The sequence below is a fragment of the Thermobia domestica genome, chromosome 5, assembly GCF_964235325.1.
Source record: "Thermobia domestica chromosome 5, izTheDome1.hap1.1, whole genome shotgun sequence".
In the NCBI taxonomy this organism is placed as follows: Eukaryota; Metazoa; Arthropoda; class Insecta; order Zygentoma; family Lepismatidae; genus Thermobia; species Thermobia domestica.
In genome coordinates this window covers 222,812,039-222,884,127 of record NC_137458.1, presented here as the reverse complement: position 1 = coordinate 222,884,127, position 72,089 = coordinate 222,812,039, and the positions used below count along the sequence as shown (strand labels likewise).

The window sequence follows — 72,089 nt, the reverse complement described above, 5'->3', positions numbered from 1 at the left end:
CACACAACACAATCTATTCGAACTCCAATGCACAAACACTTCAACTTAAACGCGGCCACATCTAAAACACGACCAGCTTGGACCGTCACTCAACGCTACTAATAGTCATGAAGCTACGTGAATCATCAATTCTGTATGCATTGTTGCCTGATAAAGATATTAAAAAGTGACTTATTTTCCACAGAAGGCATGCGTGTATTTGTGCTTGTATTTGAGTATCCATCTATGTGCCGACGTTGACAATAATACGTCAAGGTTAGGTTTTTGTATTTGGTTAAGTCTTGCATTATATGTTCTTTATTACCTATAAATAGACACAATAGTTTATATCCCTAGACAGAATAATGTGATTCACATGAAATTAACATTATTTATTAAGTAGACATAAAACTATGTTTTAGTGCAGTTCCTGTTTCTGTATCACTATATACAAATAGAAAGTTAAGGCAAAAAATTCTTATACAATTCTTTTTGGAGGGAATTTCCAACAAAATCCTTCTAGAAATTCCCTCATACAAAATGGCGACATGGTGTACACATCATTCAAAAATATGTTTTATTGGAAGTCCAATGAGCTATAAATCGTACTTATATTGTAATTTTCGTGGAAGTTATATGTGATTTTACTGCACTAATGAATATGGTAAAATGAACAGTACACATAGAATAATTTTATATAAATATGTTTATTTCCCTAGAAAGAATAATGCGATTCTTATGAAACTTAGAGGGCTTACTAAGTGTAAACCAAGGTAACACACAATATAATTTGAATGTTTATGTACCTAAGAGTACCCGAGCTACAGGTATGAAAATAGTAAGAAAAATAAAAGGAAATTTGAGGTGAAATTTTCCGAAAATCATTCTGTTACGGGGAAACTTAGGGCGACGGAGAAACACTGATTGCAGATTCCAATTCTACGTGACAAGTTCTATAAGACTCAGGTATTTTCATTTCTATGCCAAAATTTTGTTGACTAGTGTTATATATGAGCCCAGTACTGTATCTGATTTTACTAGCTTTATAAGTATATCAAGTATCATTATATTTTATGAGTTTCCGATGTACCTTATAAAAGTAATTTCAGCACTATAACACATTTGTGTATAACAATCTAAACTATACAAGTAAATAGTAAAATTCATTTTTCATTATTGGTATAAAAATGTCAATTACGATATTCAAATTCGTATTTCCTTTCGCAATTCGTATTCCCTCTGTTGGCATTTTTTACCTAATGTACTTACGAATTTTTATGCTAAGTTATGTACAAAATAAGGACATTTAATAAATACTACACGCGAAATTTTAACACATTCGATCCTAAGCCCGACCTAGACTCGGGTTGTATGTTTATTCCAAAACGCCGAAGCACGAGTCTACCTCGTTTCTTAAATAACAGCCCCTATGTAACTTATTATGGGTTGCGGTCGGTTGTCGTTCGTGTTAAATACTTAATGAGACTCAGTTCTTGGATTATCCATCTAGCATGTACCGAAGAGTAAACAAACATTCTGCAGGGTTATTGTTGTGATCAACTTTCTACGTTTGACTGCAACAAGCTCCATAAAATAGTGGAATATTTTGTTTCAATGTATCTGATGTTACTAGCTTTATAAGTATATCAAGTATCATCATACTTTATCAGTTTCCAATGTACCTTATAAAAGTACTTTACAGCATTATCACACGTTTGGGTATAACAACTTAAACTATACAAGTAAATATCAAAATCCATGTTTTAATTATTTGTATAAAATTTTAATTATAATATTTAAATTCCTATTTCGTCTCCCAATTCGTTTTCACTCTGTTCGTAATTGTTATCTAATATTCTTACAAATTTTTGTTTTAAGTTATGTACAAAACAAAGGCATTTAAATAAGTGCTAGACGCGAAATTTTAAAATCAAACCTTCGATATTCAGTGAAAACATGAGTCATGATTTAATATGTAATTGGTGAAACAATTTTCATAATCTAATTTCAAGAATTATTATTTTACCTTCACACAAATGATAGCTATATTTTGTTGATTATTATATTGCCTGTTGGAACTTATGATCTCACCTTTCACGTATGATAAAGTCTGCAAATTATTAGTAATTCTTAACACAAACTAGTGAGACTATAGACATTTTTAAGTATTTAATTTTTAATATATTAAACTTTAAGCTGAGGTAGAACGCTATTTTAGTCACATATTCATGACATTTTATTCAGTTTCGTATTTTTTTCAGAATCACACAAAAAATCTACGAGAAGGAAACGTAAGTTATTTTTTTAAACATATGTTCATATGTGTGATATTTAAAGGTTTAAATTATACACAAATGAATGACCACTTGTTTTGTAACACGTTTCAATTTTAGCATTCTGCAATAAAATGAAGAATTAATACTTCTTACTCCTATTGTAGATACATTTAAAAGCAATATAATGATTTATAATATACCTAAGCCATGTAAGGATGCGATATAAATGTATTAGTAGTAATGAAGATTATGAAAATCAGAAAGTTCTCAATACCACAACCATCTCATTGCACTTAGGAAAGTACCTTAATGAATGGAATTTCTTACTGATTGTAAAATGAAATGTTATTCTATTATATTTTATTATTTCCTTTCTCCAATAGCATAATGCGACGGAAGGACCACCTGATGAAGAATGTAGTAAGTGTTTGTTTTTGGAAAATTCCCAAAGTGAACTAATTTATTGTATTTTTCTAGTAGCCCTGTAGCATTGCACTCTTAAGTCATGTAATTAATGATTTGCGAGTAATGTACAGTTTGTTAAGTAAGAGTGTGGGCGGCATTAAGTACAGCCGGTAAGAGATATGCCAGCAGTTCTTTCACAACCCAATAGAGGAAACCTATGTCATGAGTGCAGTGTCCAAAAAGCACTAGTTGATTCTGAATGTGTGACTGAGAAAGACAACAGCATTAATGAGTCCAGCTTACGCGTTGGGCTTAGAGGCTGTATTTCTCTGTAGCCACCCCAGAGAGCATAAAATAATCACCACAAAGTGGTGAAATATATAAAGAAGTCCAAATCTTTTGTGTAAAAGTGGGTGAATCGCTATAAAGTGTTGCAGAATGCGGATGAGTTTCAAGAACATGGGTCAAAATGGAAAGTGACTCCACAAGTGGCAAAAATAATTATTAAGCTGTTTTCGCGAACACCAGCCTTAACATTGAGTCAAGCGAAAGCAAAATTAAAGCAAAAGGTCTACAATGTGCCGTGTGTAACTATTAGAATACATCTCCGGGCTCACAACATTAAATATCGTGCTACGGTGAAGAAACATTTATTAATTGAAAAGCACGTCACGAAACGACTGGGCAAACGACTACTTGGACAGGACAACATAATTTCACTCACAAATCTTCTGTGTGGGTTTATGTATGCAGACATCAGGCCTGGTAACTGCCGGCAACAGGTTGGTCCAATAGACACTGAAACATCCCATAAAGGTGAATATTTGGGGGTGTTTCTCAAAATTGAGTTTCGGCACGTTTTACGTGTTTACCCTTTCTTTGAATGCACGGAAGGTGTTACAAACCTATCATAGGTGTTTACTACCGACTGCCAAAAGTTGAGTCATTGACAAGAATGACGTTTGGATACTGCAGGAGGACAATGGTCTTAAGCACTGCAGCAAACTCTGCAGCGACTGGAAAGGAGAGACAGGTATGCAGTTACTGGATTGGCACTCACAGTTGCCTGACGCTAATCCGATTGAAAGTTTCTGGTCATACATAAACCTGAAGCTTCAAGGCAAACGGATTTTCATTTAAAAATGTATCAACGCAAATCCGACGTATTTGGAGGTATCTTACACGAGAAAATGAGGAGAACTTGATTGCGAGCATGTCTCGAAGATGCCAAGCCATTATCCACTCTCCAGATCTCTGGACGCGTTATTAATTTGATGTGCATTTTTCCTCTTGTGCAACTCTGATATATGTATGTGGTTTCATTTGCTGACAAATACATGTTTTTCTTAATTAACTAGACCACGCTTTCACTTAACAGACTGTATGTCAACAAAAAGTAGGATACAATTTAATGAGCATTAACTGGTTTATCTATAGTTCTTAACACTTATAATATTTAAAATCTAAACGCGTTTAATTTCACATATCACTTAATCTTACTAACCAACCTTTCAATTGAATGTTGATATCTCATCTATGTACATAGAACAACGGTCTTTAAATTTTGTAAGCTATCAATCTCTTGGCGTGACTTTTCTTGCTGTTTATTATTAGTATGTTCTACAGCGAGTTATTTCCTATGTTTATTTTCTTGATGAGAGACGTGAGTATTGGAAAATAAATAATATAAATTAATATTTATGTTATCCGTTTATTGGTTATAGATATTAAAATAAAGTAAACAATTGATACCCTATGAAACCATTTAGCTAAAATGGAACTACTATTGAATCAATACATCTATCATCTCACGTTTCTGATCAATTAGTGAGTATTGATACCAGTTTATTGCATTGACTAAACTTTCAATGACTCCTTGGCTTAAATGGCTGTTTGCATGTAAGGATAGAAATGTATTTCAAATATGCTTTTTAACTAACATTCCGAAAGATTGATGAATAAGATTTAAAAAATGACCTAAATAGCCTATATTACATAATTCAGAAGTACTTCATGCACTATTCTGCAAAATTCACAACAGCGTATTGATTTTGGAACCATATGAAGAAGAGGAAATCACTGGCAGGTAGGTAGGTCAAACATTTTATATGTTAGCAAATTATATACTTTAGAATACACCAAACTGAATTTTAAATTTCAATATATATATCATTTTATCGGGACAAATATGAAATAAAATGGTTAAAATGTCGTGTAACTAGATATACAAGCAACACATCATATCTCAGAATGATAATTGATTGATTTTATTTTAATGAAAACAACCACAACAAATGAAAATTCTGGAAGATGAAATCAACTTTACCATTCATATCAAAATTAGCTATCAGTGAAACAACGAATATTTCAGAAACGCTGTGTTTGAGAACTCAAGTTTCTGTGCACAATGATTTTTTTGTTACTGATAGAATATTATATTTGAGAATTTCTTGTGGGACTGACAAAAGCGAAAATACTACAAGAAAAGTATACAGAATTACAGTAGAACAAATTATCGATTGATTGAGGATTAATGAGGACTTCAACAGCGAGTTTATTTATCTCCGACACGATCAACATGACTTTGATTTAGAAACAAACATTTAATATTAAAATGTAACCAATGACAAGTGTTGTAAAAGAGAAATAAAAAACTAAAAGAAGAGATAAATATTAAATGCATAACCTAGGTAGAATAACGAATATATAACAGCAAAATAAACAGTGATAATAGTAGCAATATATAAAATATATAGCAACGATAGTAAATGCTATTAATAGTAACAATAGAAATGTATAACAACGACAATAAATAATAAAAAATCGAAAGTCAGAAATTTAAGCTTGTGGCGAACCTTTCCGTGGGGTCCAAATACACACACATATATATATTCAGACACATACGCATATTTTCTTTTCCTGCCCCAGTCTAATCACAGCCTCATTCTCATCGGCTGATCAGATCACGTGACAATAATCTTCTATTTCCTATTTAAGTTTATTCATCTTGTGATTGAATAACAGAGTTCTGATGCATATTTTGTGTTGTAAATATCAAAGTTGGTACGATTTCTAAATGTAACCATGCTATACAGCTGGTTCGCACCGGTTCCGTAGAACCGGTTGTTAGAATATTTCCAGTTCTCAGAACCGTTTGTTATACCCAGATATACAGTACATTTTGCCCAGTTATAAGAAGGAGCAGTAAATTTTAATTTAACTATCTTTGCTTTTAGATATTCTTGCAACTACAGGATTAAACATATGATCTTTCAGAAGAAGGAATAAGCACTAATTCCTTAATCTGAAATGCTCAGATATCAAGAATGAGAACTAGTATCAAATGAATGTAGTGGTAAGGGTTATTTATATTTAAAACACATCTATCTATCTATCTATCTATCTATCTATCTATCTATCTATCTATCTATCTATCTATCTATCTATCTATCTATCTATCTATCTATCTATCTATCTATCTATCTACCTATCTATCTATCTATCTATCTATTTATCTATCTATCTATCTATCTATCTATCTATCTATCTATCTGTCTATCTATCTCATTATCGTTATCATTAATTGTTGATCCATTCCTGAATGAAGATCTTTTTAAATTCTCTAACAAGTATCTATCTTGTATAAGTTCTTTCTAAGATAATCGCAGTGCTACCTAATTTCGTCACACCACCTTGTATTCGGACGTTGTGTACGTCTCTACTTGTCACTTGTAGTATTCAGTAAAATATTTGCTTTCCTATACTCTATCTTCTATGGTTTTTCGTAAGTGAATTATATCTATCACTCTTTCTTTCTTTATTTATTTATTTCTCTCTCTCTCTCTCTCTCTCTCTCTATATATATATATATATATATATATATATATATATATATATATATATATATATATATATAGAGAGAGAGAGAGAGAGAGAGAAAACCGTTGTTGATAAAAAGTAGAATACCACTACTGGACGCAACGTTTTATAAAGTTAACATTTAAGTATTTTTATTGAAAGAAAAATAAAGGAAGCTTGATATTAGCATTTATCAACTTAACCCTTAATTAGTCGCATGCGGAATTTTGTTCCGCACTTTTACATTTTTCTTTTTGTTTTCCTTAATTTCGATCGTATGCTTTTGAACTTTTGTCTAGCTGTCTTTTAAAGTTTCATTATTAAACAACCATACATATTTGAATTGTTGCCCAAACCACTAGTGAATATTTTGTTATTTATTTTGGAGTGATGCATTTTGCGGAGCAAAGTTCCGCGCGCGACTAAATAAGTTACCCTTTTTTTCTCCTACAAATTTTACGCTTTCTTTCAGTTTATTGTTTTTAGCCGACAACAATTAAGCGATTCGGTGATTACAAACATATCACAAGCAAGCGCGACCGCCACTATTTTTTAAAATTTATTTTACAAAAATATATTTTCAGGTGCAGTTCATTTGTAAGCAACTGAACTTATAAGCAGTTCATATGTGCATTGTGCGCTCTGAAAATAAATACACAGAGAAGAGAGTCAGTCTTTTCTTTCAAAATGGATCATCATGAACGTAATGTGGACAGAATTAGAGACATGTTGCTGGAAGTTCTGGCTGAAGACGACAATTTAGATGTTCCGGATATGGAAGATGGCGATGAAGAAGATATCATTGAAGAAAGCGATCACATGAAGAATCAGCAGATGAAGGTGAAGTGTTGCCACAAGCAGATAATGTGGAACCACTCTCAAATACTACTGCACGGGGACCATATCTTCGAGGAAAGGACAATGTCACTAAATGGTACGCACATGCTCCACGGCAAAATATACGAAGAAGAAGTCAGAATATTTTGACCCACTTATCAGGAGTCAAAGGACATGCTAAAGAAGCGAAAACGCCGAGTGAATGTTGGAGTCTGTTCTTTAGTACGTCTATGCTGGAAAGAATCGTTCAATTTACAAACCAGTGAATTGAAACACATAGGGACGCTTACAGCAGAGAAAGAAATGCTCAAAACACTAAAATAACAGAAGTAAAGGCCTTGCTGGGCCTTCTATATCTTGCAGGAGGACTGAGTCATATTTTAACCTGAAATTAAATAAAAATAAAAAAAAACAAATATTACATGAGCTTTACTATGTAGTTATTATGCGGAACAAAATTCCGCACGCGACTAATTAAGTAACTTTTTTCACGCGACTAGTTAAGGGTTAATGTGATTTATATATGTAGACGTAACTCTTTATAAAGTTACGTAAAACTTAAGCAGTGTTATTGAAACAATGAAAAATACCACAATATTCACTTTAAAAGATGGAAATCTCTCTCTATTTACAAAGAGAGAATAGTGTAGAAGAAACTTATTTATAAAGTCGGCCAAATACGTAAATGATAATATTAACGAGATCCAATTGTGTCATAAACATGATATACGTAGACTCATTGGTTAAGACCATTTTTCTCACAGTATTGTACAAATCATGATACGAACCGCATTGCGTGATACAAGTCGTAGCTATTGTTGCATTAGGCAATGAATTATCGAAGGCGCTAGGCATATAGGAAATAATAGCACTACTTCAAAATTGACCAAATGTGTGCGCCGTTTACGATTGAAACATTCGTAACACCTTTAGCGCATAAAGAATAAACGCACTGTGGTTTATTCCGACAAGATCATAATTCCTTCCGTCCTCGTACGAAATATGATTGATGAAGGTACTCAACGAAAATGTATTTTTATGACAAATGGAACGTGTATGAAGTGATAAGTACTGGCGCCACATTCTCGACCTATATGTCAAACTTTTTCTTTTGTCGGCGAATGCAAATAGTTCATTTGGAACTGTAAAATGCAATGATGAACTAAAAAATGTTCAGAAATTAAATTTTATTTTACTATTTCCTAGTGACTTCCAGATTCCGCCTGTCCAAAGTTTACTTGTAAGGTTTAATACAAACTTACAAAGTTCCGATACCAGTTTGACCTTGAAGCTGCCTAAACAATTCCCTCGATAACTATTGTATAAGTTGTTAAATTGCATGAAATTAATTAATTCATTTCCTCTGAAGTCCAGTTTTCTAAGATTCCGCAAATGGCAGAGAGCATAAGATGGAAAATTGAATTTTCCACTTCAGATTCTACATACCAGGTAATGGATCATTTTCTAATATTTTCATGTTTCAATCTCTTCCCTACTCTCAATTTTTATTTTTAACTCGTCAGAACACGCCCCCCAATTGTAACATGTGGACACGCCATGACCGCAATTTGCTCATGCAAGTTTTGATAGTTAATTTCAATATTTATACATTTTTATTGAGAGTGAAAATTTTATTTTATGAAATGTTGGTTTCTCAAGTTTATTATAGACACTTTCAGTGCCTAAAAAAGATTAAGCTAAAGATTTTAACAAAATATTTATGTTTTCACAGTTTTTGGGTTTTTTATTACTGAATGAGAACACGCCGCCTTAGCATATTGCTGCACTCTTTGATTTACAAACTAACGCCAGAACACGCACTGTGAGCAAGTTATCGCATTAACTATTTGGGCTATAAGAAATCTTCTCAGTTATATTGATACACATTTTATTATTACAAATACAAAAAATGTACAAAACACCATTGATGTACTAGAACAGTGATGTTATGAAACAAATCCAGTGAAAATTAGAACGTATATTTACATGTCAGCTTCGTCCTCATCATTGGCAGCTGGTCCTTGGCTACGCTCGGTGCAGTTTGTGCTTGATGGTCTTGTGTGTTCCTTGCATATCAGAGGGTTGCAGTTGATGCATAAACGGTAGTTTTCCTCTTATTTCTACGAGGGCAGATACCGCAAACTCTATAGTGACCCCGCTGATCAGGTACTGCTTGAAGTTCTTGTCTAATTAGCTGACGTTGTAATATTTCAACTAGCCGGTCCTTTATTGACCTTGCGATTGGATAGTTTGCAGCTATTCTTCTTTGCGCATGATCCAAAATAAGCTGTCGGCCAAGTGGTTCCAAGAAGTATTCGCTTGTAGGCTTCTTTAATTCATTATATTCCATGTTGTTGGCTTTCCAAATAATAAAGGAATTTATTCCATCAGGATTCAATTGAAAGAAAAACATGGTTAGTGGCCAGCAATTTGACACTCTTGATACGCTATGCTCTTTTTGTATGGCGTCACAGACATCTACATTTGTTTTTGTTTATTTTATTTATTTATTTATTTATTGTAGAAGGTAATGATTGATGGTTTGCTTGCATCACACATACTTTCATCAATCTTATCGTCCTCGTGCAACGTCGAAAGTAATACAACATACTTGTTCTTTGCAGCTCTGTATGACACTAGTGTTTCGTTCAAAGTGAATACAAACATTGAACTATTTATTGGCAGCTTGTTTTCTTTATCTTCCGTTATGAGTTTTACTGGTATTTCACTTTTGTTTTTTTCTAATCATACCAACCAACGTCAGCTGTTTCTTTAGAAGATCTTGAGCAAGTTCAATCGATATGAAGTAATTGCCACACGTTACGTTTCGCCCAGTATTTTCTATGTGTGAGACCATTCTATTGACTACATCTTTGGTAGAATTACTCACAAAAAGGGGCCTATGTGTTGGTTCGAAATAAAAACCTCCAATTAGATGTGTAGTAGGTTTTTGAGTCTGTGGGTACCTAAACTTCGATACCAAACTTTCCAGATTTCTTCGGCATGTATATGCGGAAGCTACACTTTCCACGAAAGTTAGGCAACTTTTCATCTAACGTCACAAATGCGCTATGGCTATAGTTTTCCCTACATCGAAGAGAGAAATCTTCAAAACATTCTCTGAAACAGTAAAGTCTATCTGCTTGTTTCCGCTGTTGTCTGTCCTCACTAGCTACGCCATCAAATCGTAAATTTTGCAACAAAAATCTAAAGCGATTTAGTCCCATGGTAAGTCTGAAAATTTCCACAATTAGACCGTTTTGTTTCCACAAGTCCAATACGTTTAGTGTTGCAGAAATACACACTCCTGCCAAATAAAACAACCCAGTTAGAGCTTTCATTTCACATACATCAGTTTCTCTTGCATCTCGTACTCGAACATAGTTTTCTTGGACTTGTCTTATTTTTATATTTGTGTACTGGACTAGTTTTCCAATTATTATTTCAGGGAAAAATTCCAGCATTCAGTTCCACTCTTAGCCAAGAGCGTCATTTCAGATTTTGCTTGGGGGCAAGACCCCTTGATATAAGTAAAATTTCCCGCTTATCAATGTTTTACTACTATTCTATTTATAAAATCTACATAAATCTCAAACTCAAATCTACATAAATCCCCCCCCCTAAATGACGCCCCTGTTCTCAGCATGTTTTGCTTGCCTTTTAGGCCCGGGAAGCTGTGTAACAAGATTTTGTTTTCTTGTCCGTCAGGTTTTGGTTGAGGAGTGTTTGACTAAGTGTTAGGTTTAGGTTTATTCCTTCCTTTATACACTGGGTTTATAAGCACTCGTTGGTTTTGTTTATTATTAGTTGTATCAAAATTATTTTTTAGAAATAAATCAATAGGTGTCGGTACATTACTAAGACCAGGATCAGCGAGTGCTAAATCATTGGAACCTTCTACATCGATATCCGTTTTTTCCGTTGGATTCTCTTCGATACTTTCCTCAGAATCACTGTTTAGATCTATGTAACTAAATATCAAATGTTCATCCTCAACATCACTATACTCCGTTCCCGGATCTCCAAGTTCTCTAGACGGATTGTCAAGCATCGCTCTAATTTTCTCTTGCTCCATTTCTTAACTATCTATTTTCATAACAGAAAACATACAATCATAACAATTATAAATAATTTTTTCAAGCACTTATGGTTGCAGGCGTTAAAGTAAAGGCTTATGGAATTTTAGCTAATTGTTTTCAATTTTATAATTATAAACTTTATACAGAAGAGGAGATATTTTTTATATTTTATCTTGTTAAATTTTGTGTAAAGTTTCTTGTTTCCAAAGCATAATTTCCTCTTGAAATTTGCAGAATGTTTTAGTGCAAACTGTTGTTCTACTCTTCAAATTAAAGACTGTTTGAGCAAACGGCTCTTAAAATACAACACTTAACACTAGAACACGCTCGTTAGCAGCCTGCTCACAACATTCTCTACGTGGTTACACGTGCCGTTAGCAATTTGCTCACTGTGATCAAGACACAACCTTCCACTCCCGAACCATGGGCATGACTGGCAAAACCGGTCAGGGTCAGGTGAAGGTAGAGTGGGTAGGGGATAATTCGGCCCCCCACCCCCTATTGTCTCAGAATAAGCAAAGCACAGATGTTTTTGTAAAACTGCGGCAATTTGCCGTGGGTGCGCGTAACGACGAGTTAAATATAGTCTGTCCAGCAGGAAACTGATCTTTCAAAATATAATGGTATTCCTGGTTAATGGAAAGTATTCAGATTTATGTCTTTCAGTTCCCAGAATAGAATGCATTGTTCCTTGCGTGCATTCCATTGCTGGAACGCACAGTTTAGAATAGCCTACAGCTCTTGTAGCGATTGTTTTAAATTCAAATTTCTATGGATTGGTGACCTTCCGTGGTGGATATAAACTTGGGGAATATAAAGAACGCTGCAGGTGCCAAGTAAGGTGATTAGAGTGGTTGAGGTACAACAGTTGTGTTGTTCTTCTAGAAAATGTTCCTTATGGCAAAACCGAATAGCTAGGAGAATTGTCATGGTGCAACAAATATGTTTCGTTGATGCAAGCTTCCCATTGCTAAAGAATTGCATGTACAAAACTGAGTTAACAGTTAAATTAGATTGCAATATTTCATCGAATTGAGTTTGCTTAAAAATCAATATATTCATATTGTCATTTTCTTGTATTTCACAATGAATATATTTACATGTTGTTCGCGCTGTGAAGCACATCTAAGCACACTTATTTAGTAATAACGGTTGATATGCAGAAGAAAGTCACTTGAAGACAGATTGCATGTTAAACAAGACTAATGTAAGTAAAGTTAAATTTGGTTTTAAATTTCACTAACTTAACAGAAAACAAGAAAACAAATTATATTTTCAGCGATAACGAATTTCTTCATCTGTGTTATTCTGAACACACTGCTACTGAGAAGCGATTTTTCTACGACGATTAGTGTCCTAAAAAGTTTTTAACGTTCTACACTACCCACATTAGTAGTAGTATCCTATCTTATAAACACAGGATATAAACATGATATAGTTTTGTAAGTACTTTCAGCAACAGATAGGCAACCGGGAAAATGGAATATTTGTGCCTGAAGGGCTGCTTTCAATTTGTTTGTCGCAAGACACGTCCTCTTCCTCCGAAGAGGACAAATTAATTATTCATCGTTACTAGGGTAACCCATATAGTTATTGGCCACTTAAGCAAATTTTGTATTTTGAAATTATGTTAAAATTTGACTATTTGGCATAAGAGAAAATAATTAACCTTTCTGGAAACTGTGTTTCATTCATAATGCAATAGGCTAGAAATGCACTAGGAAGCTGCATAAATGGTGTACAAAAACTAAAATTAAATGAACATATACGAAAAGTTACAGTTATTGGCCACTCTTTAAAGTAATTGACCACTATCAAGATTATTATTGGCCACGTGCCAATTGCGACGTCAAATTAATTACTACTTTTATATTCATAAAATACAACGTTTACTATAAGACTACTATGAAGTACAACTATAAATACAATTGCTAGTAGGATGTTCTGAAAGAAAAATAATATTCGTAACTAGGACTTTTTTTATTTGACTTTATGTGTAACTAGAATGTGTAGAAATATAATAAAATCATATAGTTCACTTATATTTAGAAAAGACAGCCGACTTGTAGGCCCTTTAACAGAACCCGATGGAGGAGGAGACTGCTTTGATTCACCGTTTACTTTTATCATAATATCTTCATCCAAGTCGTGTGGACTATTACGATTGCAAGTTTTTTCCTGCCTAGGGTTTGTTTCATTCGTATCACTTTGTGATTCTTTCTGTACACACGTGGAAGGATGATTTTTCTTCCATGTTTTGATCTGTTTTGTTGAAATAAAGCCACAAACAACACAAGGCAAACAAGTCGAATCCATAATCACCTTGGTAACCATCTTTGTCCATTCTTTCAAATTCATTGATTCTGTCTTCTCCAACGATATCTGAGAACGATGAATAAGATAACGTGGGCTTATCTTAATCTTTCCAGCTTTGTGGTTGCGGGAGCGTTTTTTTGGTCGATTTACCAAGACATTTGAAGTAGTCTATAGCGTCTGGATCAAAGGGGTAAAGGATGCACGCTCTAAAACCATTCTTTAAGTTCTCTGGTTTTAGCGAAGAATCGATTACATCTTGTAAGACAGATGCAAATGACACTTTGGTGAGTGCTTCATGGTGATGATTAGTTTTCCACTTACGTACTGACTTACGACACGCTACCTTGATGGGCCGAAACAGTCCTACAGCAGCTGGCTGCAAAATTCTGGTGGCGTTCGGATACAGAGCTATGACCTCTATATGTAGTTGGTTGCCTAATACGCTCAGTTGATAAGTTAGGTGAGCCTTGTGCCCATCCAGGAGAAGAATTAATGGAAATGTTACTTTTTGTCGGACGAGAAATGGATGAAGAACATTGCCTACATATTCATAGAACATTTGTGCTGTCATTCACCCGTTGTCACTTTGTGCTACACCCCAAGTAGATGGAACTGATGTAGTAATCTATTCAGGAATTCTTTTGCAAGGATAAAACTAGAGGTGGACAGGAAGATCCATCAGCAGCAAACGTGTGAAGAACAGTGATTTGTTCTTTTGGCGAGCCTTGTTCTAAATTATATACATTTTTAGCACCTTTCGCAGCAAGGACTTTACCTGTTTTTGGACATATTTGGAAATCTGTTTCATCGCCATTTAAAACTCTTGAGGATCTTTCAGGATATTCTTCTAAATTTTTCTCATGGATATATTCGGAAATGTCTTTGAACCATTTTCTTATATTCTCTTCACTTACACATGAACTTGCTATGGTATTTCTATTTCGTTACTTGGAAATATTGATCCATTGATATATCGAAATACAACACATTCACACTTAAAACCACCACGGTCTTTGCATATGCGCTCTTTTCTTCTTTGCACGCGCGGTTTTTGTTCAGAAGCTGATTTTGTCTGTGCGTTTCATAGGTATCCAAACTCTCGATCCCAACCCTCGCGATCTCGGCACATGCGCTCAACTGGGCTCGGGCTCAATAATAGACCCCGAGTCCGAACCCCACTCAAATAAGTGATCGCGAGCCCAAATCAGTGCGAGCAGAGTTTAGATAAGTGAGCGAGACCATAGGTCAGAGAAGTGATCGCGTGCCCGACAGAGTGCTGGCTCAGTTGAGAGAAGTGAGTATGAGCCAATTGAGTGCGAGCCCGCGCTCGCTTCGCACTCACATAGACTAATATGCATATGAGTCAAAACAATAAGAAACGCATTCCATGTTATACAAAGAAGAAAAATCACATGCTTGACAACTGTTTGAAATCTGATTTGTCATTTTATTATTCGAAGGACTTCAAACACCGTTCGATAAAAAATGACTTTTTCATAACTATTATGAGGAGGTGGTATTTGTTAGAAGGTGGAATTTGTTTTTGTTATTTTAGTAACAACTTCCATGACCCTAGCTTTTTAAGGATTAACGTAATTGTCCACTCCACATTAAAAAAATTGTGACAGCTAACGTCGTGCAGTTAGGTCACCCAATATACACTTTCTTATCCCATAATCGTGCCAGGTAAAAGGAGCCTCTCTCTCTCTCTCCTCCTTTCCTCCCTCCCATACTAAAATTAACTAACAACATGAGCGCAATTCTAATTTCAAACTATACATGTATTGGTTTCGATAAAATAAAATAATAAAACCGAGACAAAAGAAGATTCATAAATTGGTGTAAAGACAAACTGAAACACATTCAATGAAAAATTGAAACCAATGGATGTCTATTACACAGAGATTCAGAAATGAGGCAGAGAAAGAGTGGGGAGAAAGAGAGATTGAGAAAAGATGAGAGGAGAAGGAAACGAAAAAGGAGGACATATAAAAATGTGGAATACAAACATAGTAAAAAAAGAACCTAACGTTCTAAATTTCCGTTTCCAGAAATCCAACAGTAATATACAAATAACTTTTGTTTCTACATATTTTTCAAAACTACTCGAATATATAGAGGATCCTTTAAACATTCATTAAGTCACTTTCATAAAGGATAGCATACTCAATTTCCAGGGGAACTGTAGATCTCTAGGATAATGTCAAAAGTTTAACACATGATTTGTTTCCGCGTGGCTCGATTGCAAATTCGGTAGTGTTAATTGAACCTACTGACCAAAAATACATTCTAAGAAACCCAGTATGTAGGGTCATATCCTCCATTTCAAACTACTAATGCGAACTGAAAGGAAAACGGAAAGAATGGAAGACAAAAATAAATAAAAATAGAAAATTCACAGTATAGTTGTAAACTATTATTATTATTATTATTATTATTATTATTATTATTATTATTATTATTATTATTATTATTATTATTATTATTATTATTTGCTTACTTTTGAACTTCTATTCTCAAATTACTGCATAATATGTTTCCATTTCTGTAATTTTTCTTGGATTTTATGTTATTTTCTTTATAAGTGGGCACTAATTTCTCTCTAAGTCATCGAATAGATTAATTTCGTTACACACTTTGGTGTAAATAACCTTACAAAAAGAAGTCGATTCGTTCCAAAGATCAGGGTTGGCTTGTAAGTAATATCTGGCTTGTAAGTAGGGTAAGTAACTTCTGGGTTGACTTTACCGGTGCTATGCTGTTGTAGGGGTAACGTAATGAACTTATGAATAGTACAGCTCTCTAACATAGGTTCAAACCCTGTTCGCGACAAACTTCCTCTTTTTCAGAAAGTAATTGTGAAGAATAGACTTTTAATACTAGACGATCAATACTTAAGAATGTGGAAGTGAACACCTGTATTATGATAGAGATGATTTACGAATGTTAGTTAGGAGAGGGCAAGGAAATTACCAGGACATTCCAAACACATCAAATTTTTAACATAAACGATATTCGGGTCAGAGATGATTTTTATCATTTCAATTTCACGGGAAAACTTGGGGAGGGTAATAAAATGAAGATATATAAAATCAAATAAAAGTTAATGACTCTTGAACCACCAAACCAATCTCGATCAAATTCTCAACCTAGATGAAGCTCGAACCTGAGATGGTTTCTGTCATATCACTTTGACTGTGTTACTTAAGAGAGGGAGAAGGGGAGCGACAGTTTAAAAAGAATGAAAAAACACCGGTATTAGTGGCGAATGTAAAATTTTTGGAGTCACTGAGATTAACAGTGACACAGCTGATGCTGCTTAAATCCAAATTCAGCCCCGTACCTTGGGGGAAGGGATAACATAAACATGATCGAAATAACCAATATCAGTGTCGAATTCATAGTTCTCCTGCTCGCTAAGATGAACAATGGCACTGCAGATACCATCCTCTACAACATAAGGTGGGAAGGGGTATATAAAACACATTGAAAATGACCGATATCAAAGAGCGCTTTAGAAAAGTAAAAAGTGACTGAGTATTGGAACATCTAGCTATTTTTTTAAATTTAACCCTATGAAGTGGTTAATTGATGCTGTTAATAATAATAATAATAATAATAATAATAATAATAATAATAATAATAATAATAATAATAATAATAATAATAATAATAATAATAATAATAAATATTTACATTCACAGTATAGTTGCAAATTTTATTATAATAATAATTATTATTTATTTATTTATTTATTTATTTATTTATTTATTTATTTATTTATTTATTTGCGTACTTTTGAACTTCTACGGCGAAATTACTGCAAAATATGTTTTATTTCTGTAATGTCTCCTGGATTGCATGTTTTACCTTTATTAGTGGGCACTAATTTCTCTCCAGGGCGTCGAATAAATGAATTTCGTTGTTCACTTTGGTGCAAACAACGTTACAGTAAGAAACCGGTTTGTTCCAAAGATCAGGGCTAAAGTAAGTAATATTTGGCTTTAATTTAAGGTGTCATAATAGTGTAGAGGTAACGTAATGGCCTTATGAATAATACAGCTGTATAATATAGATTCAAATCCTGTTCACGCGAAGTTTGATTTTTTTTACAAAGTAAGTGTGAAGAATCGACTTATACTGGACAAGTAATACGTAAGGAAATGGAAGCAAACGCGTGAATCATGATAGAGACTATATACGAATGTTGGTCGGGAAAGGCCAAGGGAATTACCAGGACATTAAAACACATCATTGATCTCCAGTATTCACTTAACGTGTTATTGTTCTCAGAAAGAAACACTACACCATTTGTTAAACAAAGTTTGGGTAAAGCAATCGGTGATATAGCGGTAAAGTGCTAGATTTCCAAACCGAAAATCTTGGTTCGATTCCCCAAGAGGTACTATGATTTTTTAGTATAAAATAATGGCTGCAAACAGAGATTCACCTTCTCTTGGAGAACTTGCAGGGCATCACTGGCGAATTCGAGTAAACAATGTGCGTTTTCTACATCATATACTGTAACGATAAGTATGTTTCATATTTATATTAACCCCTCTTTGTTTCTTGACGGTTCCCTACCCTGTCTTCGTATCTTTCACTTCTCTCCTCCTCTCTCTCTCCCTCTGATAGAAATACAGTTTAAACGCAAGGGAATAAGTAAAATCAGTTTCTTATCCTTTGGATTACCGAGTTTCAGTCGAATTACCAGGTCACTATTGTTTTGCATCCTTGACCCATTGGTGGTCTATAACGTAACCAACATCACCCTTCTGGCACGATGACCGTTTGAGCTCCAGCGTGTTCAATCTATCTGTGCAAATTATGTTATATCGGCAAGAGAGGAAATCGATGCTGAATGTTCGGAGGAGATAAATCCTCGGAAAAGACTAGAGAATAGTAACCTCTAAGCTTATTTGGAAACAAAATTTTATTTATACTGGTTCCACACAAAATCTGTTCCCTTTCTATTATTCAATGTGTTTTATTCACGTTGCAATTTAAAAAATGCTACATCTATGAGGAACATAAGCTTTGTCTTTCCAACATTTGTAACTTTTCATTACGATACAGTTTGGACTTTTAATATAGAGTATTTCTGATAGAAATTTAACAGTAAACTAGCACTCATTCAATTTTCTCTTTTTATTTATTTTTCTCTTCGTTTCTTTTGTTCGTTCAGTTTGCATTAGTAGTCTGAAATGGAGGATATGACCAACGCTACCTACTGGGTTCATTAGAATGTATTTTTGGCCAGTAGGTTTAATTAACACTACCGAATTTGCAATCGAACCACGCGGAAACAAATCGTGTGTGTTAAACTTTTGACATTATCCTAGATGTGTCTCGGAGATCTACAGTTCTAATGGAAATAGATCTACAGTATGCTATCCTTTATGAAAGTGACTTAATGAATGTTTAAAGGGTCCTTTATATATTCAAGTAGTTTGAAAAAATATGTAGAAACAGAAGTTATTTGTATATTACTGTTGGATTTCTGGAAACGGAAATTTAGAACGTTAGGTTCTTTTCTTACTATGTTTGTATTCCACATTTTTAACTGTTCTTTGTTTTCGATTCCTTCTTCTCCCCTCTTCCATCAATCTCTCTTTCTCTCCCCCTCCCTCTGCCTCATTTCTGAACCTGTGTGTAAGAGACATCCATTGGTTTCAATCTTTCGTTGTGTGTGTTTCAGTTTCTCGCTACATTAACTTATGAATCTTCTTTCGTCTCGGTTTTATTACTTTATTTTATCGAAACCAATACCTGTGTAGTTTGAAATAGAATTGCGCTCATGTTGTTAGTTAATTTCAGTATGGGAGGGAAGAAAGGAGAAGAGAGAGAGAGGGTCTCTTTACCTGAGACGATTATGGGATAAGACAGTGTCTGTTGGGTGGCCTAACTGAACGGCGTTAGCTGTCGCAATATTTTGATGTGGAGTGTACAGTAAATAAGATTCTTGATATTACAACATGGGGAATTGATATACTAGAAACACATAAATCTGTGCGTTCAATGAAAGGTCGAGCGAAATTTGTATTATTTTAGTTGTAGATTCTTTAAATCCCAACAAACAAGAGTGTTAAATATGTATACCAACAAAGTTTCCCAGCTCATAAAAAAAATAATTTTAGCCAGTTAATTTAACTGACTTCTTCGTGAGACCCTTAAGTGTATTTTATGCGATACTTAACTACTGTATTATTAAATTTTAATATTCATTAATAAAAACTAAAGCAAAATTACATCTATAGAAGCCAGAAGGAAAAATAGTAAAACGAAACCATTAAATTTCTGTCAATTTATCAGAAAAAATAAGAATTTGAACTTGTTGAAGTGATATATAGGTAATATTTGATTCCTATGTCAAGGATAATTGTCTGTTGATGGAAAACCATCTCAAAACAAGTAAATATGATAAGCATTTTTGCTATGATGTGTGCAAGTTTGTGCGAAATTAATAATATAATTATACTCCTTATACCCTACACCAAACAAAATCATGCTCAATTTGCTGAAACGGTTTTCCCTATACTTTATATATATATATATATATATATATATATATATATATATATATATATATATATATATATATATATATATATATATATACATATATATATATATATATATCACAGTTTATTTCTAGCAGATTTCATTTCATTTCAGTACAAATTTACATTTATCCTTCTGACACAGAATCGTTCAATACTTGCACTATCACATTCACATTCAGTGTATCATAATATAACTTGGACATCTTGTTCATTACGGTGGCCAAAAAATATAATGAAGTAAGATTTATTCATAATAAAAATCATTAGACTACATTATTACAAGCCCTCTCGAATTATCTAGTGGCTAGCACGCGTGCCTTTGGTGAACGATCCTCGGTAGGAGAGCATTGAACGACAATGGTTTTGATTCCATGTTAAAACTATAAATCCGCATCTCCAATAGCCTCGAGGATGAAAGAGAAAGTTAAACGATAGTGGATTAATCAATCAACAGTATTGCAAATTTCAGCTGTATAAAGAACCTATGTCTCTCGGGAATTCTTGAATTCATTTTATTAAAGTAGGTGTTGTAACAAAATGTCAGTATTAAAGTGTCTGAAATTTCTATTTAGAGATGAGAAGAAAAACAATTTTGTGTCTAAATGATAGCTCTCTCTCCATGCAGATTCTGAAAGGTAGAAACAATGAAAATGGATAAAATAGTTACTGATATTACTGACAAATACCGATTCAGATAATAGTTTGGGCTGTCACAAAAATAGGACAAGTTAGAATATTTCGATTAATTTTAACAACAGTGTCAGGAGAGAAAAATGGTGAAAGAAGTAATCCATTAATCAGTCTATTTTATAGTTGCCGCAACCGCAAATTCGGAACTCGCGCTCAACATAGCTGTAGCTCAATTATTCAGCAATAATGAAATATGTCAGCCCGAGCTCAATAATAATACATTTCAAATGATATACTACTTGACGCCTTTACCATTTGAAAATTGTGATGTAGATCGTGTCTATGACCCTCCAGGGAACCCAGATGCAATACGTTTTCATAAAACATCCATACCCCCAAAAATAGTGGCATACGTGTGCGCGGATGTTTCCATTCACCCAACCGTTTAAGAAAGAATTGCCTGGAATCAGATTTTATAGGTGCCCTTCCGGTATGGCACGTGCTCTTAGAGGCGTTTATACATTTAGCAGAAACGCGAACATTACTGCTTGCTTCAGGAGTACTAACATTACACATGTTTCGAAGAGAATGAAGACGAAGTGAGAAAGTGAAGTGACACTGTCCTGCAAGAGACAATGAAACTAGCCAGAGTGAATACCAACCGTGTACTGTCCGAAAAGGTGTAATGTCCACAGTGTGATCACTCAGGTTGGAGGATTATCACGTGCACGAATTCAACTCATGTAAAAGAGCTGCAACAATACCCGAAACTGAAAACAAAAAGCAATATTAAATGTGTGTTACAATATCTAGCAAAGAAACGGTAAAATAAGGTTGCATTCAAAGGAAGTCGTACACTACAGTTAAAGCAGGGTACGATAGGAAAGTTTGATGAAGTGTGATATGAGAGCTACCGTCTATTATTCTATCTTACGACTTTGTGGATGGAAATAGCAAGATATATATATTAGACTCTCGAATATCACAGATTCAGTAGGATTTATTACAAATTTGAAGAGATAGTATGGAATAACATCCTATCTAATTACTGCAGTTACAATCATAAAAAGAACATGACCAGTCAGGAGAATTAACAAACATTGAGGAAGCATTTATAAAAGAAGTAAATGAGCATATATGGACGAAAAACATTCCAAAGGAATTTGTGTTGAATTGTGATCAAAGGCAGTTGAACTACGAACTATCGTCAGACGGTACATTGTCGAAAATGGGAGAAAAAGATATTATCTCCACGTTGCAGTCGATACATTAATGAAGTAGCGATATATTATTCAGCATACAGCTACACTATTAAAGTTGCGATCTTGTTGAATGGACGTCTAGCTAACAAATTGTATACATACTTTCAGGAATCCAATGATAAATCGGTTCTCGTGTTGTACGGGACAGGGAAGAAACGTGCTCTCCTATTGTAGTAGTAGACACAAGTGTGAGTGGAAGATGACAAAATAACATCATATGAAGTTTCCTTTTTGTGTCAGCTATGAATCCACATTTATCTGACAACGATACTCACTTATACTGTGTGACTCTCGGTAGGAATGGAAGGATGAACATATGGTCTGGGACGGCTGCAGGAAAACGTGTCGATATGAAATAATCTTACCAAAAACTACAATATATGCTGAAGCTTTGGGCATACATTTCTTTCGGCAATACCAATTGTAATCCAAGCGAATTAATGACTACCTCTAGTTACGTCTCCGTGTGCAGTATCCAAATATACATGATAGGTTATGATAAGTTCTTTCTACTAAAATTACATTTCGGTAATCTAGAATCAGCTCTCTGCGAATACCTATCGATCAATGCTTCGTTAGGCGTGGCAGAAAGTTCGTTATAAAAATGTTGAACGGGTGCAAGATTTCAGAAATGCAATTGATGTGCCATTTCATATGGACATTACAGAGCGTGAGGTGTTGATATGTATCAATTACAATTTCTTACCTGTGCGTTCTGTACTCATCTCTACTGATATGATAATTATCTTGAGAATTCTTATGTGCAATTACAGATTAGGCACGTTATTAACGGTGTGCCTTCTACTGGAGCCTATCGTGGAGGTTTCCAAAATCTTGTGTCACCATTTGCTTTGAGCTAAGGAGACTTGTTCCATTTTGATTCTTTTCTCAATATCTTTCCAACGATATAAAACTTGACCCTTCCTACCATTTCAAAGTTTTAGTTGAACTCTGTGTCGGGCTCGCCGAAGGAACCTCGGACACAACTTTTTTCAATCAAAATGTGTGCCCCTAAAAATATTGTGATACGTGTTTGACAATGTTTCCATACACCCAACCGTTTCCCGGAAAAATGGCTCCGTTTAAAATGGCACTTTATAGACGCCTTGTAGTTATGGCAAGTTATCTAGTTTGCAATGCTCTTGTGGACATTTACATTATCCTGCAGAAACACGGACATCATTTTTTGCTTTCTGGGTGCTAACATTACTGCCTCCTTTTTTCTGTGCATGTTCACCAGTTCAATCCCAAGTGCTTTCCCTGTCAGTATATATCAGTATAGCTCTTCAAATAGCATTTTTCCTCGCTAAAATATCACTTTATTGTTAAATATAATGTCCAGTAGAAATATTGTTTCTTCAAAAATGTGTAGTGAAGTGGGGTTTGCTTTGTATGCTGAGAAATATAATATTTATTTCATCTGTTGAAGTATGTTAAGCTTTGGCCTAGAACACTTTCTACGTTATTTCAGGGAATACTTGAGACAGGCTTTCCTTTTACTTTTCCATCTCTACTTACATGCTCGTATTTAGCACATATAAATCAATTACGGCCTTCTTGTACGCTTTTCCCTTTTTCACTTTCCCTATAGAGAATAGGGCAATTCTTTTATTTTGGAAATATTCGTCAGTGTACTCACATTTCAAACTATCATTTCCTATGCTCTTTTGTTTGATATTTCATCTATCTATCTAATTCTGAACATTCTTCTACCGAATTACAGTTTAAAGACATTCATTCTCTGTTTATTCTCTTTTCCCGATGAATATCACTCACAAACTTACAATGTCACGGTCTGTACAAATGTACTCATGAACCTTTTCTGAAACTTTATGTCGTTGATCCAGGTTAGAACGTTTTGTTTTCCTCGAATATCGTTTTTGCCTGACCTACTCTGGGTCATGTTTTCACCTACTTTTGCTTGTTCATTTGCTGTCTATGTAGCATAAATATTACACCTCTTTCAGCAGGTGGTCAATTTAGATCAGTTTATTTATTGTTTCTTTTACCGGCGTAACCCCTCAAAATCGAGTATACTGCAAAGATAAGCCTCGCATGTGAACTGCTTTCTCTGGACGCCAACGTCGCTACTACCTTTTGTGATAATCGTGTTTGTGATTTGGAAGTCACATTTTATTGAGCGTTGCACGGAGTAGTGCCTCGCAAATGCATCCAGGACTAGATAGAGTGGTGTCTTAAATGACTGGTAGGAGTCCTGGAAGCGGATGGTACAATAATATCTTCCTCCATCTGGGGTGGAGATGAACTTATCCCGAAACTTGTGTGTGTCAAGTTTTCCTGTTGCCCAAATCTTAAAAAAAAAAATAAAACATGAAAATGTAAGAAGTACAATAAAAGCACAACAAATTGAAACAGTCCTAATTTTTTTCCCTTGTTGGTTGATAGAGTTTACCATCGGATTGTTTCTTTTTGTTCCATTCTGTTGTTTGTTTTCGGAGCAATGCGTCTTTATCGACGTAAATGTTTTCCTTGCATCCCAATTATGCTCAATGCGCCGGCCCTACGTTGATCCTACAGTGAGCTCATGCTTATGACATGGCTCGTAAAGCACCGTACGTTCTTTTGGCAAGTGCTTACAACGGTATGTTGTATAGTGTTGTACTGTTGTACTATTATTTACCTGTACCGGTATTAGAAAGACGATCAGAGGTGCGACAACGGAGCATATTTTGTAAAGAAGAAGAAAAAGGAAATTGTAAAGATAATCATTGCTCCTTAGTTACTGTAATTGGATATATAAATAAGAGAAGTTGTTGAGTGAAAAAATTACGTAGTTCTCAGAAGAATTGATGTTTAAGAAATTAACGGTTTGTAAACGAAGGTATAAATAAATAATATTTACGATTCAATGTTCTGTTATAGATATTGTGGCTCAAGAGATATTTATTAAGAACCAGTAGTGTTACATGCTCCCGTGTGAAATTGCGGCCTTCCCACACATTTTCAATTTATAAATGTGCTTTAATAACAACTATTTATAGGTACTTCAATATATTTAAAATCGCTCCCCGGCTTACCCTTTCGGGAAATGCCCAAACAAACTAGAACAAGACAAACTCTCAAGTTATAGATTACTTGGAAAAGACAAGTATCACGACGCTATCCAATATCTTGTAATTAAAGATAAAGATGCTGATAGTTCAATGCTCAAGCTAACCAAGTGGTATTAAGGTCTTGTCCCCTTTCCTCATTATTAAAGTTATAACTTAAAACACCAAACAGGTTAAATAAGTTAAAGAATGGCAGTTTTTACCGGAAACGGCAGAAAACTGTGCACACTAGAAGTAAATATCGAATGTTCTGAAATTAACCTTCATTAGGCCACTAAACGCATCCGTAGAACTTTGATTCTTTGACTCATGAACTACGATTCCTCGATTAGATAACACCAGTGCATTGATTTTGTTACCCAATGTTGCGTCAATGACTAGAGGCATACCACCGGGCCAATCTTCATCGTCCATTAGAAGGCAATTTTTACCATTTGCGCGTTATTTGCACTAACATTACAGTCTCCATAAATATAAATCATCTTCCTGATAATATCGATAGGAGCAAGGATGTTTACCCACACCTATTGGATCACAGAACTAAAATCTTTAATCCGCAGCTGCAATACACATAGGTCCTACATAACTCGCTATTCATTAAAGGCAAGCTTCATTTTTCACTGCTCGAATCAGCTAATCATGCATAATTGGCAGCAGGTACAAAGCGTTGTGTGGTAAACGTAGAGAAAAAAGAAAGAACACATTGCTACTTTCATGCTAGTTACCGAACTCGCATTTTCTTTTAAAAATATTGGGAAACGTTCTCCTTCAAAAACACATATATATGAACGACCAACAAACGACTGCGTTCATTAATTTGATTCGGTTCAGCATACCGTCTAATTATTTTGCAGAACTGCATATAAAAGAACCTTCAAGTAACATCGGCACCTCTGGCAATCCTGCCTTATGTTTGACATCACTTATACACAGTTGATAATCAGTTAGTAAGTGTCTCGCATTCGTAGACAAATCAATCAAGAGATACTTATATTTACGAATGTTTTCTTCCCAGGTTGTGGTCATGCACAGAAAAGAGAAACAAAAATAATCCAAGGAATAGAGGCATCACTGTTTTATCCATGGTCAGTAAAATTACAGACAACGAACGAAACCCACACGTACCATCACTGTGGTGCAAGCTTAATAGCCGATAAATTTATTATTACTGCTGCACACTGCATCGTACCAGGTGATGATGGGTAAGTAACAACAGATAAAGAAATCATAGACAAAGTTTATTTTGTGCGAATATGAGCGTTTAGCATTATATGACAACAAAAGTCATATGGAAGAAACACTTTTATGGCAGGATGTAGTAACTTAATTGTTAATTACTTAGTTGAGGTTACACGCTGCTGTTTGTTTTCTATTTTCTTTCTTTTTCTCCTCTCTCTCTCTCTCTTTCTCTCTCCTCCCTATCCACAAAAGTTGTATTAATTACAAAAGAATATTGTGCTTCATTACATAATCCTCTGTTTCTTTATATAACTAACTATAATTCAATAATACTTACTAAATGTATATCTAACACTCTTGCTTTTCCTATACTACTATTCCTGCTCGCCTTGAATCTCGGGCCCTAATAAGGAAGCATAAATATAGAAAAGAAGATTGGTTCAGAAAAAGTTTGAAAATACCCCAAAGTTCTTACTAAATTATTTACCTGATAATGCTTAAAGAATGATTAAAGACCCTGTTTTATTCTAAGAGAAATGATTTGCCAACCATGAACTTGTGATTATTAGGAAACGAAGAAGAGTTTCCTAACGGACTCTTTCATTTTGTTATTTCAAAAATTGTTTTTTGAAAGTACTTCTGTTTAACTCAGTACGTAGTAACTCTATTTTACTGAATCTTACAAAATATATACCCTAGAGAACAGTACAATACGATTTCATTTGAGTAGATATTACACATTGCAGTATCGTTAAAAATGCCTCCTACAATGCAATTTTGTCACAAAAAAACGAAAACATGTATGTGATATCATTGAAAGGTCTTATTTGTTCTAAATATAATGATGTAATAACCATTCGTCTAATATAATTAGAGTACGAGTATGAATTTATGCCATGTGTTTTGTAAAAAAATAAGTAACCAATTTCACACTAGTTAAAAAATTATATTGTCAGTGATGTGGCTAAATGGAGTAAATTGATTTTTCTAGTTTACAGCGGATCGAGTCAAATTTATATTTTAGATTTATGCTGTACTACTCATTTCAGGAAACAGTAGTTTTAGAGAATTCATATGTCCAATAAATGGAACATTCAACAACGAAATTAGTATGGTAATTATCATGTGTATCTATCTATCTATCTATCTATCTATCTATCTATCTATCTATCTATCTATCTATATCTATATCTATATATATATATATATATATATATATATATATATATATATATATATAGGTCTTTTTTGATTTTTCAAAAAAGAAAGGTTAATAGTATAGAATATATATTAACTTCCACATCATATTCTCGACGTACCGGCAAATTTTGTGCACCTACAGGGGTAAAAAGATACAGAAAATTTCGTATTAAGAAACATTTCTAGAACATTCCCGAATTTATCACAATTTTTACATATGGTACAAATGTATTTATTATTGTTCGAAGTCCTAATTTACTCTGTAATCACATACGAAAATGAGTTAAAGGTAATTATTTTATGAGTAGAAATTACCTTATTTCCTTTAAACACAATGTTTTTGTCAAGGACACGCTAAGGACAAGGACAAGAAATATTACTTTATAAGTTAACAATTATTATAAACATTAAAGTTAAATTGAAATTTTAATTTGTTCAATGACGCGTAAAAATTATTTTTAAAATAGTAATATAAAATAAATTTACGGCCTACCGTACAAGTGTTTGATACGTCCTTATTTGGAGACTTCAGAAACGTGAGTTACAGAGATTATTTTTGAAACACGCATTAAAATATATCTACGTCAATTGTACTAACAGCATACATAATTATTTTTCAAAGCTCTTGGAATGGGTACACGAAAGCACAGTTATTAATATAACCCGTAAGTACTATGGACCGTCTCTCAGACCGCTGCTACTTTTCGTATCATTATATTTTCCACGGTCTCACTACTACAAGTGGATCTTTTCGTCTACCTTCCTGTCTAGCAAATGGTTACGTATTGTGAAGTGCGTGTTATAATTGAACCCCTGTACGCTGGCGCTGGAGGGGTCGAGCGGTCTCACAGACATACTATAGTAGTTACGTGAGTATTTTGCTGTTCAGTTGTCTTTCGTTATCTACTGATTACTAGCAGTTTTGTGTCTTACCGCGTAGCACGTCTTGCACCACACATCAAATAATGACCCAGAGACTGGAAAACGTAAAATAATCATATTTTATAACGAGTAAAGGCGGAGTGGATACTATAGACAAAAAATGTACAGATTACACATCAAGTCGTCGAACAAGACGATAGCCATTGACAATTTTCTTTATGCTGGTGGATGTTGCGTGTGGTGTCAATGCGTATGTCTTGCATGAAGTCCACGCTAAGTCCGCAGTGATGACAAGACTCAATTTCATGAAACCGTTCGCAAAATGAATTCTTAGGCCTCACATAGAACGTAGATTGTTCATCAGACATCTGCCACGGGAGCTGAGTTTTTCAATCAAGAGCATACTACAGCTTGAAAGTGAGTTTCCCCCATCACGCACAAAGAGTTGAAAAGGAAAACACAGTCTTCTGTCCACTGAGTTGTAAGCGGAAAGCAAAGATATTCGTGCCAGCGGTGTGTGGTACCGATTTCCTTACAGTGCAGAAAAAAAGATATAAGTGCCTACCTGAAGAAAGCACATGCTGTCAGAAAAGTTAGTAAGGTACTTTCGTTACCGGCAAAACGTATTTTCTTTACTTTCGCCATCATAAAAGAACTAAAATAAGTTTTATTCATTACCTTTTCACTACAAAAATATAACAATATAACTATAATAGTACCTTCTTGTAAATTTAAAAAAGCTAAAATTCTATGTTTTTTCTCCGATTTTCTTGTATATTTTATTCTCAGTGCATCTACAAGAACACTTTATCTTAAAGTAGTGTTATTTGGCAACAATGTTGCAAATTTTGACAATGCTCTATTTCTTATTGTTTTAGAAATATAAAGCTTTTTTTACATCGTGAAATTACAATGTTTTATTTTTCTATATGCAAGTAAGATATGTAGGATAGCATTTTAAAAATATGCAATAAAACTACTATTCAGAAAATGCGAAACAACAATGCGGTCTGACAGACCGTTCCATAGTAGTTACGTGATTATTTTCGTCCATAGTACTTAGGGGATAACGGTCTTAGGAAAGTGTCACATAAAATAAGATCAAATTATCTGGGAAGCCAGGATATTAGTGCAGAATTTTCGTTAAATTACAACCAATGCAGAGCTTAAGTAAAGTGGAACTGTGAAAATGGCAAATTTGCAAATAAAACGTGTGGGAGATGTCCTCAGATGATATCAACATCTTTATACCAAACTCCTCGGAGGACCAGTAGCATCTTCACTTGACCATCCAAGAACGACCTCAAAATACGAAGTTTAAATAGTGTTTCTTGTTCTTGATTTTAAGGTCACGAGCTACTTTCTATGATAATTATACTTGGAAAGTTTATATATAGCTTACGTTCCGTGTCTTAATATACCTACAGAAACATCCATAACTGTTCATTGTTTTCCTATTGGAAGAAAAAGGTTTATTTTTTTTTAATTTTGGAATTAAAAGCTTTTATATTTTTTTCTTCCAATATTACATAGTGCTAATCCTATGTGATCATTACATTAGTAAAATAAACAGAAATATATTCAATTCTTTTAATCATCAGGAAAGAAACTAATAATCTACACATTTCCATTTATAATTGCTTTGATTTAGAAATTATATTGTAAAGCTAGTACTGAATTAATTCAAAATTTAGGAAGAGGCATTATTGTTTATACCTAAGTATATCACAAGTAAAATACTACTTACTGTGATATATTAAGTCTAAGTTCTATTCTAGGAAGATACACGAAGCATTTTCTGAAACAATAGAAATTGTGTTCAATGTCACAGACATTAACCATACTGAACACGCTGTGTGGAGGAAACCCAAAAACATTATTATGCATGAACAATATAACAAGACAACATATGACAATGATATTTGCTTGATAGAGTTGGATGAACCCATTTCATTGAAAGATCTAGCACCAATTTGTTTATCGAAAAGTAAGTCCAATCAACAAAATAAATACAGTAATAACTAATTATAATATTAATATACAATATGCATGGTTATTGGCATTTTTGTTATTGCTATTATAAATTAAGTGTATATTTAGTCATTAAGTAAATTTATTATACGTCAATTCTTTATCAGATAGTTCTAATTTTAGTTCCTTTCTGCAAGCTGGATTTGAACTCTTTTGTTTATTGAATTTTCCACGATTTGTTATTTAATTAATTGTATAATAACATGGAGATATTTATATTGTTAGCATTATTATTTAAGATGTACATTGTAAAATATAAATGTAAATGTTGGTGGAATGAGAACAGGTAACTTTAAACAGCAACTCAACAGATAGTTTTAAATCAAATAAACTACAGCTTAATATACATTACTGGTTAACAATGATAGCGAACATGTTGTTGGTATCATCTGATTTTTCAACAGTTCAGGTATATATTTTCCATATGCAAAACTTAAAATATTGTATTGCTACATATAAGTCTACATATTCGTCTCTGGAATGATGTGTATTATGGTACCTATTCTTGTAAGAACAGAAGAGGTAAATTGTTCATTTGGTTTATAAAGTACCTATCACGCAGTTTTTTTAATAATCTTTAAACGTTCTTCAAATGGAAATTTGTTATTGAGAAGCATCACAAAGCGATAATGTACGATCCTTATATATGTAAAAGTGACGTGTAACTTTATATGCAGACTACACTCTTGTGTTTGAGGGTAGTAAACATGCTTTTCTGCGTGAAATGGTAGCTCTACTAATACCCCGTTACTGATCTTTATCAGTTTAAAGAAGATTTAAAATGATTAATTCAAACACATTTGAATAGGTTTCAGATTTAGTAAAGTTTGTTAATCTATGAACTGAATACATGCATTTGAAAGTATATTATGTATAAACGGAGATAACCAACGTTATTAAAATAGTAATGACTTCTTTTCATCAGCTCTTCTGATTAACTTCCCTACGAAGTTTAAGTGTGTGTCAAATTGCTTATACCTGTTCCCACAAATTCTAAACACATTGGATTCTTTTAAGTGGAAGTTTTTCAACGTTGAGTACACCATTAGTAATATTTCTCTGTTTCAATATGTTACATAACTATTTATTAGCTTGATTTCTAGGCATCTCTGAAGAACGCGCAGTCCTTACTTTGACATGTACAGTGATTCAATTATTAATTATTTAATGCAAACTGAATGCATGATTTTTACTTCTGAGAACACTTACAAATTTATATATTCCGTTGCCCCGCAAAAAATTAGTACTTAGAACGAATTCATTTTGAGAGAATTATGTGGTGATGAAAATATTACATAACTCATGCATACAGTACAACAAATATAGACAAATATAGAACGAATTCATTTTGAGAGTATTATATGGTGATCAAAATATTACATAATTCATGCATACAGTACAACAGATATAGACAACGGTCATTATAGATTACTCCTAACAAGTTCGCTCTATTAATGGGGTTTCTGAACATACTCTAGAGCCTTCTACGTAAAAGGTTGTCCAGATTTCGTTGAAGTTGGTTCTAGAAACCTCATTTTGAACTTTTCGTAGAATGTTATTTTTTTAATAATAAGATCATAATTGTTGGCAATTTTGTATGCTAATAATAATTATTCCATTTTTCAGTTTTCTCTTCAAGTCAGTAAATAATGTCTTAATTTAACTAGCTTACATGTGAGTGTAGTGCTACTAATGATCGAGTTTATTTTCTGTAAAAATGTAAACATTTAGAAAAATCTCCTAAATGGTATGAACTTATATTATTTTAGTATTGTCGTATTGTAAATATTCATTTGCGTTAATTGGGATAAATATTATTAACATAATCACTCAGAACTTTCAAGTATTATTAAAGATAGGCAGATAAATTCACAATCTTATATATATTTGCTTTCCCATACATTTTAAAGTAATTGCCGTGGAAACAGGCGTGAGAACCTTCATTTCCTTAACGTCCTTCATTGAGGATAAGTAGTAGATTGTCTCTTAAAGAGAAGTCACTTTTGCGTAATATTTAGCAATTTTGCAGAAGTAAGGTATGATAGACAAATGAATTTTAATTATTGTAGTAAAGTCAAAAGAAAATATTTATCTGAAATTATGGGAGAAAAATTTACCAAATAAGACAATTGGAGAAAGATCTCAAGTGCAAAACTAACTCTAAATTCTTGTGACAAAATATGTTATTATTTTATGAGTGACATAACTTGTTTCATCGGGTTGCTGATTAGTAAATATTGAACACTGTCGTAACCTGAAACATTGTTTGGTAAAGAGAATCTTCTATTATTATTATTATTATTATTATTATTATTATTATTATTATTATTATTATTATTATTATTATTATTATTAATATAACATGAACAGTTTAATTTTTGATAGGGGCTATATGTCTGGAAAGGTTACATGAAATAGGATGAAGTATTACTATTAGTTAAGTACCATAGAAGAATTACTTACTAACCAGATGAGTTGTGCAAGCTGCTGGCAACAGACAGAAACGTCACGTGAAACGAGATTAGGAGGTCGGTGCGGCCAGAGTTGCATCATCACGTGGCCTTAGTAACATCAGTTCTAAATTGAATGTATAGGCAAATGAACATATAGGAGGTGGCACTGTGTTGTTCAAGTGACACCATTCACTTAATGCCCAACTCTCTTCTGAGTGGCTAACAGCTGAAAAATCATTTTGAAGATGAGAATGATAGTTTCTTTGAAACATAGCACCCAATGTAACATTTTGGAATTAGAAAGGAGACTCTTGCGGTATATACTGATTATCAATTGACGACAATGACCAATGTTGTGCTCATCTAACCTATGTGTTGAAGGAAATCCTCGCATGACGAATGGCAATCTTTAAATGCGTGTCCCTTAGGAGTTTTATATTGTACAAATTACTGATAGTACTCAAGATGCCGGTGCAAAATACTAGAAAATAACTACTTGAAATCTCACAGCTTGTACAGAAACATTTATGATGATTACCATACAGCAGTATGTGCTGCACCGTAAGACACACTACTGTGACTAAACAAGGATTTCTCGTTTCTACTTTTCATTGATGCACTGATATGTCAGTTTATACTTGGTGAGAATTGATGCTCTGCCGCTTTAGTGGATACTTCACACGCGTATTACTTTCTTTGAATTATCAAACAGGCACATAATTGGTCGTTTATTGGAAGGTGCATCTGCGAAACATTTCCTAACTCAAACTCCTTCTCATGCATTCTTCCAAAACATAAGTTATTTTCTTCAGTGTCCTAGTAGTTAATAATACTTCTGTCTCACTCTTGTACAGATTCCTTGCCTCAATTATTACTACATGTCACCCAGTGGATGAAGTGCTTGGCTGTTTCGTTTTCTAGTTTATTAAAACTAATATTAAGATTGTGTTTTTTCTCTCTTGTCTTACACCATATATTTATTCTAAGTATACAAGTAATGAGATTAACGAATGTGAGCAAATATTGGCAATTGTCCTGTATTATTCCTCTGTAAAGTGAGTAAATGAAATAGGATCAATTTAACAAGTAAATATCAATGTACCAAAGTAATGTAACTTCATTTACATCAATACGCAACAACCAACACTTTTCTACATAATCGTCTTTGGTATTGAGCCCCTTATCATAATGGAGACAATTTTAATGTTTTTAATTTTTTGGTAAAGTTGTACTCAATACCGCTAATGACTGAAGAAATGAAGTTACCTCTTCTTTAAGCGTGACATCACTTTTGAATTTTTTCCCTGAGAAATCTCTTCAATGGTGGGAAAACGTGAAAGTCACTAGGCAAGAAATCCGTACTGTATAGAACAGAGGTAAAAACGTATCAGTTGAAACATTGCAATTCTTCTTGTGTTGCTGTACCGTAGACTGAGCATTGACCGTAATAAACACAATCACTGCAAATAAAAATCCACATCCGTTGGTTCTCATAGTGTGCCGAAGTTGTCTCACAACGAGTTTCTACGGGTATTTTCAACTCGTTTGGCATTCGTTAAACTAAAAGTAAAGCATGGCAATATCAAATACCATTGCACTCATTCTCCTAATACGAGACGCATCCAGAAAGTAAGTTTCCCACGCGTCTCATAGCTAGGAACCGTATGTTGCGCGAAGCGACTGCATATACTGAGAGAATAAGGTTCTAACATGGCGCATACGCCAGTAGAACTTCCCTAATTCTCTCAGTAGCGTCGTATTAGTGATTAAAGATTAGCGTTTCTATTCCAGATCCCGCCGCGTGTGAAGTGCGAGCAGTGATAAAGTTTTTGAATACACAGGGCATAGCACTGATTGAAATCCATCGTCATCTGTATCGTTGCAAAAATGTCAATACTAACCTTGTGCACCTTGCTTTGTGCTCTAGGATCAGTTGCTTCAACACAAAGCTTCTTGATCAACAGGCACTCCGTGACAGTGGTGTGCAATAAGGATCGGAAAATCTTCAGGAACTGCTTACTCATGCCGTTAGGTCCATGTACCTGGCACAGCTAACGATGGATTTCGATTGGTGCTATGCTTGTGCATTCAAAAAAGCTATCACTGCTCGCAACTTCACACGCGGCGGGAGCTGGAATAGGAACGTCCATCTTCAACCACTGCCACGACGCTACTGAGAGCACTAGGAAAGTTCCGTTAGTGCATGTGCCATGCTAGGATCTTACTCTCTCATGTACACGTAGTCGCTTCGCGCAACACACCGTTTCGTAGCTATGGGACGCGTGGGAAACTTACTTTCTGGATGCGCCTCGTAATTAAGTCTGACTTTGTTTTTCTGTTTTCTAAAATATAATTGGAGCCTGCCACGTTATGACTAACGCCTGGGTTAAAATTTCTATACTCAGGCAATAGTTCAACTGAGAAAAATGTAACCATTTATCTGATATCAGCTAAGTAAATCCAGAGTGGTTTTCATCCCTTTCTCTTATACATTTGTGTCAAAGTTTCAGGAAGCTAACCTGCAGAGCCCTTCTTCTTAGCCTAGATGAACAATGATAACTTCGTGTAGGGGAAGTTTAGAAAATTCTGGGAAAGCTTCATGTAAACAATCAAAGGTAAAGCGAGCCTTCTCAATTTTTTATTCAAAATTTTGTTTGAAGTTGTTCAAAATCAGTAACGCTAGTCCATTGTGATATTTATAGTCCACGTTTGTTCTTCCCATGTTGAACATGATCCGCCCTTTTCTATCAGAAGGCTTACTCCATTGCATTTCCAGCATATCCTATGACACTGCAAGTTTCACACTTGAAATGGAAGTCGTAATTTCGAAGAATTATCGGTAAAACTACATAAATGCAGCAGAACAAGGCCTATTTTCGAACGAAATAAGGAAGCTAGGTAACAGACAAAGACATTGTTGCCATAGTGGGCTGTCTATGAGTGGCGTAATGAGCAATTGTTCTTTGCTTTCATTCAGCAGCTTCATAGCCTCACTCATTACCTTCAGACGAGTATAATATTTGTATTAAAATGCATGTCTTGTCACGAGAAGTGTCTCAATAACATTGGCAATTATGTTAGAAAGTTAACGTTAGTTTAGTGTTATTAGCTACTTTAGTGAATGAGCCTTTTCTTTAATATTTCTTTGTTTTTTAAATATAGACAATCATTCTATTTGCTTTCTAGACGCTCCTCCTATATATATATATATATATATATATATATATATATATGTGTGTGTGTGTGTGTGTGTGTACGAGAAAGAGAGACGATGATGTAGTGAGTTTTAATATATATTCTTTAAACAGGTTTAAATTACATAAGTAAAAGTGGGAGAATATTAGGGTTTGGATTCACAGAAAATCCTAAAGCCGAAGTGGACCCATATTTCTTACAATCAAAAACACTTCTGGAAGTGGATCTTCCTATCCTAGATCTCGAATATTGTCGCACACAAACTGGATTCGTGGCAGAAGATATAACTGGAAACATGCTATGTGCTGGGCTTAGTGAAGGTGGTAAAGACTCGTGTAAGGTAAGTTAAACACTACATCAATAAATATAAGTATAAGAAGTAAAATGCCTATATCATATAGGAGCGACATTTGAAATATATTTATGGTTAGGACATAACAAAGAAGAGAGAGAGAAAAAAAGACTAGGAAACAAACAACAAGTTCCTTTGAAGTTCATTTCAACTTAAAATGTGAGTGAATGTCTTGTTCACACAATTTTAAAAATGTCAGAAAGTAAGAAGAAGGACTGAAACTTCACTGTTTTACATTTACAGGGTGTGCACTTTATTCATCTACCTTAGAAATTAAAACAACTGATAACAAAACATTAGTAATTTGTAATAATCTGCATATTATTAAAACCTGCGCCTGGGAAATTAATTACACATATATTGTTATAAAATCATAATCGGAAAGTGTGTTATTTCCGGTAATAATATTTCTCAAAGAAGTAGCAAACTATGATAACTGCTATGATTGAGTTTGTGTATTGTATGCAGCTTAGGTATTCAATGATTTTATTTAGCTTCAACACACATCATTTTCATCCTTTTGTATATAGAACTTCTATCAGACACAAATAACTATAAATAAAATTACTTACTGAAATAGGTGACCGGGTTATAAATATTTGATATAGATAATCAGTTGAGAAGGACCATTTGGTTTTAAGACAAAATGACTGCCGGTTAAGTACTATAACTTCAAACTTCAGTATTTTGTAATTATTGTTTTTTTTCTTTAAAAAATACTCTGAGTCATTGGTAGGACGTTCACTTCTGGTGCGTGTGACCATAGTTTGATCCTAGGCCAAATAGGTTTGTTGTGGAGAACATCGTGTCTTTTTTTCTCTTGGGGTACTCCCTTTTCCTCCAATATTCTTATTCCAGCGGTTGTTCTAACATGATTTACTTTTATTAATCATTCATTTATCTTAACATAAAATAAACGTGGGACGTTAAAATGTAAAACATCATTTTCATTTAATTTTATTTTCAAATTTACACTAGACAACATACAGTTTGTAATGATATTTACGTATAAGAATTCCATAATTTCGTCATTTAAATTTAAAGCAAGTATTGATGTTAGTTAAATTTTGGTTACACTAGGTACTATAACAATTGATACTATTTTATATTCCAATTAATTTTTACTATATACAATTTTTACTGAAACTATGAACCTGCCTCTAATGTTATTAAACATTTATTACCGAAAACAGTTGGAAAACAAAGAAAGGAATTCATAAGTTTTGTTAAGAATTGTGTATCTTATTTATTATATAAGTTAATATATTTTCAACGATGTTGGCTGTCAACATGGCTATTTATCAGCAACAACAAATAGCAGCTTTTACAGAAGTTAAAGAAAAAATATATCTACTCGGCTGGATTAACCTATCTCTAAGGCCAGGACTAGAAAAAAATATGTTTGCCTCTGCTGACTTCACCTAATACATTTCTGTGAAAGTACAGTAGAAAAGTTAAGAGAATATGTTTCGTATTTTTGGTAACTTTTTTTTATTATGGTCATGAACATGATTGTATTTTCGTGACTATTTTTAGACAGCTACTTGAGATTTTGATCAGAGTGGAGGCTCCTGTCCACCTGGATAGATAGATAGATACAAATACTCCATTGGAATTGGTATATTAGTAGTATTTTAAGTGTAATAGGACATTACATCGAAACATCTGTTAGGTAGGGGTGTTCCCACGGGAGGCAAATGAGGATGATCCCAAAACAACTACCGAGCCAAATCAAGTTACTGTCTGGGTATTTGAAGCGTTCTCAACGCGTTTTTATAGCTCATGCGTAAGCTTGTAATACGCTAACCATATATTGAAATGTGGATGGTTAATTTCAATGCGTTACAAACGTGAAAGCAATAAAAACGTGCATAATACTTAGGTTGGAGCGTATTTAGTGGATTTTGGAATAATTAACCGCCTTCTCTTCCGGAGTCAGTTAAAGATTTCCAAATGAAGGGAAGAAAAAAGACAGAAGTGTTGCCAGGCAAGGATTTTTTTGCAAGAAACAGCTGCTGGGAAGATGCTTTGTGTAGAGTAGTGGAACTCTGCTATTATAAAGTATGTGCGTGTATAACAAAATAAAATGCACTAAAATACATGGAAATTCCGGAAAAAAGTAGCTAACCACAGGAAAGTCTCTATAACACAGTAGTGTTACTTGTCGTGATTCATATGAATGGTCTCGTTCGCTGAGGCGTGTAATGGATCGGAAGCGCATCTTTGAACAGCTATACACCTAAACTGGAAGGCATTAAATTTAAAAGTCGTTCTAAATGAAAATGAATACTTATAATAGAGAAAAGAGAAATGATCATTCTTCACAAGCGAAAAATAAGATTTAATGACTATATAAATTTTAAATCTGATTATTGTAAAAAATCCCCCGTTTCGTTTTGAGAAGCGGAATTGTCGGAAACGTTGCAATAAATGTTTACTCATGTTTAATTATTAGTTTATACTGAATTTCTTCCCTCCGAGTTAAGCTAATATCCAGATTAAGTATTTTATGGCTAAAGAATCGATATTTTTATATTAAAAGTGTATTACATAGATAAAGAAATTTTGGAAAGGCTGAAACACATTTTCAATTAATTCCAATTAGGTTTAATGTACAGATTTTTGACTCCAACTTAATCGAATAATGACATAACGCATAAAGAATCGGAAAGGCTTCCGTGCTTAATAGAGAGAAACGATCTAAATCGTCCAACGATTTAACAAAAAATGTCCGGAGAAACGAACTACCAGTAAGGACGATTCCGCTAATCTCAATACAGTGGGGTGCTTTGAGTATCGCAACCGTGCTACTGAAATATGTCAGCCTAAAAACAAAAACCTTATATCGAATATCACCAAAAATATTAAAATAAGGAAATAACTATTTTTCAGAATTTATATAAGTAACTTTTCAATCCAAAATAAACTAAAATAAATACTATAACAATTTATTTTCTTTAACAACTTTAAGTAAAAATTGAGGTAAGTAATTGTAAGAACAAACACTTTTTAATCACGCTACATATAATTCCACTCCAATTCAATTCATTAAATAATAAACGATTCCGATAATTAATAATTACTAATCTCACAAGAACTTAGCGAAATTTATAGTATAGATTAGAATAATTTAAATGCTTGCAGTGTCAATCAGAAATCTCTATGGTTGCACAAACTTAAATGTGAAATATATATATTCCTGTTGATCAGTAAGCCAATAGTGATCAGACGAAATCAAATTATTTTCTTAAATCAGTAACCAAATTACTTGATTTAAAAATCTGCTAATTATCTTTTTCAAATCACTTACTACGCTCAACAACAAGAACAACAAAATAAAAAAATAATAATAACATGAGATGGAAAATTGGTCACAATTAATTTCATTAATCAGCAATTTAGCTTATTGTTTTTAATTAACTAATTGTTTTCCTTATTTTTATAAACGATTAATTTAATGCACATGAAAATAAATGAATTGTGTTTAAGTAATACTCTCATAGGTCAGATTGGGACGCTGACTTCCAAATCTACAATTCTAACCAATTAAATTTTCTATCGGGAAGCGATTGTAAACTGAAGATAAAGAGATCAATTAGATCCAACGAAACTGATTTAATCCCAGAAACCTGATCAATGAAGGATTACGAAAATGTACAAAATTGAAATAACTGCCAACGAATACTTTCACCGAACAGCAATAATCTTAGGAAGTATTAAACTTTTGGTTGACATTTATACAAAAATGATGCTAAAATAATTAGTAACCAACTTATGTAGGCGAAGAAGAATAAAATACCCTTTATCTGAAGCTAACAATCAAACCAAATCAAAAATATGAATTGAAAGTAAACCCACAGAAACTATAAATTAAAACAAATTTTAATGGACCAATTCACGTGGTTAATTTAACAATATTAAAGATAATCAAGTTAGAATGGAACATGACCTGCGACAACCAATAATGAGACTAATGAAGTTGATAAACTTTAACCTTAAATAATTTAAATAAGTAAACTAAGGTTCAACCAACCAAACTAAAAGATCAAAGAGCTCCGAACTTCAATAATATAACTGGAGTACTAAACTAAAACGAAAGAAACCTTCAAGCAATAAAACTAATGTTGTGAAAGTACTCGAAACTGTAATACCTCAAACGGAACACTAATCTGAAACTAATAAACCTTCAATAGATCAAAATAAATACACAAAAATACTCGAAACTGAAACAGATTAAGTGGGCCGCTAAACTAAAGCACACAACTTTCGAATCTGAAACAACTTAGTGGGATGCTAAACTAAAGCAAAAATCTTCAAATTAAGCAAAAATTCTCCAAACTGAAGCAACGTAAGTGGAACAAAAAATTAATAAAAAAGGATCCGTTTTACAAACTGAAAGAGTACAAACTTTAAAAACCAAAGAGGAACTTTAAAGTGAAACAAGCGAAACTAAGTAAACAAAAGCAATTTATTCTCTAATAGGTTAAATCAAAAGCAAATTTTGCAAAATCAGGAGCTATTTTGCCTTAATAGCAGAGAACAAATTTTTAATGCTTTTACCAAAAAAATAAGCATTAAACCACAGACAGAAAGATAGAAATACAAAACTATAATATTTTTCCACTTACCCAAACATTTTAACTGCTGGGCCTTGTCCACCTATCTCCCCAACGACCAGAATTTTAGATGAAAATATAGCTATCTTAATACATTCAAACAGAAGGAAGTCCAGACGAAGACTAATCCAAATATTTTCATAAATCCCAAGGTATTCAAATACAGATCCAAGCCGACTTTCTATTTGGTTTCTGCCGACTTTCTATTCTTTTTGTTTCTTTATTCTATATAAATATAAAAAAATCCTTTGTTTTCATAATAGTTTCAAATAAAATTATCTATTCTACACCAATAGTAAAACGTCACTCTTCAATCCTATAAAACTCCACGGTTATTGAGTTCAAACAGCAGATTAATCCGAAAGTCGGGAAACAAAAATGAACATCCATAGAAATTATTGTTACGACAAGTCCAAGTTTTCACAAATTTGAAATTTGAACATTATAGAAATTCTTCTCTTTCCTCATATATGAAACGTCATTGTTGATGCGTGTATACTCTTATTTTAATACCGAATCATACACCTGTAACATGAGTGAATCATTACATTTGACACTTACAATTCAGGGTCAAAATTTCAAGATAGAACTTCATCTTTCCCCTATTTAAGAGTGAAGTTTTCGAAAAATGTTTAAATGTATTTTCAGTTAATTTTAATGGGAACTTCTATGCTAAGTTTTATCTTCGAATTCTGAGATACTTTGTTCTTTAAAAAGTTTCAGAACCAGCTTAACCACATCAAGATACATACTTAGAAAAAAAACTCTTGCCTTATCATTTGTAGAGTTTCTTGTACAGATTTTATGTTTCTAGTAGTGTGGTCAATGTGTTGATGATTTATTTTTCCTCTTTTATGTAACAATATGAATGAGAAAAAGTCTAAACGATGGGAACGCATTATAATATCTCAGAAATTCCCAATTACAATAATGAATCCAATACTGATCATTGTCATAAACAGAAATACATCATTGAAAGCACGAATATAATTGTCGTAACGAATAAATGCGCTTACACACACACACAAACACGCACAAACACTTACACCAATCATTATTTTTTGTCGCCGGCTAAAATGTAGGCAATATTATCCACATGAGTACTTCATGAGCTCTTGTGATAAATTTTAGTAGTCAGAGCAGGCCCGTATCCACGGGGGGAAGAGGGGGCTTCCCCCTTAATTTTTCTTGGCCCGCCTAAAATTTTTATGGAAGGCTTGCAAAAAACTCGATTAATTCTATGTGTAAACACTAAGAATAAAATGCAATATAAAAGAGACTATTCCAAGAATTTTTTCCATTTTAACTATTTGATGAACATTTCTAAACATATTTTAAAGGAGTTAAAGTAAAGTCTATCAATCTTCTCGAATCTCAATATGAAATGACTCAATACATATTGAAGCATGTTTTTACGAAAAGAAGGAATATGTTCATAATATTTCATGCCAAAGTTGTAATAGCGATCTGGAAGGTAGGAGACGAAGTATGAAGTGCTTGCTGCAAGCCAAATCATAAAAACAGGAACAGGAAAAAAAGCGTTTATCTTTTGTTGATTGCAGTAATGGCGGTAGGTTATTGTTATTCTATTGTGTAGTTGTAGTACATACATACATTGCAAAATCCTCGTCAACAGCAAACCTTAGATTAACTGTGGAACAATTAGTTGTGAATTGATTTAAGAGCTCCGAGTTCCGTTAAAGGTGATTGATTCTAGCAGAGTCCAAATTACTGTGGTGTGATATGTTAAACAAGAACTGTGGTGGAACATTCGCCGAAAAAGTAATGGTTATAAGGTAAAAAGTAATGTTTGTTCTCGTAGAAGAATAAAGTTAAGCTAAATTACCTTAATTAGATGAGCAACTGAGCAAGTGAACATATTTAAAGTTTAAGTTAAAGTATTAAATTCCGGGTTGTGGAGCCAGAACTAGTAAACATTTGCAAGATTTGGAGGAGAAATTAAGTAGCAAAATGTTTTGTATTGTACTTGGGTGGGGATCTCGTGGAAGTAGCTAGTTTTCATATAAAAACGTTGTAAATTGGAACTATTTCTTAGTCGCGTAGGCGTAATAATGTTGTAATTCAACATGAAAGAAGCAGTGATGCTTTTACTCGATACTAGATTGGTGTAGCGTTTTACTTACATTGAGAAAAATCCGTTCTTCGGACAGTGGTATTTTGTACAAATATACGGAATCCTCTTGCTTACTACAAAAATCAGAACGGAGCATACGTTATCCGTATGCTACATAGGCACTACCCTCAGGTATTACATCATGGCATTGCAAGATGTTTGATGCCTAACAGTACACACAATGTATATTACCTTCGTCAGCTATATGTTATATACGTCCATTTGTATGTGAGATCCTGACCGCCTATATTGTTTCATACGGAAAGTATGTATAGATGAAACACTTATACAGAAAGTATTATAAAACATGCGTTTTCAGTTATACGCTTGCTGTACGTTAAGTACAAAAACTACATGATTTACAAATGTAATTACGATATTACGTATGCTGCATACATTGTTTTCTCAGTGTTTCTTTGAATATTATAGTATTTTTAAAAAGCTGTTTTGGTATGTGCTCTCTTGGTATAAGTGTGCAGGTGGTTCATTTATATAAAACGAGTTTAATTTAAGATTTTAAACAAGCACTTAGTATAAATATTTAAGAAAAATACAACTGTAATTGTACACAAGAGAATTATTTCAAAGTTACCCGTCCATCTAATTTTCAACAAAAAACATAATATAATCTACAATCATCAATTTCTACTTAAACTTTACTCATTTTATGTTCTGTTACGTTGCCTCGAGTGAGTGAGTACGGGGGAGGAACCACAATTACATATGGAAATCCATTATTAACCTGGAGGAGACTGGCGGGCTGCGCGGAGCATGGTTGTGGGTAGTGAATGGGGAGTGCGGAGTTGAGAGGGAAGAACGAGGGAAGCGACAAGCCGAAGTAAGGTGGGATAATGCACTACTAGGTTACTTAAGTTAGGTTATGTCTACTTCGCACTTACCTTACTTAGGTTTGTTGAACTCCCCTATCTCAAGCAGAAACTCGTGAACGATTCTTGGTGATCTTTGTTTTTTCATTCATTAAGCCATGAATATTCTAAAGATTAACCTCATTATCAACATCATGTTTTACAAATGTTAGTACTGTTAATTCACATCTAGCGCAAAGACCCTGTACTCTTCCAGGCATGTTTACTCGAAAATTATCCACAATCCAACGTCAAGATGTCTGTCAAGCCTGATGTCAAGAAAGCCAAGCTGGGCGAAAAATTTTTTTCACTATTGAATAACGTTTTTCTATCTGAATGCAGATCAGGAAATGAAATTCATACTGCACCTTAAGCACAATTTATAATTAATAACTTATCATTGTGAAATGGTTACTTGTGGATTGGAAAGTTCAAAAGCGGTCTTTCCTTTTTTCACTCTTCACACTCGTCGATGCAGTTATACTTCAACTGGACAATGAATCAATCCGAAGAAGCATATATACCGGTAAATTAAATAAAAATTACAACTTCACCTATTAGATGTCAACTGTTTGATGACGTTTGACCGAGATAGCTCTGTTGGACCAACTCTTATTACTTAAATTACTTTCGTTCAAGAGTTATCCTGTAGAGTACCGATTACACGTAATACAGTGCTAACTTTGAGACGATAGCAAAATAACTCTATTAACAGATTCAGCCGCGACAATCTATCTATCTACTGTAAAAACATAATTTCCAAATTCACTTTAGTTCGACATGTGGACCGGCAAATAAATTTAAGTCCCTGTTACTCATTAGATTAATTTTTCATTAATGAGCACCAAAGAAATAATTGTTTCTAAACTTACTCTATGGATTGTGGAACACGCGTTCCCACCAGCTCTCAATTAACTTCAGTATATAACCAACTAGATACATTTTCTCGTTTATAGTCCTATTTCTGCAAGATCTTTCTTAGTATTGGCCTTAAATGTGCGTGTAGGTCATGCTAATAGGCATTTTCTGATTGGATTTCCGGTTAATACCTTTACAACTTTGGTGGTTTCCTCTATTCTGGCTACTTGACCTGCCTACCATACCACTTACAGTTAATGACCCTAATATTCTATGGTAAATGGTATAAAGTACAAAGTATGCAGTTCCTCGCTATAAAGTTTCCCCCCACCATTTTAGTTTATCTTGGCTCCATTATTAGTCTCAGGAGTTTTTCTCATATAATTTCAGTCTGCGTTCTTCCTTCGCAGAAAGCAACCTTGTTAAGAAATCATGCAGCACAACAGACTATATTGTCGTTATATATATAGCTTGAAATTCTTCGACATAATTCGTGACAACAAAATATTTTTAACTGAATAATAATACCAATTGGCTACTTTCAATCTATTTTAACTTCTTTGTGGGTACGATTTTTGTCTCATAACACTGATCCTATATATTTGAAAGGATAGTTTGCCGAAATTATTATTTGATATTTTGACGCATCCATAATTTTCTGTATTATGATCCTGGATAAATTCAATGTATCTAGTTTCTCTAGATTTACTTCACAATCCATATGTCTGTAAGCGTTTAATGAGATCTCTGTTTTTGTTTGTATTGTTCTCCTATTATTCCCTATTACAACGTCACATTGGTCATAACCAAGTAAATATTATTCAAGTCTAGAACTTGGTTGCTGTCTTTGGTTTCCCTTGTAGGTACTTAACAAAGTTGAATAATAATGACAACAATGCATCTCCTTTTTCCCAGTCATTGTTGACGAGAAAACTCGTATGAAAGTATTTTCCCACTCGAACGTTACTTTGACATATTCATTTAAACATACGCTAATTAATCTAATTAGCTTTTACAGTATTCTAAATTTGGTAACAATAATGTACAATGCTTCCTTTCTAACCAAGTCGTAGGCCCTTCCAAAATCAGTAAATAATTCATGTACCGGTGTAGTGTGTTTCCATTTATGTTCGAGTATTTGCCAAATAGTAAATAATTGGCCAAACGATGATCCATTTTGAATAAATGCGCATTGATAATCTCCAAGAATTTCATTCCATATGAGATCAATCTTGGTGATAGAATGTTTGATGAAGAAAAATGCCTCGATAATTATTGCAATCAGTGTTACGTTTCTTGAGTGTTTCTACAGTTGTTAATTATTACCACTGTTTCAACAATTCCGTCATGTTCCACATAGTTTCCTTATATTGTTGAAGTTTTCCTTTTCAGCTAAAATTTACTCATCCGTAATTTCATTAGCAAAAGATTTGTATTTCTTTAATTTTTGTATAGCGATTTCTACTTCTGTTAGTTTAGGCTTTGAAATCGTCGGTTTTGTAGTGTACAATTACACTTTCTTCACTACAGTTACTTTCTGCTCCTTGATAAGCAAATCGTGAAGGAAATATTTATATCTATTCAAGATACTATCTCTGTCAGTGAGCATTGTGTAATATTCATTACAGGTTTGGAAAAATCAAGGTTGCTAACAAAAATCCAACTGACCAAAGCATTATATATATATTTTAAGAGTGTGTGTCTATGTTACAGATTCGGCTATGTACCATAGCCTTCTTCAGACACAGCATGAGAGAAATATCCAATTTTGATAGCTTATATACAATCTGAATGCAAGACACGCCCACGTAGAGCTTGACTAACTATTGAGTGTAAAAGCACTATGTTTTCAGGTGGTTTTTTTTTTACTTACAAGATAAGCTCAAAGTCATACAGAGCCATATTCACGGAGTGAGGAGCTTGATAATCCATCGAAATGTTATGTTGTGACAAAAAGAAAGAAAAATATAGAAAAAAGAAAAGAAATCACACGATCCTTTTAATGGAGAACATTATCTTCGTGCTGTTTCCCGTTGTTCGAGATGCACATAACTGGTAATTTGCCACGGACATCGTCATGTACACAACAGGGAACGTATAAATATTAGTTGTTTGTAACTCGTAAGGAACAATTCTACGACAGTCAAAGAAGAGAACAAAGGTTACTTTGAATTAGCAACGCTTGTTAAAGTACACGTTTTTCTTTTACTTAGGCGAATTTTCTTTGGGCCTTGACAAAGCTTAAGTGTTTTGAGTATGTGGAGTTTTCCTATAATTTCGACCTGTTCACTATACATGTGTTTCATCTTCTTAGACTAGTGTCAATAACAAACAACATTGCCCATCATACTACTTCCCACAAGAACAGACTTAAATGAAATTAACGTGATATAAAGACTAAAGAGATGATGGCCCCCTACCCATTCAAAGATGCACACTGTGTCTAATCTGCTCCATATAATGCTAGCAAAAGCACAGCTGGAGGCCAGCACACTTTAGCCAGACAATTTGATCCTCTCCTTCTTCTTTCTCGCCTTGGTATTATTATTATTATTAGGAGTATATGTTCCTTTCTTTGCTGATCTGTATGTCGTACTTTTCAGGGAGACAGTGGAGGACCATTGATGCTTAAAAGTGACAAATTTGATCTGAAATTTTATCTCTTAGGTAAATTTGAGTTTTCCTTATATATCTTTTTTTGCGAAAGTAAAGTTTTAAGGGAAATATTACGTTCCATTTACCTTTTAAATTAATTTTAACACTAAGTTTTGCGCTATGATTTTCTAAACCTGGATGTTTCAATGATCTACAGTATTCGCTCATTGCGTTCATTAGAAATAAAAGTCACAACAGCAAACAGTGATCCTTGAATTATTGCAAAGTGAGATTTGTAGTCAAGAGTTCTATTCCAGGATGAAATATTTGTTTCTGATACAAGCCACAGTAGTGATTAAGATTATGGTATGCCTTACATGCAAACTCTAGGTGCTAAAATCTTATATTAAGCTTACGTCAAACAGCAATTATAAAAAACGTATGTTGCTAATTATTTCCCTTAAGGTTGTGTATCTAATATGCCGACATTTCGCAAATACATCTACTAATTTTGACGGTAATATTTAAATTAATCTGTACCTGAAATAATAGGTTGTTGGAGACAATTATTGCTTAGCTTACTTACATCTCAGACAATTTATAGAAACCATCCGTAACAATGACATTGAATATTGTTTTAAGAACTTTAAACATAGAAAATAGGAATTATACTTTAGAAACGAATAAACTACACATATGTTAGAGAAGCAAAAATGCCACAACACCTTGATGGCTGTTAGATTAACTGCGTAATATTTAAGAACATAATTTACAAGTTAATTTTAAAATCTTCAAATTAACATTAAATTTTCAATAATTCATTACAAAGTCTTTATATTATATAGTGGATAATAAGCTATAATATTAGTATTCGTTGATCAGAAGACAATAAATTAATTAGTTTTCATTAATTTAAGTGACTATAAAATAGAAGGTAACAAAAAAGTTCTTGTCGTTTTTGAGAAAGGAAAAACAAAGAGCAATTCAGTTAACACTACTTACCTTTAGGCTTGAGAGTAATCTGCGTCAAAATTCACCACTTTTCCCAACGCTTCTACAACTGCACAGTATTCTCGTGATAAGTGTTAGTGACGTAAAGAAGCTAGTGAATGCCTTCCGTGGTTTGTCTGATATTCAAAGGATCTCCCTTAAAGGTTGTTGACGAGGTAATGAAATAGATGATAGTCCTTTGGCGCAATGTCCGATGAGGTTTTGGCGTTTCATATCCCCCCCAAGTTCCTAATGAGTCTTCCTGGGCCTGTTTGCTGCATGATGCGTGACATTGTCGTGCAGGAACAACATACCCTTGCAATTCCTCAATGCCTGATACTTCTGTCGCAAATCTAGGTGCACTGTTTTCAGCTGCTGGTTGTTGTCAACAGTGATTGTCTAACTAGATGGAATGAGCTCATAATGCACTACTTGTTGCCAATTCCACCATACAGACATCATAATATTTCGTGAGTACAGAGGTGCTGTTGAAGTGCGAGGAACAGGGTCCCGTGGTGACAACCAAAGACTTGTACGTTTCGCAATATCATAAAGAACTCGGTCCTTTTTGGCAGTGAGCAAATGATACAAAATAGGTGTGTTCATGTGCTGAGTGAGCAAAGACAAACAGCATGTCGCTCGTTGTTCCTTATTGACTGCCGACAATGTGTGGAATTCTCACTTGCTTAACTTGTTTGACTTTTCTATCCAATGCAGGTACAGTCTGATTGTTTCAACGGAAACATAGAACGTTTTTAAATCCATCACACTTTAGACTAGTGTAATTATGCAATATTGTTTTCAGGACTTCATTAACCAACAAAGGTAGTCATACACTGCGACGTTCATCCTACCAGGTCACATCTCCCGAACGGAATTTCTGGAAGTAATGACGGAGATGTATTTATTTACGGCATTCTGCCCAAATGTCTGCCATATACGACAACTTGCTGTGGCAGCTGAAAGGCCAACTTCAAAGTTGTACAAAAAAGAAGAAAAAACAGAAGAAGCTTCGATATCTCCATTCGTCGTTGACACTGGATTTCCTACGATTGTTGTATGTGAGCAATTTACCTGTATTACAGAAGGTCGATGATCATAGTAACTCCTCATTGCTTCGTAGCTACCTGGTTTATTTTATTTTTTGTGTATGAGCGCATGACAAGTGGGATGTCATAAAATGGCCAAACCTTTTCCGTTAGTTAGTAAAAAATTCACTTCCTTTCTTTTGTAGTAACATTACAAAAATATTTAAAAAAAACAATACTTGCGTAGTCTAGAAAACAGTGAGCACTTTCCACATGAGATCAAAATATTGTCCCAAAATGTCAAAGTATATGAGACACAGTGGTTAAGATTAATGTCATTGACAGTTGATAGTTGAAGCTAACAAATTGACAAAAATACTGGAACAGTACATTTAGACCTAAGGTATTGCAGTGTAAAGAAGAGTGATCATTTTGCAATACATTCTATGGGGTAAATGCTGCGCAGAACAGAAAGTAAATGTATGATTTTTATAAGCAAGATACGTGATTGAATGAAACTGAAAAAATACAACTTCTTCGTTTTTGGTTCGGAAATTTCGAATGTAAATGTTTCTCGCAGTAGTTGATCAATAACAGTAAAAGGAATATTTTTCTAATGAAAGTTGAACGAAATTAGCTTATAATTGGTCATCATACCACCAATGACCTAAACCTTCATACTCAAAACGTGATATATCATTTGAATAAAGTTGGTTGAGTACGTGGATTTCTTTGCCAGATAATCTGACTCAGAAATATTTACTCGATCGAATTCCTACTGGAACCTAAGTAACTTAAAGAGTTTCAAAAGCGGAAGATAAGAATGATGTGAAGTGGATAACATACGACAACAATGTACAATAAAGATTGTGTTGAAGTGATGATAATCTACAAAACCTATGACAAAATCACACTGAAGCCCAGGATTGTTATGCTGAACATTTATTGACATTGTAATTGCACAGGGATTCACGGAGTTAGCTGAGTAGAAGATGAACTTATTCCATCGTGTACTATCGACAATTGGTTCGAGTACACTTGCTAATTACAAAGAGACGGGGAGAATTAGTCAAGAAGAATAATATACTACCCTGACGAAATCTTACTACACACATTTTAACAACTTGTTTGAAATTAAGAGCTTTGCTTGGAGTTTTAAACTATCCACCTATAGCCCGAGTCTCGTACAGTCAGGCTACTGGTTGTTTCCATTTTTTTAAAATTCTCTGAATGATGGAAAGTTAGTGTCAAAAGAGACCTGTCCAAATTCTGTGTTGCTATGTTGTGGTCTGAAAATACTGAAGATCTGTAGCGCCAAGATTATGTGTTGTCGCAAATTAGCAGGTCATGAAAGGAAAAGGCTTTAGACGGCATGTATTCTCCAGGTAGACCTCCAAGGGTCCTTATTTTATATAAAACGTTTGTGATATGCTATACCACATTATTTCATAGTTCCAAACTATGTTGTGGATAAATATGGGAAGTCTTATAAAACGACTATGTCTGTCTGTCTGTCGAAAGGTTTCATAGCGAAAACGGTATGGCATATCGGGAAACGGTTTCTTATATTCGAGTCAGCGTCTCAGCTAAACTGCCATCTTCATCTGCATCTCTCTACTAGAATCCAGTAAAGAAATTTACTTCCTCTTCTAATTTAATATTGCTCTATGGTGCTAGAATACTAAGAAATAGCGACAAGCAACTGGGGTCAATTCAGTGTCTCTACAGTAGGTTCCTTTTCTTCTCTTAACTTTATATTCAAACTTCAAGTAGTCGCAATCAGCCATTCCGGTTTCAGCATAGATCACCATAGAACAAAATGATTGTATATGGGGAAAACCTCCTATCTGTTATCACTTCAGCGTCTACATTTAATATTCCATTTTCCGAGGCATCTCACTATTTAAACTGGAAGTCTTAAAAACTTCCTACTACTTCCAGTTTTGATATTTTGTCCCTATAGTTTAAATTTTCACTTTACTTTTGTAATGTGAGACAAAATATACTTGTTTGAACTCCTGGAATATAATCAAACTTATATAACTTCCTGCTGACAAAACTTTGTGAATAATCTCTTGCTTCTTTTTTCAGGAATTGTTTCGTTCACTAAAAACAAATGTGCTTCTGCTGAATATCCAGGAGTTTACACCAGAGTTCCAAATTATATCGATTGGATAAATGAACATTTAAAGAAAGCTGGTGCTAAAACGTGTAAGGATTCCTAGGATCTTCGGTTTCTGAAGTGCTCAAACTTAAGAGTTATTTTCATTTTAATTTAGTTACTTTTATGCTCTAGAAATGTTGAATTGTTCTGATATAGTATAGATAGTAGATTAACAAGCAAGTTATCTTAATTTTAAAGTGTACAGGGTGCTCCGGAAGTGGGCGTATTTTCCTTTAGTTTCAACAGTATAGTGTTAGTTGTTGTAGAATGTTTGTACACAGTTACCTTGAAGCCTTAAGAGTCATAAACATTGGTATGATCACCATCCATGTCGTACCACAGCTGAATTTCGCCCCAAGTTCTCGCAGATGTACAACCACTTCCAATCCAGCTGCCAGGGAACGTCTGATTCAGGTAATTGCGAACTTGACGCAGAATTCAGCTGTCATGACATGGATGGTGATCATACCGATGTTTATGACTCTTAAGACTTCAAGGTAATTGCGTACAGACATTCTACCATCACTAACATTGTATTGTTGAAACTAAAGGGGGGTATGCCCATTTCCGGACCCCATGTACACTGAGAAACTATCTATAAGAATCAATATACGTAGCTAGCTAGCTAATGTCCATAGTTATTGCATGTTAGGGGGTAGCTAATGTCCATAGTTATTACATATTATCTTAATATTGTAAGACATTTCTTGCTGAAACCATTTCTTAACATATTGACAGGAAACTTATATTAATTATTAATATTTTTCAGAGGTTTATATTATTTTTCGATGGATGACTATTTTTGTACATGTATTATAAAACCAGATATTTAGGTAAAAATAAATTGGATTGTCCAGGTGGCGACATTTATGGTATGCATTAGAAAAAGTAGGGACAAAATAATTATTTGATAAATCTACTTGTATATGAACATTTAAAATGTGTGCCGATATTAAGATTGATATAAGGGAATATACTTACCATTGTAAAATTACGACTATTGCTTCGTAATTTTTCTGTTTTCACAATTATCATTATGTTTTATTGCTCTTGAAGTCAAAATATTCCTTTTATAGTTCACTTTATAATTGTAGTGTTTTGTTTTAAAAAGGTTTATCGATGATGGAGTATAAGTATTTTCAGTTTAAAATCTATAACGGCATAATATATATATTGTAATGGTCACTGAAATTTTATTTTGACGACTATATTTAAATGATACAAAAATCTTTTGAAAGTAGAGAGATTCAATTTATAAGTTTGTATTCAATTTACAAGATGACCAGTCTGGTATTATTGGGGATCACTCAGTTGCTTTATGACTTAGCATTAGAAGCATTCTTTGAAAGGTTGTAACAACACAGCATTTCAAGAAACTTGAATTTCCTTCGCAATATATTACTCAAATTAATTTGCTTGAAACTATTAAGTATATATGAAGAAAATAATATTATAAAAATAAATAATATTACTTTTGGTGCTTTGTAATTGTAAAAGAAAGACTGTAAATGTGGGTATAATACTAATTTATACTAGTATATAGCCACTCTAATTGATGTTGCTGTCTGCGATACATTGCTCCCTGACGCCTTTAAATTATGTAAGTTTACATGGAATTTGTCTGTTTAAAAATATTGTGACAATATAACTGCAATTAAAAATTATGTTGTTCTTATCTAATTGTTTAAAAATAGAACAAACGTTTAGCATCAAATTTGAATCTATCCCTTATTACTTGTGTATTTACACTAGTATATGCTGACGATTTATTACAATTTAAACTGAATTGATTGGATCTAATTATTTCAAAATCCATGGTTATGATAGTGAACATAAGCTTGCTTTGAGATTATCATTAGGATGAAAGATAAACCTGTCTTAATAACATTAAGACGTTTTTAGTAAGTACAATTTGGACAAATAGTATCATTAGGACAAACAATAAATTGAGACATTAGTATTTCTGGAATTCCATTACGGTTGCAGAGCTAATTTTTGAGATGTTAAATGTAAACCAATATTTCCTCAAATTAAGAACACTTTTAACCTATAGTTACAGCAAGTGCTGCAACAATTATTAAATTAAAAAAATCATGAAAATTTCAAGTATAAATATTTTGTGTTCGTTCCCAAATAAACAAGTTCCAATATTTATATACTGTTTAATATTTATCAGTTACAGGTTATATTAAATACTAGATAATTTATAGTTTGTATTCTTCACAATTGTAGTTATTAATATATTATATTTTTGTATTGATTTTCGGATTATTACGTGTATACACTGTATTTATGCATTGCTATGATAGATAAGTAATAAAATTGCCTTCTCAATAAAGCATTATGCGCTATAAAACTTAGTAAAATATGAATTTCCTTGTTGGTACTGACATTTATATATTATTTTCCGATGTTTGATCACCGACAAATACTGGGGTTCCAAAATATAACAAAAGACTTTAAAAAATCCATAATTACCGAGTTAAAGAAGTTCAAAGAAATAACTGAAAACCGAAATACAGATTAATATTGAAGACGACAACATCTCCAAATGAGACAATGCGAAATTACTAATTTTATACGTTGAGTTGATATATATATATATATATATATATATATATATGTGTGTGTGTGTGTGTGTGTGTGTGTGTGTGTACTCCTGCCTGAGGCATACAATTTGATTACAGTTGAATTGAAATCTGAAAGTATTGCTGATGATACGCCAATTTATAATTCTTAAAACTCACACCAAAATTAGATAATTTGATATACATATAAGATATTATAAACAAAAGTGTGGAAGGTGAGGCAAGATATTACTTTTGTTTGAAAATGTAGACATAGAGAGTCAATTCAGTGAGAAAAATTTCAGAGAAAATAGTTTTCCAAATTTTGCAGTCATCTATAACTTATAGATATGCAGTCTTTAGAAAAGCTAAAGACGCCATTCTTAGAAAAATCTTTACGAGGACCAATATACATCCTTCTGTATTCAATTGTCGGTCAGTGGAGGCGTATATGTAATGCTCGTTGTTACTATTTCAACAAGAAACAATGGACCATACGAAACCATCGTAAAGACTTTTACAGAAATGGTATTTTGGCGTTTCAAGCGTTCACATATCAACAAATTATAAAGAAGTATATAATTTAGGAATCTACTTTCTCTTTCAAACTTTTGTCACTACACTGGCCCTCAATGTCTGCACTTTCCAAACAAGACTAATATGTAGCCTGACATTCAACACTTTGGTTTATATTATGCAATATCTAGCCTTTATCAAATTGGCTTTTATGGTTTCAATTTTAATTTTTATGACTTGGCATATCATTTGCAGAGTCTCTCGGATCTTGACTCAACTGTCATTAAATTTGGTGCTATAGGCAGGAGTACCCCTGCTGCAGGTCGGTAAAGTTTTTGTGCCAAAATAATATGAACACGGTAGAGGCTTACTAAATTACTGAGTATTCGAGAATTTTTGAGTGGTAATGTATATGTATATATATATATATATATATATATATATATATATATATATATATATATATATATATATAAACTATATTTACCATGTATGAATAATTATTTAATAGAAGTTTTGGTGGCCACCTATATAAACAGGAAATAGTAAGGCAAATGTGAAAACAGGAAAGCACGTGCTGTATTATTTTCAAAACACCAAGGTTAAGAGTAAAATCATCTTGTCCTATGACCACCACACACTCCCAGCATATATAGCAAGTTTTCAAATAGCAAGGTCGTTAAGTAGCACATTGTTTCAAAGCTGTTGTTAAATTAAAGAAGATTGTACAAGTCTCGACTCTACGAAAACCCTGTGCAAATTTGACAGCGGGTCAAAGTACAAACCCAACTTATTTAAAAGTCCATGGCTACCTTGAGTCTAAGGTAACCGTTTAAAACCTATGTCGAATGTATAGTCACTCCAAATTATTGAAGAGAGGTAAATTGAGTTTTGCATGAATGTTGATCGGTAAGGGTGGGTGACGATAAGATACGAAATGTTTAAAATGGGACATGTTGAGTTCAAAATGCCGCACTATGTATCACATGCATATCTTGATCAAAATACTGGAGTTGGAGAACCGAGCTGCAGTGGTATTTACGTTTATTGTCAATATAGATATCCACAAAAAGTAAAAGTATTGTATCATGTAATACAATGTGGCTACCGTAGTAAAAATGGTGTTGTATATAAATGCTGACAATAATGCAGCATCTTCATTTATTCAACCCATTTAAATAAAGAGATCTACGAGCATCCTGTGCGAAGTACAAAAGTTGTGGCCATCTGGTGGCAGCTCTAACCGCCGAACGGGGACTGTTATTGTTTTTCATTTATTTACCATTTCGATTATTTCTTATTTCTTTATTATTCTTACTTTCAGTTTCTAGCTGTTTGTGCCATACATAAATTAGTTCGTCATTTTGAACTTATCATCTTTCATTTTACAACAGCTTTCAAATGATGTGTTACTTTTTCTCTTGCTTTTGGAATGTTTTAGTTCAACCTTACCTGGGAACATGTAGGGGCCCTGGGACAAGATGTTTTTACTTAAAACCTATGTCGTGATATTTTGAAACTAATACCACAGTTCCTTTCCTGTTTTCACATTTGTTTCACCATTTTTTATTTTATGAATCGACCATGGGCTTTTCAAAAAAGATTTTGTTTACATTTTTAACTGCCGACATTTAGCATTGGGTTGTTGTAGAGACTCGACACTTGTTTCACCTAGTCTCGTTACACAATAGCTTTAAAATGAAATGCTAAATACCTCCCTTGCCATTTGAAACTTTTGGGTTGTACCCAGTGTGGGACCCTACAAGGGACCCTGGGGAAAATTCTTACCCAAAAAGTGTACCCTTAAAATGATGAGATACGTGTTCGTCGAGTTTTTCATCTACATAATCGTTTCCGAACAATTGATCCGTTTCAAACTATTTTGTGATCTAATAGCTTTTAAAATAATAAATAGGTTCTAACCCAGGACATCCCGCCCAGTGACACGTATAACTTTGGGTATCGTCTGGTTATAACATATCAAATGGAAACACAGTCGTCTCTTTCGGATCTCAGTGGAGCCATTATGTAAGCAACCCTTGTAAGTAAAGTGCGCCAAGTGTTGACATTTGAAACAGTACAGAGACTTGGAATATAGGAGTTGACATTAAGTCTATAATAACCATAAGCCTTCACATAGTTTTGTTGTGTAGGCAAACTGAAAGTAAGAATTAGTGATTGATTAGAAACTAGTTTCGCCAACTTCTTACTTTTGGTTCGAGTTACATATACAACATGTTGATCATCCAGTTCAGATTTAATCTCTTCAATGATGCATTTAGGAATTTCCAACATGATATCACAGCGCAAGAGGCATTAGGGAAGGGATTGGATCCCACCAACACATTGATTGGTGTAATGGTAGTTAATCTGGGTAGCTTCGCTATTTCCATCTCGTCAACCATTTCCACCAATATAATGCCATTTCGTAATTTCTTGATATCTTTAGCCCTATTGCGTTATAAATATTAACATTATTAGTGAGGAAAGGGGAGAAATCCTTAATAGTACTCGGACAATTTGCTATCAGCATCTTTAGCCTTAATTACAAGACAACTGACAACAAGTATCGCGATATTTGTTTTTTCCACACTATTTGAAACTTGAGAGTATGTATCATTTTCGTTTGGTTTGGGCTTTGGGCCGGACCCGAATTCATTGTTTTAGGACACGTAAAAACTTTTATTAAATTTTTATTTATGAAGTGAAAAATGTGTTGAACGCCGGAACTTTACGCCGGTGCTCTTTCGAGGAGAACGTACGCTTCTGTCATGTCTTTCCCATAATCACACTCTCATTGTAAGATCAGTATGAGTCCGATGTGGTAAAGGGGTATGGGTACACCAGGAAACGTATTTCCTCCAAAAACGAATAATTGTAAATAAAAGAAAACATTTTGTCGAAAACCAACAAGAAGTACAAGAAACGACTCCAACAATTTAGAAGAGGAAACAAATGAATCGTTTTTTGTAAAAGGACACGTGTCAAGTTTTGTCAGACACGAAATTAACGATAAAATTTTGTTTGTTACACACAGATACCCATTTATGAGATATCTTCACCTATCAAGCTGTTGCCTGCACTTGGTACATTATAAATAAATACAGGGGTTTGGAGAAACTATATTCTGTACTATATTTTTTTTCATTTTTCTCGAAACTTGTTTTCCCTGACATGTGTCGTTTTACAAAAAATAAAAAAGAACGATTAAATGTGTTGAATTTTTTTTGCTTTCGTGCTTTAATTATTTTTTATTATTTATGTTTTAATACTTTTTGGACACCAGTTAACACATATAGTGGAAGCACACAAGAGCAGCTTGGCATTAGTGCTGTTCAATCCTAGATTGAGGAAAACATCAACGGACATCCACTTCTGAAAACTCTGACCAATTATTTATTGCACCACTCCAATCATTCCCGGTTGGCGCTCATCTGCTCTGCTCCTACGTACCCTAGTTATGGTTCCTTTTGTCTTCAAGACTACATATTATCAGGAACTGGTCATAGCAAGGTTGGTTTCCAAGTAAATAAGTCCGCATGCTAAGCTTATCTTTGTCCTGTGCTCGATCGTAGGTCTTAAATGCCGAAATTTGAGTGGTTCGTTGCAGTTCGGAAGAACTGTTCGATCAAGCAGTATATTCCGACGTAGGGGTATCATCAACCATACATTAAAGAATCCATGCTCGTTACAAGAGATTCATAGGCATCTTCTGCATTAATTTGTAAACTTACTATAAGCAATATTCATTTAAACTTTTAGTTGAGCTATTCGCTTACATCGAAGAGATTTTTGTCCGATTTAGATTATTTTGATTATTATCACGTTCACTTCTGCGGGTTAAATTTCTATATACGACTTTCCTACATTGTTACGTTTATCCTTCCAGCTTTGATTAGTAATTGAAGAGAGTGAAAATTATTCTATCCAAGGAAATGTTAAAGAAATATACAGGATAACTAAAATATAAGCAAAACATTCAGTTAGGTTAAGAATATACTCGTATTGGGAATCATACTTTCGAAGAAATGTTCTAAAAAATTGTTGGGAGAATTGACATAGTTCCCAATAAAGAAACTGGATAAAAGAACATAGTGGAGTAGAGATAGATTACTGTATGGTATTTTTGTATTCAAATCTAGTCTCTATATTCCTAGCAAGCATATGTTGTTCTCTGTAATGAAGAGTTCGTATGCAAATACAAAAAGAATTTGTAAACACCTTCTCTCGAGGCTGAAAGAAATGCATCATATCCAGAAAATATGAATGCATTGTAAATTCTGTGAGTTAACATAGTGTAAACAGTAGTATTTTGAAGTACAAATATACACATTTTTATCCTGGATAGAAACCAATTTCCTTTGGTTGCTTACTTTCTATTTTAATGAAATAATAGAATGTGTGTATCATATTTAAAATTAATAGAAACTCAATATAATAAAGAAATTCATGTTGTTAAACATTTTCTTAAAGCTTCTTTTCCTACTGTTGGGACTTCTAAGTCCCATGCTTTTTCCTAATGCATTATTCTTTGTGTGTGCGTTATAACGGCGTAACCTACCAGCCTTATAGGACTCCTTAGTACGTTTTCCTTTCGTCATTGTTGAGCAACAATAGAAACAAAATTTTATTTTATACAGTATGCTGTTTCCTCAATATACTACAATTTACTATCATATCAAATTATAACAAGAAAATATAATTCAGTGAGAAAATGATTAAGTATGACAAGTTTAAAATGCAATGTATTGTCCTCAGTTATTGTTAAGCGATTTTAAATTCTATTTGATATTTTATGACGAGCACATGTCAACTCATAGGATATAAAAGTAGGGGGATATTATTGTCATTAAATATTTAACGTATTCATCGCTGTACCCAACACACTTGATGACTTGAGTAAAGATAATATCAATCAGAACTGCCATGCCATGAAATAGAAGGTGCACCGCCATTCCAACAAAATATCTGAAGTGAAAAGGATGGGCCTGTTAAGAAGTGGCAGTTATGAGACATTTCCGTATTCCTCTTAAAGCCTTCACAACATTTTTCAGGTAAATGCTAGGGTTACTACTGTTATGCTCTTTTATCAAAATTATTTGTTAGTAATTTGGAGTGTATAGTTACAATGAGCTTGTATTTATAGGTTCTAGATAATATACGAGGAGAGTGTTTTGCGAAAGATACCGTTGCAATCTTCACATTTCCAATTATGAGTACTAGCAGCGTTCACCCCGCTTCGCTGCGGTCACCCCGGAACGCAATAAACTTTGTTACTTAGATAATTTTTACTTTTTCGCTTTCAAGTGATATGATAAAAACCATAGAAGATTGCAGTAAATCTTAACATTATATCGCCTGTCATTTATGTTAACCCGCCCCGCTTCGCTGCGGTCATCCCGGAAGTTTTCGCTTTCAAGTGATATGATAAAAACCATAGTAGATTGCAGTAAATGTTAACATTATATCGCCTGTCATTTATGTTAACCCGCCGAGTGACACGGTCATGCGGGTTGCATATAAATACGTTTATTTTTACCTATGATGAACTAACAAAGGATTTGTACGTTATGGACACTTGAATGGTCAATTATCTCAAGACACTGGTAATTAAAAATTAAAGTAATATGATAAAAACCATCTAGGGTCCAAATCCTAATAACCCCCCAAAAATAAAAGAAATAGGTTCAGCCGTATTAGCGTGATGAGGGAACAAAGGATTTGTGCGTTCTCTTTTATATATATAGATTATAAATAGTAGAAAGGGAAAAGATCATCAGAGTAAACAGATAGCCTCTTCAACTTTTTCCCCTTGGTTTTCAGATAATACGTCGCGTATACAATGTTCAAACGCGCAATATATTCACTAGTTTTATTGAAAGCTTCCTCTGTGAGAGTATGAAATTAGAAACAGGAACAGAAACAGAAGATCTAGACTAAAGGATATCCCTTGGAAACGTCAACGATCTGACAAAGAGCAAAGCGTCAATCATCTGTTTAAATGTCTATCCTCTACGCGGTTATGAAACTAAAACAGTATATTGAGGAGAATTGTGTATTGGGGGCTTTCTGTTTTAATTGAGACATTTGCACGCACATATTTGAGTGTACAGATAGAAAGGAGGCTAAATAAAAGGAAAAGGAAGAACTGGAATATTATTTACTTTGTAAGCTTTGATAGGCCAAAACTAGAAACCGGAAAAAGTAACTTATACTGGTCATGCCGCGTGTTGAAGTAAGTACATGATTAAACCATGCTGAGAAAGGAAGACTACACTTGTCATCCCTGTCATTTCGTCAAATGCTCGTAAAATAAAACGACAGATCGTAAAATAAAACGATGAATTACACACAAACAAATGACACATTATCAAAAGATAGGAACAGGATCTTACTGAACTTCTGACTTCTTAAAATAGTTACGCGATCACATCGTCTGAGAGGCGACTATTTTGTCAAAGTTTTCTTCTTCGAAGGGCCACTCTATCAAAGGGTCACAACATCAAAGAAGCCATCCCTTCCCCAAATGCCACTTCGTAAAAAATACAAAATTAATAGTCCGCGAAGAGCAATATTTCAAACAGTGTCAAGTGTCAACTTTAGCAATACTAAGTTATTTTTACTAGAACACTGACTTTACGTAATATTTGAGCCTCAAACCGAGAGAAAAATATGTTTTGCTTCCCATTGTGAGGTGAAGACGGAAACATCATAACAAACGATTGACTTGTTGCTATATTAAGAAAACATACATGCTGCTGGGAAACTAAATTCAATTAAAAACAGAAGTCTACGATTCACAAGAATCTCTTTTTTCAAAAAAAATATTATGTTTTGAAATATTGTTGAATTGAAAAATATCATATATTAAAAAGCTTGGTGTATTATTTGTACTAATATACATTAATTACAGATTTTGTTAACCTTCTAAAATTATTGTCCGTTATTATTTACTTCAAAACAGTATAAATCAAGGGATGAATATACGTTAAATACAGTAGTTATAAAGAATTTTATTCATTTAATCTCTCAAAATCCATCACATACTGATGACGTTTAAATTAACTGGTTGGTTGACTTTTCAAATCCATAATTGTAGGCTTTTAAATTGGTCCATGATTGTAAAGAATATAATGATAGGTTGTAAACCCTAAAACGTCTTGGATAGTAAAGGAAATTACCTAAAAGTTGAGCACATTGTTAAAATAGTCGCTTGAGCACGGACATCTGATCCCCGTTTCAATTTTTGCTGGACTGAACATATTACAGTGTTTCAAATGTTACACTAGATCCACGTCTCATATAACATCGATGTGCTACAATGTTGCAGATCGTTTCACACATAATCTGAGAGCTTGCACTTTCCATTAGAATTAAATAATGCTATCCTTATTTAATTGGAACAGTTTTCTTGCAATTACTCGAATCCCATAATTTCAAAATTTAAATACGTAATTAATTACACACTTTTCACTGTATAGGTCTTTTCTTCCGCAGTATCGATTTATTTGTATTATATAAATTACTGGCTTTAAGCAGATAATAAACAAAGCATTACGGAAACTTCCTGAAAATAACTCTTAAGATGATCACTTTCCTTTCATAAGGTCCTTTTTGTTTCGGCCAAAAACACAAAACCCCAGCCCTTACCTAATAAAATATTCATTAAAGTATAACAGTAATCGAACCTAAGAGCATAGTTTATTTTTCAAATAGTAAGTTCATTTCCATTAACTGGGATAAATCATAGGGTGGGTCGAAAAAAACGATTTCTTTCAAATCGAATTCTAATAGTGCGGAAAAGTTGGACCATCTATCGAAACGTATAATTGTTTTTTTTTAAATCGCGTAATATCTTCAGCTCGCCCATCCAGGTTAAAGTTTTATCAATTTGTCAAAAATCGTACTTTTTGGAACACTCTGTATAGAGGACAAGTTGCTTCTGATAGTTGTAATAGAGCACTAATTCTCAAGTAGACATGTAACAATACACAGAAGAAAAGAAAATGAACATCAGATAATATCTTCAGTTCTTGCTCTAAGGTCAAGATCTCGTGAAATTGTAAAAAATCAAACTTTTTTGGAACACCCTGTATAAAATAGTTTATGTTGTTATAGCCCTAATAGGGCTGTGCTTTCTTCAAGCATGTAGCAACACACACACACAAAAAAGAAATCGAATACACTTCTTCACGATAAATAGAAATTCAACAGTGTTTCATATTCCCATTTGTAAAATGTATATTTTTTTTTCTTCAGAAATCAGTTCATTGGTCATATAACGCCTAGAACTGGATCTGCAAATGATTTATCTGAGAGTTTACTTTCTTATTTAAGTGACAAAGACGTGGACATAAGTGAACTTCTTGCTATCGGCTGTAATAGGACAGTGGTTAATACTGAATGAAAAAGTGGGATTATTCATAATATTGAGGTCAAACTTGGAGGACCACTCTGGTGGTTCATTTGTTTATTACATTTTAATGAGTTACCTTTCAGACATCTTTTCGAATGCCTAGATGGTGACACTTCAGGTCCAAATCATTTCCTGGAACTATCTTCAAACAATTGAAACACTGTGAGCAGCTTCCTGTTGTTGGTTATTAGAATATGCAGACCGAAGATATCTCCGTAAAAGAAAATGACCTGAGCAAAGAAAAAATACCTTCTTGATATTGTTAGAGCTATAAACAGCGGAGAGTATCCAAGTGATCTTGCAGTAAAGGATCCAGGCCCAATAAGTCATTCAAGGTGGCTTACTACAGCGTATCGTATTTTAAGGTTATATATTTCAACGGAAGATCAATTGAGCTAAAGACATTGCAGTAGCTAAAGACAACACATTGTAAAACATATGCACCAGCTTGATTTGCTATTAAACAAAATTCGTCTGTGAAAGATGGTGCAAAACATGTGTTTAAATTGATTCAGACATCACGAAAGTTTACTAGAAATTATCGATCCTGGAATACAGTGAAACGGGTTTTTTGCTCAACCTAAAAACCTTATTTTGGCCATGATGATGGATGAACGGAAACACATAAGAGAATTAGCTTCAGAAGATTGTGGAAATCGAGGAATCAACCACCATAAGGTAAAAGTGTGAGAAAATTTTACCACCTGATCTCAATTTGGAAGCAACTGACTATACCGAATTGATAGATTGGTCAACATGTAAACTTTCATCACCACTAATAATGGTCCATGTAACAACAGCGAGTATTTTGTAGTTTCTAAAGACAATAGCTCTACCTGAATTTGACTACCTAAAATTTCCATGTCACACGCAGTCCGTAGAAAGATGTGTTAAACTTGTAACAGGGGCTGCTACGAAAGTGTGTGGCACCCTAAACAAAGATGGTTTTATTCGGACCAAACTTTTGTCACGCTCTATAATGCCAGATTTTAGTAAGAAGTCTGATTTTAAAGTTATGCCCGAAATACAAAAGAAATAAATTTGAAACTTCTACAATGGTACGGTAGTTGGGAAGGGTGTGGGTGAAGTGCTACCACCTCCTTGTGGTGAGCTCTGGGTCATTTCTAAGATCAGAAATGAGCGAAGAGCTGCACAATCAGATCGGAAACGTAGAAAATGATTTTTTTTTCGTAAAAATTTCGATTTTTAAGTTCCAATACACGAACTGAAGTTACTATCCAATTTCTATTTTATTTTCTCTGAATATTCCCGCATGGCTGGGAAAAATATAACCGCCATATTAAAACTATAACAACATAAACTATTTTATACAGGATGTTCCAAAAAAGTACGATTTTCACAATTTCACGAGATTTTGACCTTAGAGCAAGAACTGAAGATATTATCTGATGTTGATTTTCTTTTCTTCTGTGTATTGTTATATGTCTACTTAAGAATTAGCGCTCTATTACAACTGTCAGAAGCAACTTGTCATCTATACAGAGTGTTCCTAAAAAAGTACAGTTTTTGACAATTTGGTAAAACTTTAACCTGGATGTGCGAACTGAAGATATTATGCGATTTTAAAAACAATTACACTTACACATTTCGATAGATGGTCCAACTTTTCCGCGCTATTAGAATTCGATTTGAAAGAAATCGTTTTTTTTTTACCCACCCTAATATATAACTTTAGAAAGTTACTGTTTTTCAATAGCCACCAAAGCTTATGTATTAAAGGATTTAGTAGAATCGTTGTCTGGAGAAAGCTATTGCAATCTCTGAGGATGAAATCAATGTCTGTATTTGAAACATTGGATATCAATATATCTGCCCGGCTGATAGCGCGAGAACGATTACTAAAATCACGTTACCAGAAAAACTTCATTTTTCTTCAACGAATATTCTTTTTTGTATGTTATAGTTTTGATTATGTTTGGACATGTTATACTAATTTTAATGGGAAAAGACAACTCCTTTACATATAAGAATACTAAATTAGTGGAAATGAGAGCAAAATTAGAATCCATCAGCAACGATAGCATGATTAAACAGTATAGTTGGTATGCGCTAAAATTTGAAAGAATCAATTATAGCTTAGCAGGTACTATCTTCACAACTTTAATGATGAAAGAGTAGTAGTGTTGCTCAAGAGATGAACATTTTACCACCAATTCGCGAACACGAAACTAGAAGTACCTCCTGAAATACGAGAAAAGCCAAGGAAGTTCTCGATTCTTGTTCGCAACATTAGTTCCCCAAGATCTCTAACTCATTTTTAGTGTTACGAGATTTACAGTACAAATACAATTAATCGATAAAGTGAGTATACGGATGCAATAAAGAATATTTATGGACATTTAAAGATACGCAAGTTTGTGCAGAATATAATCCAATAGTAAGTATCATTTAAATGTTCTTATATCTCGCCATTCGTAGGCCAGTCGTAACATGGAACTATTCTGATAATATTTGATTAATTTTTACAAAATAACGGCACAAATTTTGTACATAAATTTACGAACGAGACGAAAATATAAATAATTTTTCGATAATCGAGAACGAGATGAGACTTCTAGAGAATGTAGACAATATTCAGAATATCAAACATTATTTCTTACTTCGTCAAGTCTCGTAGGCATATTCCTCAGTAGCAGAGCGTTAGTTGGTTCTCATTCTTAAAAATGTGTTTATGAGCGATTAACGTCGTATATGAAATTTTTCTTCGATATCCATTTTTGTGTAATTTTCTCCACATTCAAACTCCTCTCGTCTCGGCATATCACCATAAATTCCTTCTGGACTACGTTTCAGTAGATTAGATTAGTCTTTTAGTGATATTATTTGTTGTTTTAGTCATTTCACCTTTGATCCATTACTGTACTGTTAATAAATGTGTAGGATCTTGTTAGTGTATGATTTCCTACTTGGCAGCGGTGCTGGATGGTGAAGCTGTTTCGACCTGAAAATAGCCACTTTTTAAAATGTATATTACGTCTTCCCTGTAACAAAGGATGAGATTTTATGTGATGAAATATCTTTGGTGCCAGAACTACCTCTTGTGCTGTGATCATAATTAAAGCAGGTGGTAAAAAAAATATGTATACCTTTGTTTCCCATGATTATTTGTAGTGATCACATTACTTGGATTCTTACTGTATTGAGGCATTTTTTGCGCAGCGTTTATTTGTTGACTGTGAGTCAATTCATTGTAAGTTGCTTTAGCTGTTTAGTTTTGTTTGATAAAACTCCAAATAGTGCTACAGGTTTCTTCTCAGTTTCAGTTCTAATCACGCCCGTGAACAGTATTTTCCGATTATACAATTCCTATTTGATAATTTCGACTTCTAGTTTGATAAGTTCGAGTTGCGTTTACGCAAGTGTACATTCTGTTCTTCCACTTGCTTGTGTATTCTTACCTTGGGGAACATTTTTGAATATCTTTGTTTCTATGTTTTTGTGACAGTCTACTTCTTCTCTTGGTCAGTGATTTTATCATTTTATCTTTGTGGTGTTCACTGGACCTGTATATCAACATATTTATTTTGTCTTCTGTTGAATTTTAGGCTCTATGTTTGGTGTATTGTGATTCTGGATAGTATCTACTGCTTTTGTTGTTAGGTGCGGTAATAGTTGGAAGGTGTTGATTGGAATGACTTCTCTAATTAACGATGCTTCTCTATATAGGGCTGTAATAATGTCCTTGCTATAAAACAAATAGTTATATTTTTTTAAAGAAATGAACAATGATTTTGCACTATAAAACATTTCAATTGTGCTATAATATATAAATATTTGTTTGGGAACAGTATCACAATGATGATAGCAACACTGGTCACAACAATGGTAGTGAAAAGGGCTACTTTACAAGAGAAAGCACAGTGTGTGTGTGAGTTGGTATGGAGAAATGAAATCAAGTGTGTTGATGCAGCGAAACTTCATACGAGTATACAAAAAGTACCTCAAAATATCACTACTATAAAGAGTTGGCATAGAAAGTTTCCAACCATCGAGAGTGTTTGAGATATGGAAAGAAGTGGTCGGCCGCCAGTGAAGCCAAATATGGTGCGAAGTGTTGCTGACAGCCTTGGAGGGAAGTCCAAGGAAATCGATTCCACGACAGTAGAAGGATTTGAGACTCGCTCAGCCAGGTGTATGAGAGAAACCAAGTAACTTGAAGACCTGAAAGCGAAGAATAGTGAATCCATCCATGACATTTCAGATGACATCAGACATAATAGTATTCATTGATTTCGCCAGAAGTTACAGGAATGTATGCATGTTAAAGGGCCTAGCTGTATGTGTGGCAACGATGGCAGCCATATTTCTATGGATGACGATACAAAACGTAAAACTCAATAAAGATCTTAACATGTATTGTATCGCAATATCATTATTATAAAAATATGTACATAAATATTTGTTTTACTGCAACCACTTTATAATACTCCAATACTTTTGCAATTGACTTTCCTTTGCTACGATCTTTGTAGTAGTTTACTATTGCCAAACCATCAGCTGTTTGTCATTGTGCTTACTCCCCTAGGCTATTGCATTTAGCTGGTTATTCATCTGTACATCTTTCTCCTTGTTGTATACTTTTTTCTGTTTGTTGTCTGGATTTCATTCTGGTTTTGTGAGTTTATTATTCTGACCTGCTGCTGTCCTATTTGTAGTCCTCGTCTGTTACTAAGGCCAAAATGAGAACTAGAGCCAACTTTATGGTAAGATATGTGGTGAAAAAAAAAAACAATTTGTCGCTTTTAGATGGAAAGTGAATAGTGAATTTTTGGCTATTAGGTTTGGTCACAATCGTGTCTCCAGGATCCATCTTTTCTGTCTATAATCCACTACATTTTCTTCGGACTGAAACATTAAACTCATGATGATAATCTTCAGTGTAGGATTCTATCCTTCGCCGTGATTCGACTCTATTAATTGGATTTTTGTATGGATTACTTCAAGTTCTCTTTTAAATCCAGGCATCCTTTTAATGAAGCAATTGCACTAAGTGAGAATTTTGAGTATTGTAGTGATCCAAAAGTGAGTTCTGTTATTTTGTTGGTTGGTTCACAAACGGACCGTAGACTTAATTTCGGTGCGGAGGTCCTGATAAGAGCCAAATTTTACTTGTGTACCCATGTGTTTATGTTAGCAGGAGAGATACGTATCGTGATAAGTTATCAGTAGCTGTCGGGAAATACAAAGCAAAATTATTACTATCGTAGTGCTTAATACAGCAGCGAAGCAACCATTATTGCACCAGGAGATACTGCCGTGTGCATACTGGACTATATGCGAATATACGAGTTATTTTTTTGTATTTACAAGATTTACCTCTTTGTTGTCCAAACTATATTACAAGACCACTATTGACGAAATGTTATCTTAAAATGTATCTTTAAAAAAAAAATACACAATCTTGAGGTTCTTGAAGTACATCTCTTGTGTATTTATTTCATTTAGGCGCCTACTAGTCATATTCGTTTTGTGGAACTTTTATAGTCATCATTACGGCTCCAGTGTTATCTTATGCTCTTATGCTCGAGTAAAAACCTACAATGGGATTAAAGAAATTGAAACTTATATATGTAATTGGTATATTATACATAATTTATTATATGTTGTATTTTTGGATTCCAAAGGGCGTTTCACTGAGAGTTTGACTTCTATCCTATTTCTATATGTAAGTTCTTAGAAAGTTTCCCTATTTGGATATTATTCTTAATTACCCTCTCATGACAATTACTGCAATTTTGTAGTAATTCTATATTATCGAACTTTACTTGGTGTTAACGTTGAATGGATTTTCCAAAAACAAAGGATATTTCAATTTCACATCTATCTATATAAAAGTTATCTTTATTTATCCGAGTCATGGGACTACGATAGCTCAGGGGGAGATCTGTTTTATCTGATGAGTTGGGTTCTTGCCTCGATCCCAATTTCCAGAAAGTAAGTTTTGCGATCAATAACGTCATGTACACGGTTTTTTTTTTGGGCGTTTCCCGTTTTCCGCTGCTTTCTTCATTCCACCATTATATTGACCTAATTATCACCGTCACCATTAGACTTGTTGAGTATTTGTGATACATTATACTTCTGCAGTATTTTCTAATTTCTTGCTCGCACCTTTCTTATATGGACTGAATGCTATGTTTATTTCTGCTTCTTCTTCCTCGCGTTCCAAAATTTGTTATTAGTCTTATTGTTTGATTCTGTGTTATAACAGTTCTTCAACAGCATTTCTTTGACGAGACTAACTTTCGGATTGGTATAGTTTTATTTACGATTCTAAATACTCTATGGATACATGTCAATACAAGAGCTGGTTTGTGATCCAGTGAACGATTTGATCTGGCATTAAGGTATAAATCCTTATGTTTTTGTTTTCTATGTAATCGATGACACAAATTATCGTTTTTAGATTCTCTTAACATAAATTGGTCTTCTTGTAGGTGCTTATGTGATTCGTTTGCCCATGTTAAACAGTAGATTTAGGTCTCATATTATATCCTTCAGAAATAGATGTTTAACTTTAATCCAATATAAATCTGTAAACTAAATTGCTAATACATAGTTTTGTACCTTAATTTCGATCGTTAGCATACTCACAATATTATCTGCTAATCGATCACAAGCTTAGAATTAAGTTATACGACAAATTAATTAATATCATTTAAAGAAATATTGAACTACAGTCGCGAAACGTCAAAACAGAGTTATTCCCTTCGTTTGTCAGTGTTATTTATTTTTCTTTTGCTCACATGCAGCAAACGTTTAGTAACTATATGCTTAGTCTACAAGGTCCAATTCTGCCGAATTTTACATAATGGTCCGGCACTGATGAGGAACTTTAGATATACGTTAATTAAGCGATCTTAGTTTATAAATTGAGTAACAATTGCTATTTTATCGATGTACTGACAATATACTGTTATTATTAGTAGTATTAGTAACGTTGTAAATAAGATATTGAAATATTATTACGTAGTCTTATAGTTCACACCTTTCATTGTAATAAAAATTAGTAATTTGTCTTATTTTCCAAGATATCATATTGTTCATTTAAATCGTTGGTAACCATAGGAGTAGCGAAATGTGTAGTCAGAAAAAATCCAGTTGTAAATGAAAATCTATGAATACCTTACGTAAACACACGTATCTTTGGCTTTGTTTACTTCCTTCATTATAAACATGATAATAGTAATAACAGACCGCTTTTGTCTTCCATGCGGAGTTTAACGTTATACTTCCTCTCCTAACTCTACCTCAGTAGTAGAAGAACACATTATACGTAGGTTTTCGCGATTCTTTCCCGTTTCCAACAACTTTTGAAATAGCAGTAATAATACTACTACTGTTACTACTATTATTACCACTACTACTACTAGTAGTAGTAGCAGCATCACTAATATTGGTAAGAACAATCCTTGGTACACACGAACTGACAGAATGCTTAAAAACACTTCAACGTCTCAGCACTCCACAAGCATTCTCTAATCATCCTTTCAGTATTATATCTGCAAGAGAGTTCGGAGAAAATGTTTAACCTCAGCTAAAATATTTACCTTGTATTTGCTCAGTCAATATGAATAATTATTACCATGCAGTAGTAGTACCCACAAGGCTGCAAGTACTAGAGAAATAGAGAGAAAATAGAATATATTAAGTTTAAAAAGTTTGATAAAAAAACAATAAATATTTTAAGAATCAATTTTCAAACTCTCTATTCGTTTAAAATGCAGCATTTAATTAAATTGACACAATAAACCCTCACGTGGAAGAAGCTACTATAAACATTCTAAAATAAACTGCAAGTTGTTCACTCAATCGTCTCCTTATATGATACCTATAGCTAACAGGATAAATAAGGATGGAAGTGCACAGAATGTTACGCTACAATATGCTATCAGGACGGGAAGAAAGATCGAGGATGGACTGGATATTTTTAAAAAACAAATACAAAAGTAGCTAGCAAAAGTAATACGCTCTAGCTTTCTTTGAAGGATCATTCGATAATTTATGGATACAAGCGTTGATTGAGAATTTGAAGAAATTAGGGCTTCCACATTATCTGTAAAACGTAATAAAAGATTATTTCCAAAGCAAATTCCAGAAGAGAAATTGAAACAAACACCAACCTATTAATGGGAATTCTACATAAATAGTGCTTCGAAAATAAATTAAAGCTATCAGCGAAACAACTAAATATATATTTTTGGAACTAAATTAACCAAGGAACCACAAATAAAAATATTAAATGAAAATTAAAAAGTAACAGAATTTAAATACTCAGGGGTAACAAAGATGAAAATTTAAAGTTTGGGAAACATGTATGATCTGTCAGGAAAGTAAATGTACACCTATTTTTCGAGTCTGGCATTCCTGCGCTCCATCCGTGGAGAGTATGAGAATTAAATCAATCAAATGTTTACTGAGGGGCAAAAAGAAAAGTTTAATCTGAATAAGACATTGCTGAAGGGCACAAGCTGTGAATACGAATAGTGCATTGTGTAAATAAAGGACGACACCGAAAGAGAAAGCCAGAAACAGCTGTTAAACTTACAAAAAAAGATTAAAAATTGTCGAAGTGGGAACATAAAACACAAATACAACAAATACGCCGACAACTAAAAGGTCACCATACCATGATCTTGGTGTAGCGGTTAAGGTGCTGGCTTTGAAATGCAAAGGACGCAAGTTCGAATCCTCGGCAAGGACATTTTTAAAAATTTTTGTTAATAATACATACAACTCATGAGAGATGG

General features: G+C 33.7%; 1 protein-coding gene across 2 annotated transcripts; it reads left to right on the top strand.

Annotated features, from left to right (window-relative positions):
- Positions 1-24,955: 24,955 nt before the first annotated feature.
- On the top strand, positions 24,956-52,795 carry LOC145684775 (proclotting enzyme-like). 2 transcript variants are annotated; one of them, XM_081757147.1, is made up of 6 exons: positions 24,956-25,033; positions 26,292-26,478; positions 30,316-30,524; positions 36,330-36,556; positions 47,646-47,709; positions 51,747-52,795. In XM_081757147.1, exons 3-6 carry the CDS (start codon positions 30,419-30,421, stop codon positions 51,878-51,880), a joined length of 531 nt encoding a protein of 176 aa, XP_081613273.1. In that variant the 5' UTR covers positions 24,956-25,033; positions 26,292-26,478; positions 30,316-30,418; the 3' UTR covers positions 51,881-52,795. The 2 variants fall into 2 exon arrangements, with proteins under 2 accessions (XP_081613273.1, XP_081613272.1); XM_081757146.1 differs by having other exon boundaries at positions 24,956-25,047.
- The last annotated feature ends 19,294 nt before the right edge of the window (positions 52,796-72,089 follow it).

Bases quoted from the DNA above. Each gene is read 5' to 3' on its own strand.
- LOC145684775 (XM_081757147.1), top strand. From the start codon at position 30,419: ATGCATGAACAATATAACAAGACAACATATGACAATGATATTTGCTTG. The intron at 30,525-36,329 runs GTAAGTCCAATC...TTCTTTAAACAG, and splicing joins ACCAATTTGTTTATCGAAAA to GTTTAAATTACATAAGTAAA. The intron at 36,557-47,645 runs GTAAGTTAAACA...CGTACTTTTCAG, and splicing joins GTGGTAAAGACTCGTGTAAG to GGAGACAGTGGAGGACCATT.